The sequence below is a fragment of the Lacerta agilis genome, chromosome 3 (genome assembly GCF_009819535.1).
Source record: "Lacerta agilis isolate rLacAgi1 chromosome 3, rLacAgi1.pri, whole genome shotgun sequence".
Lineage (NCBI taxonomy): Eukaryota > Metazoa > Chordata > Lepidosauria > Squamata > Lacertidae > Lacerta > Lacerta agilis.
The window spans coordinates 70,529,192-70,586,212 of NC_046314.1; the positions used below are offsets into that span (position 1 = coordinate 70,529,192).

General features: G+C 43.1%; 3 protein-coding genes across 3 annotated transcripts; all 3 read left to right on the forward strand.

Annotated features, from left to right (window-relative positions):
• The first annotated feature begins 4,206 nt into the window (after nt 1–4,206).
• Nucleotides 4,207–12,232, forward strand: LOC117043943 (sulfotransferase 6B1-like). Its single transcript, XM_033144211.1, has 7 exons — nt 4,207–4,415; nt 5,180–5,316; nt 5,777–5,866; nt 6,604–6,730; nt 8,925–9,019; nt 10,254–10,410; nt 11,526–12,232. Exons 1-7 carry the CDS (start codon nt 4,211–4,213, stop codon nt 11,654–11,656), a joined length of 942 nt encoding a protein of 313 aa, XP_033000102.1. The 5' UTR covers nt 4,207–4,210; the 3' UTR covers nt 11,657–12,232.
• Nucleotides 12,233–24,215: 11,983 nt separating this feature from the next.
• Nucleotides 24,216–34,987, forward strand: LOC117043942 (sulfotransferase 6B1-like). The gene is made up of 8 exons (XM_033144210.1): nt 24,216–24,334; nt 24,674–24,918; nt 25,942–26,078; nt 27,778–27,867; nt 30,020–30,146; nt 32,413–32,507; nt 34,006–34,162; nt 34,735–34,987. The coding sequence occupies exons 2-8, from the start codon at nt 24,717–24,719 to the stop codon at nt 34,860–34,862; spliced, it is 936 nt and encodes a 311-aa protein (XP_033000101.1). The 5' UTR covers nt 24,216–24,334; nt 24,674–24,716; the 3' UTR covers nt 34,863–34,987.
• A 5,733-nt stretch (nt 34,988–40,720) lies between these two features.
• Nucleotides 40,721–53,562, forward strand: LOC117043941 (sulfotransferase 6B1-like). Its single transcript, XM_033144209.1, has 7 exons — nt 40,721–41,117; nt 44,477–44,622; nt 45,232–45,321; nt 46,099–46,225; nt 48,882–48,976; nt 49,441–49,597; nt 53,206–53,562. The coding sequence occupies exons 1-7, from the start codon at nt 40,922–40,924 to the stop codon at nt 53,334–53,336; spliced, it is 942 nt and encodes a 313-aa protein (XP_033000100.1). The 5' UTR covers nt 40,721–40,921; the 3' UTR covers nt 53,337–53,562.
• The last annotated feature ends 3,459 nt before the right edge of the window (nt 53,563–57,021 follow it).

Here is a 57,021-nt window from a genome sequence, read left to right on the forward strand (position 1 = left end):
AGAATCTGATGTCTGACGTAAAAGTGTTGTCAAACTGCTTAGGAACTCTGACCACAATATTACCAAATCCAACAGATATGGAAGTAGAAAGTCTGCTATGATCCAAGACAATTTGCCTTTTGTGAGGCAGCTCCATTCCCAGCAAGTCTACAGTCTAGAAACCAGTCTCACTAGTTTTGTTTAAGCAACTGAAAAACGTGAAACAACTCGCACTGTGTTGACAGAAGTCAAACAAAATTGTGGGAAAAATAAACATTGTTTTGAAGAGGAGGCTTTTGGTCTTTCCATCCTGTTGGTGGCAGCACCTGAGCGATAGACAATGGTGCTCATTGTTGTCACATTGAGATTATTTTCAGAGTGGGGTGATTGTCAATTTCTATAACTTCATGCCTCATGGTGTTCATATTTAGGCTGCAATCCTAGCCGCACTTACCTGGCAGGAAACCCCACTGAATTCAATGGGACTTATTTCTAGGTACAGTAGACATGGTTCGGATGGCAACCATGGTTAGTGTAGTGTAGGAGAAATCTGCAAGGAGAAATCTGATTCAACAAAGCGTGTTCTCCTTCATGGAGAGCACGGGTTGCGGTGGGGGCCGGCAAACCACCCCTCCAGAGTTGGGTGGGTCATAGATGGTCGCAGCTACGATTGGGCCCTTGATGTTGTTGGGGAGGAACTCATGTTGCAATTTGTTGATGGACAGACTGAGGGTTTAAAAGCCTCGGCACGCCCTGCATTATTCCTCTTTGCTACGTGCAACGGATCACCCGCCCTCCCCCCCTTGTTTATTAGGCCTCTGCGTTGACCTTGCTATGCCTGTCATGGGGTCATCTGCTTTTGTGGCAGGGGCCTAGTAGGAATTTGTCCAGTTGGCTGATTGGCTGGTGCCTTCTGGTTTTCGCCTACTGCGTAGCAATTAGTCACAACTTGTAAGGTTGGCGGTTAGGCATTGGTTTTCATGTTTGTCGCTGGAGGGGTAATGATTGGCTGTGTCTGCCCCTCCAATGCTGCTGCTGCTGCGCGGGAAATTCCGTTAAAGGAATCCAGGGGCTCACCATGCTTTTGTCCGTATCCCCCGGTTGGGGGCCAGGGCCACGCAAGAGCCCCTGGGAGCATTTGGGGAGAGTCGTTGGGTCTGTCCCACAGCTCCTATTCTCTCCCCAAAGTGTTTTCCCTTTACTGACGGTCGTCAGTTCTGTCCCCAGTGGGGACAGATAGTCTAAACCAATGTGTATGCAACCACTCACATATCATGTATTTTAATAAAGTTGTGGCCAAAATTTATGCCAAAAACCAAACCAAAATTAATGTCTGAGGTGTGAGTTATTTCCTGGAGGGTGGTTGGGGACATCAACACGCAACAGACAGTGTGTGATACAATGACACTGGATGAGGGCTTTTAAAATGGCCAAGGTCTCTTTGCATATACGAAAGAACAAATAAATTGGTCTTCATTGGGGAAAAAACTTAGTAGTAAACACATTCAACATTGCATTATTACATATGTTCCGCCTGTCAGCTCACCCCTAGCTGTGATCCTATGCACAATTTCCCACCATTTAATGAAGTGGGAGTGCATTCTGCATAAGCATGCAGAAGATTGTGCCTTTAAAGTGCTGTCAAGATGGAGCTATAATGTGCTCCTTTAAAAACAGGCGAGAAGGTTTATGCTTTGAGTATTTTATTTTATTTATTAAAAATATTTATATACCACAGTATCATAGAAATATATCACAGTGGGTTATAACAATATAAAAACATATGGTAAAATCCTAAAAATGAAAAATAAGTTAAAAGCAGAAGAGTTAACAACAAACACCATGCCTATCTCTTTTATGTTTTAGCACATACCAGTACATATCACCTTTCAGCTCTGCATGAGTTATGTAACGGTTTCATAAGCATGACACCACCTTCTCACAGTTCTCAGCAAAGGATTAAACACCATGGTGGTGTAACAAGGCTCAAATGTTGATGGGATCTTTAAATGCTGCTTTTGTGTCAGAAATGCTTTGCTCTTTTGTTTATTTCTATAGCGTTAATCATATTAGAACATTGTACCTTACCACACTATGGGCAAGCAGGGCCGGTACCCTCATGAGGTAGACTGAAGCAGGTGCCCCAGGCAGCAGAATCCTGCCACTAACGCTGGGGTCATGTGGTGGCAGCTTCTAGCAAGATCTCACATAAACAGAGTTTGTTTCTCTCTCTCTCTCTCTCTCTCTCTCTCTCTCTCTCTCTCTCTCTCTCTCTCTCTCTCTCTCTCTCATTTCCCTTGCATTCTCTCCCTCTGTTCCTCTTATGATTCCCTCACCCTTTTATAACAATAGGTTTTTTTCCAGTTCAGTGCAGTTATTTTTGACATGTCTGAGTTGTTTTGCATGTTCAGGTAAAAGCAGGTTGGAGGACAAAATGGCTTTGCTGCAAGTGGGGCCTACTGGAGCCCCCCTTTCTGCCCTCCTGATAGCTCCCATATTCAGTTTGATCTCGGCTGCTCTGGTTCATCTGTTCCAGTCTGACATGTTAAACAAGGCTGACCTCCGACCCCCAAAACGAAGGCAAAGATGCAAGTGATTATGAACAACCGCAAAAGGTGTGGCATTTTGGCTTTCCCTTGACTTTTACAATGTCACAATTACAGGTGTACCAAATACAGAGATTACTTGCTCCATTACATATAATCACAAATGTTAAGATGAGGGTGATTTCTTCTCCCATATATGTCAATTTCTGTCAGTTTCCATAAACATGACTCTATATAGCAGGCTTCTCAAGGGTACCCTTTTGTTTAATGGACATTTGAATGGTTGTGTTTCATTGTGTCTGCAGGGCAATGATGCGGAGTTTTCTTGCTCTTGTTCCAACTACCGGTATCTCTTACCACATGTTGGTGTAAAGTCATCCATTAGATCTATCAGTTGCTCCTAAAAGTTGTTCTTCGGCAAATATCTTATGTGCAGCTTATTGTTTCACTTTTAATAAACTACCCCAGGGAGCGGGCACAAAATGTTTATGCCAGGTGCCATCTCACTGGGCCAAGTGAACTAAAAATCAAAGGAAGACCTTTCTTGGACAAAGCCAATCATCCTTAAATTGTGCACACCCTCCAAATTGCTTCATAAGAGGGCTGATTTTGAACCTAAATTGTGATGTTTTTGGAATACTGGTCCATTAACCATCACATTCCTGTTCCACATAGCTTCTAGAACTTTGGCAAAACATGACACCATCCTCTCACGGTTCTCAGGAAATAATTTGATACCACAATGATGTAACAAGGCTCAAATGTTCCTAGGATGTTTTAAATGTCTTCTTTTCTGCCAAAATTATTCACTCTTTTGCTTATTTGTTTTCTATAGCTATAATTGTGTTAGAAAACTCTCCCACAACGAATAAGAAACAGCATACAGAAGAGCATCAGATACTGTGAAGCCTTCAATTTCTGATCCAAAATAAGTTTCCAAACAGTTGTCTTTAAGAAGATAACAGGGCAGCTGACAAACTCCTCAGGGGTGGGGATACCCTATGGATCTGACCACAAACTCCACCACACAATTAAAACAGAGGATTAGTCGGTGTTATTCACACAAAACACAACCCACAATCAGTAGCATTCCTGAGACAAACTCCTGCCAGAAAGAACAAATATTGTTCCCTGAAGACCAACCTTGACTGCCCAATATATAGGGTAAACTCAAAGGCTTACACATAAGAAGGATGCCTCTCTCTATTTTCCTGGCATAAATGCTTCTTTCTCCCCTCAGTGATGCTGTCCTTGAATAACAGAACATCTGTACGAATGTGAAATTACAGGCATACCCCTTCAGAGTGCAGTTTGCATTGTTTTCGGGTTATGTATTATGCAAGTGTACCAGGGAGTAATTCCATGGCACCTTATTTTTGAAAGTGTGACATTTTGAAATCAGATAGGTCTTTCAGGTTCTTTTTTTTTTAAGGTATTCAGTTCTTCAATTCCCCCCAACCCCTTTTGGGCCTAATCCAACACAATGTTTATGAGATTACTTTCAGTTACTCTGACTGGAAGTTCTTTGTATAGAGCCACATCCCTATATACAGCTGTGTGGCAGAGCAAGGGCTCTTCATCCGATTCTCTCTGCCCACAGACATTATTAAAAGGAAGGCTTTGGCTTTCAGCCTCTCCGCAGTGCTTTCCACTCACAGTGACTTCTGGACAAGTAAGAGGAGAAAATGACTACTACACACAGGAAGAAGTTTATTGCCTTAATAGATAAGGCAATGGCTGATGCTGAAACGATGGCACCCGAAGAGCTGGTGTTTTCTTACAAGGGGCTTTTGTATCCAAGTACAGTTTGCAGCCTTGAGACCTTCAAAGCTCTTGAGTCCTTTGAGGCAAGGAGTGACGATGTGTTCCTAGCAGGATACCCCAAGTCTGGTAAATATCATTTGCTTGCTATAAACAGAATAATTCTGAACGGTGGTTTGGGAGAGGGGTGAGAGGGGACATAGATCACACTGTTCAAATGAAATGTCCAAGGACCTGTCCCTGATATGTCAAAGATATGAGGGCCAAAATATGTCACAGTTATCAGGACAAATGATTTGTGATTAGGAAACAATCAATAGTAACCATGAGGGAGTGCTGGTAAGGGGTGGTTTAGTTTCTTCCTCAACAACATTTTCAGGATTAAAATGTCTCCCCCATTAAAAAAAAATGCACCACTCTGCTCTTCCCCTACTTACGCTGGTACCTGCAATATATCTATACCTTTCTTCCATCAGGACTTAGTAGATGAGGAGATTTTATGCCACTGAGCCTCACTCCTTCATTGTGACAATACTAATCTGATATTGCCACATCCATGGCAGTTTTTTTTTAAATAAAAAAGATCATAATAATAGGAAATCACAACCACAAAATCCACTACTGCATCTGCAGTGCACATCCTTCCATGCCACCAGGGGTTTTTTGTTTTTAAAGTCTTTGCCTGGTGTCAAAACGATAATTTTGAGAGGTGGTAATAAGACGTGTGTGATATGTGTACTGTTTCCATTTTTACAATTATTTTATGAATTCATTCATTATATTTATATACTTTTCATAAAAAGAAAAAGTTCCCTAGTACATTAGCACTGATTACTGTTTAATCATTGTAGCCGTGAGGTAAAAACATCACATTCCCTCTCTCCCCTTTTCAGGTACAAACTGGGTTGGTCAGATCCTAACAGATTTAGTATTAACATCTGCAAAGAATAACGAAGACACAAGTAACCTGGATAATGAACAACTGGAAGAATTTCCCTATCTTGAAGTTGGAGATCCAGAGAAGTACCAGGTGGATAAAAATGTGTTTCCTAAGACTGCAGAAAGGGACTCTGCTTTATTCCAGTGAATTCTCTTTTATTAGTGACAGCTTGTATTGTGTGTATAACATGATAAAGATGGCATTGTACCAGGGGATGAACTTTATATATCAATCTAGAAAGATGTTCTTTAATTCCAGAAAGATGCTGAACCATCTGCAACTATACTCTGTACCATTTTCAAAACTTTTCTTCACACAGCTGTTGAGAAAAGCTATCCCAAATGCCCTTAAATTATTTTTCTTGATCATCTTCTCTATCAACAACTTTTAGGTAGCAATCCTGTACACACCCCTGAACTCAATGGGGCTCACTCCTGGGCATACAGTATAGGGTTGCACTTCATGGTTGATTTTGAAAGCTCTGTTTGACTTTCTGTTTGAAATGCTAAACTTTATTTACTTTCTCTCCACCCCATACAATTTACCAAAGAGGATGGCAGATTTACCCTCTCGAAGAGTCATATTTACCCACCTCACTCCTCAAAATCTTCCTGCATCGGTCTTCAAGAACAAAGCCAAGGTGCGTGAGTCTTAATGGTGTGGAGGACTTGGACTGATTTAGTAAATCAGGAAATTCGCGGACATATCTGGAACACTGCAGCAGCATGCAGTGTCTGCATGGAAATTGGCAAAATGCCCGGGGGGGGGGGGGACGACGACACCCAATTTCTTTGCGATTTTGCAAATTTTTCTGTCTGGAGATTCACTTTCTGAAATATGACAACCCTAGATCTATTAACCTCTCTAGTGGCTCATTGTCCATTTTAGAGTTTCAATGACATGGTATGAGGTGTTTCTGTGACAGCCAGTTTTGGTCTGCTGTTGTTGCTTTGCAAGGAGCCTCACTTGGCACCAACCTGTCGACCTTTTCAGTGTTAGGTGAAAACCTTTCCATTTCACCCAGGACTTCATTTAATAACTTAGGTAACCTGGGCTTTTGTTTTTTAAGTGTTTATTTCTAATTTTGAATGAGGTTTGCTTTTGTTGTATACATGTAGATTTTTATTTGTGGCTTTATTTATTTTGTTTTTACATTAGGTCTCCTCCTTCTCCTTTGTATTATTAGTATTTTACTTATGTATTGTAAGCCACAATATGTATTGTAAGAGTTATGGGCATATGCCAACAAATAAGCAACAAATAATATGTAAGAGCATATGCCAACAAATAAGCAACAAAAAATATTTTTATTACAACAGTTTTATCAAAATCAGCTTTGTAAACTTCATAAATATTGGTTGTTTTTTTTACTTATAGATACTGCTGCTCATTAGAAATCCAAAAGATGTGGCCACCTCGTTTTACCATTTTGTCAATCGGTTATCTCCTCTTCCTTCTTACAATACCTGGGATGACTTCTTTACAGCTTTTATGAATGGACAAAGTATGTTCCCTCATTTCCCAACTGAATGCATTGGGCTTTATCTGCAGATAACTATGCAAAGAAAGGCATTGTAGGCCCATCAGAATGACTGCATTAATTTGGATCAATATCACAGTTTGATCAATTTAGTCCAGGGGTAAGGGAACTTTTTGGCCTGGTGGGACAACTCTGGTCCACAACGTGGACCACAACCTGGTTGCTCAACCTGGCCCACAACACCCTGTGGACCAGGTTGGGCAAGTGAGCGGGACACCTACTCAGCCATCTGATGTCACAATCGGTTGTTGTGGGACTGGGAAATGCCTTGCCTGCAAAGCCCCTTTTGGCTAAACCTCACCTTTACGTGCCCTTAAGTCAACAGGGCATGCCTTGACTAAAATGGCCTCAGAGGTGAAAAAGAAAGGCTTGGCAGGCCAAATTTGGCCCACAAAATCCAGAAGACTTTTGCGTCATTGGGTTGGGTTGTATTTCTTATGCTTTGAACTTAGATGACCACCATTCACCGTCAACGCCCCCTCAGGAAATATGGATGCCTTGATTCATATTGGTGTGTTACCACTTCTTCCTCTTATTGTCTGTGTTCTTGCTTGCTTTGTATATGGTGATTATTATATATGGTGGTGGTGGTGGTGATGATGATGATTAAATTTGTATATCACCCATCATCTGTAGATTTCAGGGCAGTTCACAACATAAAAATACAATATAAAAACACAAAATACATGATATAAACGAGAACAAAAAACACAAACCAATGAACATAATAAATGTCCCTCCCCCCCACCCCACCCCACTTCCCACAGACACATTTTCTATCAATATCAGACTCTCCAAGTGTCTCTATTTTCCAGGGACATCTCTGATTTAGAGAAGCTGTCCTGGTTTCTGATTTTATCCCGGAATGTCCCACTTTTCCTTAGGACGTCCCTATTTTCATTGGAGAAATGTTGAAGGGTATGGAATTACCTGACCCACGAGCCATCTGAAGGCAATCCTGTATAGGGAAGCTTTAAAAAAATGTTTAATGTTCTATTATGTTTTTTATATATGTTGGAAGCCGCCAGAAGTGGCTGGGGCAACCCAGTAAGATGTGTGGGGTATAAATAGTAAAAATTATCATTATGGAATGGGACATCCCCATTTTCATCGGAGAAATGTTGGAGGGTATGTAATACTCTGCTACTGCACCTTTGGGTTATTAGTCATGCTCATTATGTTACAGTATTTTTTTAAAGGAAAGAAACAGGGATAGGATTCATACTTCGTTTGACCCCATGCACATTTCAGCCACCAGTCGTTGTCTTTAATTCCAGATGTTCAGAAAGCAGAGGCTGGGAATCTTTTTTTATCTCAAGGTCAGCCTTACAGGGGTCACAAGCCAGTGTTTGGAGAGGCCAGAGGCCAGGGCGAGAAATGTAAATTCAACCTTTGTACAGTAAACTGATCATTACACAAACACACCCCTTTGTTCTCTACCCAGACAAGCAAAATGTGTGGGCAGAGCTGGTGAACATATTCCAGTCAGACAATGACAATTCAAAAGAGGGTGTGAAGCAGGACCAGAGAGGGGTGTATAGCTTGAGGAGAATGATGTGTGGCTGTGGAAAAATGTGGTGTTTGAAGGGTCCTGAGGGCCAGATATACAGGCTGACTTAAATGATGCTCCTCCTTCTACACCAGGGTAAGAGGGCATCTCTTTCGCAGGGCCCTTGGTTAGGAAATGCCAGGCCTGCAGATTCTCCACATATATTAAGGAGCATCTAGGGGAAAACTTAGTTTGGCCATGCTTTCAAATTGCATGCTGTCTCAGGGTGAAACAGAAGCCAAAGAGGTGGCACCCCTGCAGGTACCCCACTCACCACAGTGCCTCTGGAGAAGTGGCGCTGATTTCAAGTGAAATTTCATAAGAACTCACCAGAAACCAGTGTCTTCCCTGCCACCATTGGGGGCACTGCCTTTTTTGGCTTCCTAGGGTGGCGCAGGGGCAGGGTAGCGTGGCAACACATTCCCTTTCCACCTCAGATGGCAAAAGGGGTCACTGTCCTCTGTGTATGGAGCTATGAAGAAAGGATTGATTTGCTGTGCCTAATGATATAACATCTACACCTGATAAGCAAGCCTCATTATATTCAGAAGGCACAGGAATGTTTTGATCCTCAGCTAACCAGCCTTGTATTTCTATCTTTCCTTGCAGTGGTCTGGGGCTCTTATTTTGACTTTGTTTTTGAATGGAATAAGCACGCTGACGACGCAAATGTCATGGCAATCACATATGAGGAGCTGAAGGAGGCAAGTGCTTTGCTGTGTGGAGGATGCCCCGCACTTTTGGCAAGGGGCATTGCTGAATCCTGGCTCATGTGGCTATAAATAGTCAAGACAACGATGCCTAATGGTCGGCTCAACTGGAATACAGTACAGTGGTACCCTCAGTTACGAACTTAATCCTTTCCGGAGGTCTGTTCTTAATCCGAAACCATTCTTAACATGAGGTGTGCTTTTGCTAATGGGGCCTCCCACTGCTGCCATGCCACTGCCCGCTTGACTTCCGCTCGCATCCCAGGGCAAAGTTCGCTACCAGAAGCACCTACTTCTGGATTAGCGGAGCTCATTACCCGAAGTGTTCGTAAGGAGGACAGTACATCACCCGAGGTTCCACTGTACTTGAACCAGTCAAAATAATAATAATAATAATAATAATAATAATAATACTAATACTAATACTAATACTAATACTAATACTAATACTAATACTAATACTAATAATTTATTTGTACCCCACCCATCTGGGCGGCTTCCAACAAATATTAACATACATTAAAATATCACAGATTAAAAACTTCACCAAACAGGGCTGCCTTCAGGTATTACTTCAAAATGTATGTGTCCTTCTTTATAGAGATGGTTCTAGCATAAAATAATTATAATCTTTGAGTGATATGTGATCGAATGACCAGTAAAGGCCTTAGAATCACAGCACGCTGCCTTATATTGTGTCGGATGATTGTTCTTTGGGCTCTCAAATTTCAGCGGCGCCCTGAGTGACACTAAAATTTGGTGCCCCCGCTTCTCACACTTCATTCTGCAGCACTTTTTTAACCCAATCATTCTACAGCATTGTTGTGGTGCCCCCTGCAGCGTGGCACCCAGTGCGACCACACCAGTCACCCCACCCTAAAAATGCTGACTGACCGTGCCTCTCCAGGGTTTCAGCCAAGAAGCATTTCTCAGCCCTACCTGGTGATTCCCAGGATTGAACCTGGGACAGATTCTCTGCTGTTGAGCTATTGGCCCTTCTTTCCTTCTGTCCCTCCTTCCACAAAGTGCCTTGGTAGTTCCTACATCCTATGGTTCCTGGCAAAGCCTTCCAAGAAACCGCAGAATTGTACCTTCCATGCCTGTACATTGTAGATCCCACTCATTCTGCTCTTTTCAAAGTAACACATTCAGCAATGACTGCATTTTTGACAATTCCTCCAGAAACAATTAATACTTAACGTTGCGTATTTTACTTTCCTTGCTTCAGAATAGACCTTTGGGAGTGAAACGGATAAGTGAATTCTTTGACTTGCAGCTAACTGATGACGAGATTCAAGGGGTTGTGGACAGAAGCAGTTTCAAAGCTATGAAGGAAAACGCTGGGAAAACCCATGGCGCATTTGGTGATATTCTATTCCGCAAAGGTAAACTTCAAAGACAATATTAATGCTCCACTAGAGTTTAAAAATAGCTGCAAGCATATAATTGCATGTCTAGGGGCTCCGGGTGCCTGGATTGTTGATAAAACTGCATTTCAGTCAAAGGCAGTGCAGGAGGGAAATAGATGGGTCAGGGAGAGAAGCCTTTCTCCCTATCAACACTGGAACTGCTGTGGCAGTCTGATAAGAAAGAGGGTGGGTAAGAGGGAGCAGTTCTCCAACTCAGCTTAAAATCCAAGCCGGAGAAGAATTTTGGGGACCACAACATTCCCCTTATGTTGAAGGCAAGTCGGTGATGAAAGGTTGGTTGATGAGTTTCATATGCGAAAGTAAGGAAGCGTGGACTCTGGAAGCATCACTAAGAGCACATCTCCTGATCTAAGGAACAGAATGGCTTGGTGGCCTCATTGTGACATTAGAAGTGGTAGTCATTTATTGAGGCTCCATCTGCAATACATATTTAAGTCAGTATTATACCACTTTACACCGCCATGGTTTCCCCAAAGAATTATGGGAGCTGTGGTTTGTAAAGGGCACTGGAAGTGGTTAGGAGAGCCTTTCTCCTCACAGAGCTACAGGTCTCAGAGTGGTTTAATGTTCAACCCCTCTCTTCAGGAAACTCTGGGATTTGAAGCTCTTCTTTTTAGTTCAGAGTATTGCCCAGTCTTCTCTTCCCATTTTTTTGAGGAAGACACATCAGTGAGCAGATTTGGTTTTCGAAAGCAATAGCACACCAGTGGATAGGGGGAAAATGAGAGCCAGCATGGTATAGTGGCTAAGAGCGGTGGACTTGTAATGTGGTGACCCGGGTTTGTATCTCTACTCCTCCACATGCAGCTGCTGGGTGACCTTGGGTTAGTCACACTTCTTTGAAGTCTCTCAGCCCCACTCATCTCACGGAGTGTTTGTTGTGGGAGAGGAAGGAAGGGAAAGGAGAATGTTAGCCGCTTTGAGACTCCTTTGGGTAGTGATAAAGCGGGATATCATATCCAAACTCTTCTTATTAGAGCACCCTAAATCTGGAATTGCAGGAGAAGTTGTCAACTGATCAAAACATATTGCTTGAGGATATTATTATTAATGAAATCTACTCTGTTCAGGTGGCGTTAGTGACTGGAAGAATCATTTCAGTGAAGAGCACAACCAAAAAATGGATGCAACATTTGAAGAACGCTTGGGTGGAACAGAATTGGGAGGAAAGTTAAAATATGGGGTGTATTGCAAGGCTTGAAGTCTTGACCCAGGACCCCCTCGATCCTAGAGCTAACCTTGTTTAAACTGAGCATAATGAGGGGAGTGCCAAAGTTCAAAATGTTATGTCTGTATCTAGTAGAGATGTGCAACCCCCATCTTTTTGTATAGAGGCATTTACAAATTGCATTCAACAGTGTCTAGTCTTTGTACCTGTGTACACAATAGTTCAGCCATACAAATCAAGAAGTGTGCACTCTTTCACACAAACATTTGTAAATGTGAGGCTGTACCCTTTTCAGTGTAATGTGTGGACTGTCTTTTGTTACTTTGTGAACATATTGTTATGGATTTAGGGTAAACCATGGAAGTTGATAAATGCTAGGTTTTTTGGTTATTTGTGATATGAAAGGAGAATGCAAGCTGCAAAGGAACTCATGGGCTGGTTTAGGCAAACAAACCTGCTAACATGACAAAAAGGTGTTGATGGACCATTGGGGAGAGGAATCCTTTAGCCTGGGGAGTGAGCTGTTACCAAGGTGATGGGGTGTGTTTGAGGGGACAGGAAGAGAGAGTTTTTGAGCAAGGGTTGCTGGGAGAAAGAAGGAGGAATAAAGGGCTGAGATCCATCTTTGGAGGGTGCTGGCTATGCTGCTGCCTCTTAGAAGGACTATGCCGTAAGATCTGGACTCCCTACATGCAGACTGAAGGGGTAAATAGGTGAATAAACCATATTTCTTAAAGCACAACAGTCTGCGCCATGTCTTCTATTTTCCAAAGGGAAACAGACCCTGTGTGTGTGCCTGGCACCCCATGGGCTCTTGCCACCACTTTTGTAGCACTGCTATACAAGTCAAGAAGTGCACTCTCTTTCACACAAACACTTGTACATGTGAGGTGTACCCTTTTACGTGTAATGTGTGAGCTGTCTTTTGCGAGCATATGTTGTTTCATTTCATTCTTGCTTTGTAAGGTCATTTCATTTCATGAATGAAGATTTGCTTGTGTTTTCCAGTGATTTTTTTTTAATGTAATAAAAATCTTTATTTAATATTTTCAAAATTACAAAACCAAATATAACAATGAAAACAAAAACAAATCAACACATAAGCAAACAAACAAACAAACAAACAAACAAACAAACAAACAATAAACAATAAATAATAATACTCAATGAATATATTAACAAACTCAAAATCTAACTTTAAAGGTATTATTTGGTTCGCTTTCTTTTGTTTTAGACGATTAGCTAGAGTTTTTGTTGGTCTTTCTCCCTGTTCCCAATATATTTGTCTTAGACTTAGTAGGCTAAACTCAATTTTTTGAGCTAATATATTATTCAGTTCTAATGTTTGTTGTATTCTTTCATATGTAATCTTAGACGGGTTTTTTGCCATATCGCCCCATAGTGTTTTTAAAGAACTTTTTAGATTATTTTCTTTTAATCTTTGCATCTTGACCTTGTTGGCAGAGAAAGATATTATCTTCCCTCTGATGTAAGCTTTATATCCTTCCCATTCCATCAGTCTTGATGTTGAAGAATTGGAGTTATTTTTAAAATATATTTGCGTTTCTTGGGTTATATATTGAATGATTTTTTTTTCATTTAATAATGATATATTAAGATACCATCTCCTCATACCTTCTTGGGTTTTAACTAAATTATATTCTAGTATTACTGCTGAGTGATCAGCTATAATGGGAATATCGATGTCACATCAACTAGTAAAAGGATGTAGTGATGCTGATGTTAGAAAGAAATCAATTCTATGATGGGTATTATGATTTCCTGCAAAATATGTATATGATTTCTCCTTAGGGTGATGCAATCTCCATGAATCCACTAAATTCCAATGTATCGTATAGTTATTAATTGTCTTTCTAACCCTCGTCTTTTTTTCTAGCTATTGAGGTGGTATCCATCTGTGGATCTAAAATTTCATTAAAGTCTCCACCCATTATCAAGTGCTGGTATGATAGAGAGCTTAATCTCTTAAAGCAGTTGTGAATAAACTTATGATCATCAGTGTTTGGGGCATAGATATTTACTATTGCTATTTCTGTCCCCTCTGTTTTAATTACAATTATTAAGCAACTACCATCTTCCTCTCTTATTATTTCTTGTATTTCATAAGGCCAGCCTTTCCTAAATAAAATTGTGACTCCCCTAGCATTTCCGTCTAAGTTTGTTGAAAGAACTTCTTTTACCCATTGACATTTCCAAGTTTGAGCCCCTTGTTCCGTCAAATGTGTTTCCTGCAATAGACCTATATCAGCCTTTAATGACTGTAGATATTTTAGTGTTAGGATTTGTTTTTTCTTTTCCTTTAACCCCTTGACATTCATACTTATAATTCTCATTATAACTTTAGTATATAGGTTTTCTTGTCATCTATTGTATCTTTAGCAAAATTGTTTGGAAGGCTTAATATAAACCAAATATACTAGCAATTATTATCGCTCCAACCTGAGTCATATATTAACCATGCTTATATTTAACATATGGATTATGAACATATATGATTAATTAACATTCTTGCAAATCTAAATATATATAAGACGGACTCTACCCATTATATCTATATACACACTGAAATTGACTTTAAGTATTCCCAATCAAATAATTATTATTTGAAAGTATTCAAAGATGGAAATAGAGAGAAAAGAGAGAAAGGTGGAAAGTAGTTCTATCAACAGTAAAAAGGATTCTGAAAGATATATACCAATAACCAATAATTAATAATATAATATCAGCACTTAAAATATCAGTAAAAACAAGCAAGCAAACAAAACAAAACAAAACAAAAAAATCTACTTAATACACTCAACAATAAAACAAAAATAAAGAACAAAAAGAACAAAAAAAAGAGGAGAAAAAAACAACCAAATGTATGACTTCCGCTCTGTAGGAGACGCAGACATTCACCCTTTTGAGCTCCTAGGTTCACATATATAATATTCAGGAGCTTTTTAACCTGTCACATAAGGAACACTTTATATACATAAGAAAACCACATATATTACTTAGTTCGATACTTATTAAATCACATATCAATATTCCCATGGACTTTCAACTTTCATAATGATGTTTATTGTACCACCACCATTATTAAATAACTAATATATCTGGGGTTGCTTAACTCTATACCGAGGAAGCTTTGTTCAGAGACTGAATTAGCATGAGTCAGCAGTTCTTCAATCAGGAAAGCCAAGTCAATAGAGATCTTCAAAATGGAGGGCGGCTGCCCCGCCCTTTTCCAGTCAAGTAGGCTCTTTATCCACATTTATTGCTTGTAGATAGGATACCGCGTTATCATGATTTTGAAAACGGCTTTCTTGGTTCTCAGTGGGAAACTCTTAACAGCACTGATCTCCATCCTTAAATCAAGCTGTTGTAGCTCCAAAATTTCCTTTAAACAGTTCGCAATATATTCAATTGCCTGAATTCCTTCAGGTGGACGGTTTTTAAAACGTATAAGTTTAAGATTGTTCCTTCTAAGTTCAGATTCCAATTGGAGTAGGCGTTTGTCAGTCTGGTTTTGAGCAGCAAATGAAACTTTTTCCAAGACATTAACACGCTGTTCAATTATTTTTGCTAATCTCTCTGGTGTTAAGTGCCATCTATAGACCAATTTCATCATATTCTCTTTGATTCCTGAACAAGCTGTGAATCTCATATTAATATTCCAGTGATTTGAATGGCAAAGTCCAGGGCCGTAGCTAGGGGGTGGTGAGGAAGGCCCCCACCAGGGGCGCAGGTGAGGGCCCCCCCCACAGAATTGGCTTAAAAATAAATATGTCCATAAATATGTCTATAAATAAAAATATTGATTATTGCCTCATTGTTGGGCTGACAAAAAAGAACGATGTGACGACAGGATGGTTTCCACGGGAAGGCAACCACGAGCAGTGCCTGTGGGCTCCCTTTTATTGATTATTTTACATGGCAGTTAAAGATTAACCTTTAGGCACAGTCTCACGGACCACAAAAGGAAAAACCTCTCCCACAGGTGGGGTATTCACTCCATATATGGTAATACTCCTGCCCTGGGCTCCTTAGGTGACACCCCCAAACTCCTCCCAGGACATCTTCATTGCGTACATGCCTTTCCTCATGCCTCTCCCTGATGTGCCCATCCTGCTAATCACCTCATGATCCTCCAGTACTTTTCCAGCTATTCCTTTGTTCTCCTGCTCTAGCTGAGTACATGTTTCCCAACCTGGTGCCCACCATCAGTGTGGCTTGCCAGCACTGCTTTTTCCAACCTTTGCCAATCTTTACAGAATTGACGTGGCTTGCCAGCGCCAATCTGACCACAATCCCCACACCTCATAAAAAAGGGTTTTAAATAGAGAGGGGGGCAGGTTGGAGGAGAGGCAGAAACAGTGCTGTCAAGTATCCCGTTTTCCCCAGGATTCGTCCTTATTTCGAGCAGTTTCCCACTGCTCTCCCTTATTTTTTCATTTCCCTTAAATTTCCCATTTTTAATGGAAGCAGCTCCTCCCCTGCTGGCCAGGGACTGGGTGGGAAGACCTCGCCTACTTGGAGAGAAATGCCTCAGCCCTCAAAGCAAGTGGGAGCTGTTTCCCGTCCTTACAGGGGGGTGTAAGCCCCTATCCGTTGCCGCCGAGCCCCTCAGCCGGCCAATAGGGTTAGCTGGCAGGCGGATCCTGGCTGCCTTTGAGCAGCTGCTGCTTCCTGTCCTGTTTTGATGGGATCAGACAAGAAGACGATGGGGCTCCATCGCGCGGAGCACATGGCTACCCTCCTCTTTGCTGGCTGCCCTCCTCTTTGCTCCGCTCCGAGCCCGCTTGGAGTTTACATTGCTGCTCCGCCCACTTTTGCTTCTGGCTCCGCCCACCACTGACATGTGACTGTTCCCGGGATAGGTGAGACTGCCGATCCCTTATTTTCAAATCTGAAACTTGACAGCTATGGGCAGAAAGAATAACTAATTTGTCCGTGACTAGGGGCTGTGGGGCTCAATCTGGATGGTTCTGCCAGGGGCGCAAGATCACCTAGCTATGGCTCTGGCAAAGTCCCAGGGAGCCTATAGTGTTTACAGTTCTGAACATAACTGTATGAAGTCTGCAGGGATTGAGGGCAGGGCATCAAAATTTCAGTCAAATAGGGCCAAGGGTTTGTTTTGTTTTGTTTTCGTGCCAGGCACTTTACAGTTGAAACATTTTAAAATGTTTCTGCTGCTAGATCTTCTTGTTTGCATGAAACTCACAAGGAATGTTGAGGTGCCCTTGAGGAAAATCTCTCCAGGCATGCGTCTGGCATCTTCATTAGACAGCTTTCAGAGAATGCTGCAGATGCAACTCTTTACCCTGGCTTTTGACCCTTGAGGTGTATGTTTTTAGGATCCACCTTACTTTTATGGTTGAACCTATAAACAATCCAGTTTCCCAAAAACATGTAGCCAAAACACAAAGCTGTCTGTGCATAAACATGAAGAGATTGGTTAAAATATCAAATGGAAATGCATTATATTAGGGGAAATTGCTTGCAAAAATGTGTAGACAGTCAAATGTGCATACAAAAATGTGCATGTTTGGATAGATGCACACAAAGCCTTATCTCTTAGAACATAGGGGTATTTAAAGGCCTATGACTGCACTTTCATTTTGATATAGAATCTGTTGTCAAGGTTTTATTATAGGCATTGGCCCATAATGTGTACTTTCCTCTTCTTAATCATTTATTATATGCTCACAGACCCATTTATCTTCCAAACCGTTTAACAGTGATGCAACAAGTGCAAAGATCAAACATGTTTGATTTGGTCTTTCTAGGCATGGCAAACAAATTAAATGATTCAGAATCTCAAACGAAAGCTCATTGAGATGTGAACTAGATGTCAACAGGTAGGTAGCCGTGTTGGTCTGCCATAGTCAAAACAAAATAAAAAATAAAAAAATTCCTTCCAGTAGCGCCTTAGAGACCAACTAAGTTTGTTCTTGGTATGAGCTTTTGTGTGCATGCACACAAAAGCTCATACCCAGAACAAACTTAGTTGGTCTCTAAGGTGCTACTGGAAGGAATTTTTTTTAAATTTTGTTTAGATGTCAATACTGTGCAGTAAGTACAGGGTTGTTTGATGTGGGGTTGTTTTTTTTTTATAATTACACAAATTGTCACTGCAAGGCTCCCAATCTGGATCAGGATCCTAGCATGACAGTAGTGGTGGTGGTGGTGGGGGGGGGCTGGGCAGCAACAGTAATCCTTTCACTGTACACTGATCCAAATTGGGAGAGCCACACCCACAATTTGCAAAGGGAACAAAATTCCATTAAAATGGATCAAAGTTGTTTTAACAAATGCAAATTGCCAAATATGAGGGCAGGAGTGCAGGGAGAGGGTTTAATAATAATAATAATAATAATAATAATAATAATAATAATAATAATAATTTATTATGTCTACCCCGCCCATCTGGCTGGGTTTCCCCAGCCACTCAGGGCGGCTTCCAACATATATTAAAATACATTGAAATGTCACAGATTAAAAACTTCCCTAAACAGGGCTGCCTTCAGGTATTTTCTAAATGTCAGATAGTTGTTTATCTCTTTGACCTCTGATGGGAGGGCATTCCACAGGGCGGGCGCCACTACCGAGAAGGCCCTCTGCCTGGTTCCCTATAGGTTTGCTTCTTGCAGTGAGGGAACTGCCAGAAGGCCCTCGGCGTTGGACTGGGCCAAACGATGGGGGTGGAGACGCTCCTTCAGGTATACAGGACTGAGGCTGTTTAATGTATCTCAGACCCACAACATAGTGTATGTGTATTGAATTCAAGCAGTCCACCCCTGACACTTGGCTTCTGAATTGGATTGCCTCTCCTCCCCAGTGCTGGCAATTTGTGTAAAAACCTCCAAAGCAAACTACATTTACAGGCACAACCCATGACAGTGTACAATGCAGTGGAATTACCATAGAACTTTTGTTGATTTTGGATATTAGGTTGTAACTCGACCCATGATCAAGCATGCCTACTGAAGACGTATTTGCTGTCAAGGAGCTGTCAAGTGAGCCAGGTCAACCACAGGGCAGGCACATACATGGGAGACACGGAATGCAATTAACTTTTTAGCCATAGAAAATAACAACACAGTAGAGTCCTCTGGTTCGTCTTAATCCAGCTGAGATGTTGCTGAAACTGACCACTAGCTCCGCCCTCCGCCCTCTAGCCTTTCACTCTGGATCCCTCACAAGCAGACGAAGGCTGTGTCAAGGGGGTGAGCGAGGAGTCTGCCTGGTCCGTTGCTCAGCAACTTGCAGGATTCTCCTCAAGCGGGGTGTCAGAGGAGGAGGAGAACCAGCGGACTGGGACTGTCCTGATGCTGTGTAGCCTCTGACTCTTCTCTGCCTGAGTCTGCACTCACACTGTGACTCTCAGCCTCTCAGCCTGTCCTGGAAGGCCCTCCTTCTGACCCCCCTTGATCGCTCAAACTCCCTGCTTCTAGCACCTCCCAGCTAGTCCCTTCTGCAGACTGATCTTTAGTGTTTCACCACACCATTGATGTGGGATCTGAGTCATCTTTTGTGTCCTCCCTGGGGGGCTCTTGGGTGGGCGGCTCCCACCACTCTTTGTCATCTAGCCATTCCTTGACATTTGTTTCCCTGGACTTTAAGGAGATAAACCTGTTTTGAATCTAGCTGTGCTTGTGGTGTGTTGTAAATCGTGCTATTTATATTACACCGCAGGGGCGTACCCAGGATCAAAACTGGGGGGGGGGGGCAAGCCATGGTCGTTCAGGTTGTGACATTTCAGCACGGAAAGGCGAATGAAACCAAAATTTTAGGGAAATTATATATAATTATAGCAGTGCTTTATTACAGTAGTTATTACAATTATTTGCTTGAATTTTTTAATTTTTATTCTAGTTACATGTCTTATACCAGGGGTGGCCAACTCCCAAGAGACTGTGATCTACTTTCAGCAGTGATCTACCCCCGTTTTTTTGGGTTCAGCTCAAAGTTGTTGACCTTTTTGGGGGATGAGGAATGCCCTGCCCCGTTTTTTATGTTTTATGGGTTCAGTTCGTTTTTAGATTACTGACCATATTATGTAAACAGCAAACAAAAACAGCTTCAAAAAACAGAACCCCCCCCAAACAGAAAGCCCCCAAATGGCCGAAAAACTCAGTTTCCTAGGATCCTCAGCCATCGCAACTCACCATGCAAGGGAACTATTTCCAAAGCTCTTTGCAAGGATCAGCCGGCGCAACACACACACACACACACACACACACACACACGCAGTGGCCGGCTGCAGAGCTCAATTGTTATTTAGATTTTGGGAGGGGGAGAAAGACCAGTAGTTGAGCTTTTTAGGAGAACTTTTTTTCCTTTTAGGCTGCCGATAACCATTTAATTATTATTATTATTTGCTTCTAGAGGGGGGCAGCTGCCCCCTCCTGCCCCCCCTTCGGTACGCCCATGTTACACCGTGTCTTAGGCTCCTTTAGAGGGAAGAACAATATATAAATACAATAAGTTAAATAATAAATAACAAAATGAAGTCAAGGAAACCAAGGTGCACATATTCACCCATTTGGATCCAACTCCCCAAATTACAATTTAACCAGGGCCTTTTTTTTCAGCTGGAACTCACTGGAACTCATATCTGGCACCTCTCATTGCCATTATAAGAGAACAAGGGAGACGCTCATGGTGAGTTCCGGCATCTTTTTTCCTAGAAAAATAGCACTGGATATAACCAAAAATGCTGATATGTTTCATAGAAATGTGATTTATGGCTCCAGTGTCTTTATTTCTAGAGGCTCCCTTGTCTGAGTGGAGGGAATTCCAGAGCACCTTTGGAGGACTGGGCTCTGCCACTGGAGACTAAAGGCCAAACCACACATGTTCTTAATGGCGCCACTTGCAGTGCATGATTTCTCTCTCCCAAATAGCCAGCTGTCGGGCTATGGGGGGTGTGGGGTGGGGCGGCCTCCACCATTCCTCTGCAGTCCACTCTCTGACACCAGCATAGGGGTCCTCATTTGGATTGGGGCCCTGGCTTGAGGATGGTGGTAGGCAGTTCCCCCCCTTTGCTCTTGCTACAGTCCTCATCCAGATCAGCTCCTTTGCACCTGAAATTCGCAAGAGAAAAAGCATTCCCACTCGCTTCAGTGGCAACTTTCAACCATCCCTAGAAATTGCAGGTGCAGGAGGGTCAGATCAGGACCATTGGAGTGGGGGCAAATAGAAAAAAACAACAGTTCCCATCTCTCATGCTGTCTGACTCAGAACCACCACACTTAACTATTTCTGAAAGAAGATAAAACCCCAATGAACGCAAGAACAAACAATGGGATTAACATAATTTATAGTATTTGCCCTACCCCCATTATCTCCGGAATAACAGTTATTTATTTATTTTTCATTTACAGGTGGTGAAAAGGCATATCAGGCATAGAGACAAGCATTCGGACAGGGAACGCCCAGGGTTTTGTTCAAGGGATGAAACTTCCCCTTTAAAATCATGTTTGTTCTAAGCCAGCCGCTTAATCCCTTCCTTCTCTGCACTTAATGTTTATTTAGTTAGTTGTTTCGCAAGATTTATATACTGATTGAATGTTGAGAAACCCAAGAGGCTTAGAAAAATCTACATTTTTAAAAAAATAAAGTGGTTTACTTAAGAAATTGTGTGCTTGTGTTGAGTTTTCCATTAACCACTCAGAGCAAAAAAGCTTCTGCTGACTTTGTCATTTGAACCTGTTGCTGATGTGAATATTTATTTCCTATTTATTTATATACCGGTATTTATTTTTGTGTTCTCGAAGCTACTAACAGTGTTCTCGAAGCTACTAACATGAGTTTGGCCAAACTGCGAGAGGCAGTGAAGGATAGGCGTGCCTGGCGTGCTCTGGTCCATGGGGTCACGAAGAGTCGGACACGACTGAATGACTGAACAACAACAACATTTATTTTTCCTCCAATGAGCCCAAGGTGGCTCTGCTCCACTTCATTTACCCCCCCCCTCAACCCTGAGAAGTAAGGTTAGGGAGAGAAACAGTGACCAGCCCAAGGTTGCCCAGTGAGCTTCATAGCTTAGCAGGGATTTGAAATCTGGTCTCTCACGTCCTAGTCTGACACTCTAACCACTACACTACACTGCCTCTAGAATCTCTCCACCCTCAATCCAAGGCCAAGCATGTTTGCTTTGTCTGTCATTAATTAGACAATGGAAGATAAGAAGTTGGAGATTGGGGTGGGATTTGCAGTGCACACTCAAACCTCAGCCTCTTTCAGCATTGTGCATTGATATGATGCAGAGGTGAGCTACCTATGCCTTGTGGGAGATGTGCGGCACCCCTACATCTCCTTTGGTGCAGGCTCCTCAAATTCTCCTTGCCTTGCACATACTGCCTCTGCCATTCTTGAAAAGTGCCATCACTACAGCAAAAGGTTTCTGAGACAGCAATGGATTCCTGCATGCACACAGGCCAGGCACAGATAGCAGAGGTCAGAGTGACCTTTCTGAATGCTTTCTCCCCCCCCCCCCGCAAAAGAGTGGAAAAACATCAAGTTTGCTGATGACACTGAATTGTTCAAGGTTGTTAAAACACAAAAGAGATTATCAAGAGCTCTGAAAGGACCTCACCAAACTGAGTGAATGGTCAGTAGAACGGCAGTCCGACGTAAACAAGTGTAAAGTGACGCATGTTGGAGCAAAAGACCTTAATTTCACCCTTGCACTCATGGGGTCTGAACTAGGGGTGACGGACCAGAAGCAAGACCTTGGGGTCATAGTAGATAGCTGGATGAAGATGTCGACCCAGTGAAGATGTCGGCCTCAGTGTGCAGTAGCTGTGAAAAAGGCACATTCTGTGCTAGGGATCATTAGGAAAGGAATTGAATATCATAATGCCAATATCATAATGCCATTGTAGAAATCTATGGTGCAACTGCATTTGTATTATTGTGTGTACAGTTCTGGTTGCCTCAATTAAAAAAGGATTATTGTAGAGTTGTGAAAGGTGCAGAAAACAACGACGAATGATTCCCTATGAATAAAGGTTGCAGCGCTTGGGACTTTTCAGTTTAGAGATAATATGTGTAAGAAACGACATGATAGAAGTTTATAAACCTATGCATGGAGAGCACCACAGTAATACTCATGTTGAGCTACATCTAAGACCCTTCTAATTCTGTTTCCCATTTTACAAATAGAAAGCACAGAGGTGGAAAGTCTCTAATTTAGCAGTTGCCAACATGGCGCCACCCAGATCTTGTTAGTCTCCAATTTGCATCAGCCCAGCCAGCAAGGCCAATTGCCCAACAACAACTGGAGGGCACCATCTTGACTACCCCTGCTATACATGCCCACTTAAAAGTCAACCCAGTTGTTTTCATTGGGGCTTATTTCCATCAGATAAGTGCTTATAGGTCTGCAGCCTAAACCGCTTATGAAAACTTCCTTTCCTAATACAGTCATACCTTGGTTTTCTAACACAATGTGTTCCGGAAGTCTGTTCAAGCTCCGAAATCAAAGCATGGTTTCTGATTGGCTGAAGGAAGCTCCTGCAGCCAATTGGAAGCTGTGGAAGCCCTGTCGAACATTTGGCTTCCAAAAATAGTTCGAAAACTGGAACTCTCACTTCTGGGTTACGATCATTCGGGAGCCAAAACTTTCGGGAACTAAGCTGTTCGAAAATCAAGGTACGACTGTACTTTCTTCATATATGTATGCTACTTGTGTGACTTGACATGTAGGCTGCCGTTGAGACCAGCTACTTGATTTATACACTTTTAGTGCTTGCTTTGTCCATATGCCACCGTTGGAATCTGGGTTGTGTGCAAGGTTGACCTGTGTTGGCCTGGATATATTATTATATTATATTATTATATTATTATATTATTTGGTGGCAGGAAATTGTAAACACAAGCAATATCTATGCACCATTCTATGAGCAATCTATGAGATGATCCTCATTACTTCTTGAATATCAGATGGTTTCTCCTGGTGCTAAAAGGGGTGCAGACCATGGCAAATGAAGAATAGGGTCTAAGGAAAGTTGGTGGGTGATTTTGCAAATCCGAGGTACCAACGCATGTGCAGAGTGGCTTTCTGATTGTATTTAGTAACCATAGCTCAAAAAAATTGCACAAATATAGAAGAGGCGCTTGTGGTCTCATGGTGGAAAAAGAGAGGAACGGATCTCTAGCAGTAGCTATCTGAGAAACACACTCAGTGAAAGAAGTTGAAGAAAATGGAAAAAGTAAGGGTCAAAAAATCCTAAAAGAGAAAGAGAAAAGAAGGAGGCAAGCATTGTGGAATGCAAAAATAAAAGGGGAAAGAGAGAAGAGCCAAATGGGAATAACTGGTTTGGGCATGTTTTTGGGGCTGATCATGCTGCTTTCTCATTTTTTCTCGGGCTGCCTGTAGGCTGCAACATCTTGAACAAGCAAGGCAACAAGTAAGCCTGAGAACTGCAGCCAGTTGACCCCTTGGGTAATGTTTGATGGAAACTGGACATTCTCACACAAACTGGATGGACCTGTACTTTGGGCTTGATCTTATTGCAAAATCTGCAGCGATTGCGTAACAACCCAGAAATACATGAAAAAAGGAGGGTGGGATAAAAGGCAGGGCAGGACGAGGGAGAGACTTGAGATGAGTATAAAGGCTTCATGGGATTGGGAGGGAAATATTTGCTCAGTTTGGTCCACAGCTCAACCTAACTGGAGCTCCCCAGATTACAGAAGGTAAAAATCTGGGGTCGGGTGAGGGCTCCACAGCTTTGAGACTCCCCCCCCCCAAAGCACCTTTGGCCATGCTTTTGCTAACCTTTAAATGACTAAAACAATTACGTTATTTCAAACAATATTCTGTTAAAAATGCTGATTGTTGAGGGTCTTCTTTTTCAACACAAAAGACAAAACTTAAAATTTAACTGGTGCTGCTTTTATTTGTGTTTGTTTTATATACTTTAAAAAATAATAATAATAAATGATGGCTTTGATTACATTTTGCAAGCTGTCCTAAAAAAGCAACACCGATAGCAACTCAAGTGTGTAAGCCAAAGTCTCCGCCTTCCTTTACAGTCACTCCACTTCCAGAAGAGAAAGAAGACGAGACCTTTGAAAAATGCCTTACGTTAGACCGAAGTTCATTGAAATTCTGGAAAAAGCAATGGAAGATGGTGAAAAGATGACTCGAGAGGAGATGCTATTTACTTATGATGGAGTTGTGTACCCTACAGCTCTTTGCAGCCCAGAGCAGTTCAAAGCTCTTGAATCCTTTGAAGCAAGAAGCGATGATGTGATTCTAGCAGGATACTGCAAATCCGGTGAGTGCGTGGCCTAACATTGGCTGAAGTCAAAGTGATTGTGGAGACTGGAATGATAGTATGCAAAAATAAAAAATAAAAAAATGTTCTTGAATAAATGGCAGTATAATGCCATAATTTGCAAAGACCTAAAGACCGGGGGGGGGGGGGATTATGGTTCTCAAGAACAACAACAAACCTCAGTTCTAATCTTCTGAATATTTTTGGTTGCAGAACTTTGATGACAAAGGGATATGCTACAAATGTAGATGTTTTAATGTGGAGAGAGAGTTCAAAAGAGACAGGCTGTTTTGATAGGACACTTGTCTTTATCTGATATAACCACCAAGGGATCCTGATTAGATGTAGGGAGGTCTAAATGTGAAACAAAAATATAATAAGATAAATGTATTTCTACTGTTTGACACAGTATATGGCTGTCGTCTAGTGAGCTCTGGCAATCTGATGGGGAAATTGAGATCTTGGTGCGACATTTCCTCTTTTCCCAGGCAGTTGATGGGATAAGACTTAATGTTAGTGTCACTCAGATGAGTTAGTTTTCTGCTGTTGTCTCCTGTCTTGATTTGTTCTTAAATTTGATTTAAGGCCTATTTTAAACAATATTTTAAAACAATATTTTAAAACTTTACCATCAAGGTTGCCTAGAGACTGCTCTGTCTTGATAGACTAATGAAGTAAACAGGAAGGTAAATAAACAGCTATGTGACACTCACAAGTATATGTGAATAAGTCTCTCCGTTTATACACATACACACACCTTAAGCATGATTGTATGTCAGTGAATATTCTATTGCAGTCTTTAAAGATCTCCTTTTTCCTTTGTTTTCTGGCAAAGTAATTTTGCTTTTTGAGGAGAGAGAAAACAATTATGATTAAAAAATATTGGGAAAGAATGTCTTCTATCAGAGTTTCTTGAAACTCACTAATCTTCTTGCTCATGAATTAATCAGTTCTCTGATTATTATGCATTTGTTGGCAGTCCGAAAAAAAAAGCATTTCATTCCCAGCTCTGTGTTTTCCTAGGTACCAACTGGGTTGGCCAAATAGTTACAGATTTAGTAGTCACATCTGCAAAGAAACACGAACCGGAGAAACTGAATGAAAAATTGCTACTTGCAGAATTTCCTTATCTTGAAATTGGAGATCTTGAAAAGTATCAGGTTAGTACTCTTTGTTTGTAAGGAAACCAGGATTGCCCAGACATACCCGTAATTTGATTGCCCAGACATAACCTCCCTCCCATTGTCACAGTTGTCACCAATGCCACCATTAGTATCACTACGCTGGTAGAATAGTTCTTAAAGTTTAAAGTGGACCTTCCTAAGGAGACCTCTGGACAAAGTTTCCCCTGATCACTTCCATGAAAAGTGCATTGACTCATTGCACTGACACCAGTGCAGCGAAGGACAAATTTTGGGGTGGGGAAAACTTACACCTCCCAAGAAGCTTGTGATTTTTTTTTTTAAACCCAGATGCCTTTTGAAGAGGCATGGCATTGTGGCCCCCAATGGGAGGCTCCCCCTCCAAAAATGCCCCAGAATAGCATGCCAACAACAACAACAACAACAAGTTTTTAAAGAAGCTGCCCAAAGGAAGGTGTTCTTTGCGTATCGAGGACCTCAATCCACCCCCCATTGACTTGACACAGGAGACAGATTTTTTGGTTTGGGTTTTTGGCAAATAATTTAGGGCCACAACTTTATTTAAATACAAATTCGGTGAGTGGTTGCGTAGGCATTGGTTCAGACTACTGTCACACCGGGACAGAGGCTGGCCTAAAACCAGCGATTGGGAGAATGCGACTGAGGAGAGTTAAGGACCGGGGGGAAGCAACGGTCCCTCTTCCTCAATGGTCCCGGGGACTCGGCTTATGGCCCTAACCCCTACCGGGGGCATCGGACAAAGCATAAGAGTCGCCGGATTCCTTTAACGGAATTCCCAGCATCAACCTGATTCTGGATGGGCAGCGCCCAATCCAGCAATCCACACAGGAACCAATGCCTAACCGCCAACCTTACAAGTTGTGACAAGTTGCTACTGCAGTAGGCAAAACCAAAAGGCACAGCCAATCGGCCAGATGGACAAATTCCTACTGGGCCCCTGCTACAAAGCAGACGACCCCATGACAGGCAGAGCAAAGTCAAAGCAGAGGCCTAAGAAAAAAGGGGGGGCGGGACGGGTGATCAGCAGCCGAAGCCAAGAGAAGGAACACCCTACGTGGTGAGGCTTAAATAGGACGCTAAGCTGTCCATCACAAATTGCAACATTAACTTTTGCCCAGCAACTCCTAACTGACCATTAGCTACTAAGGCCGGCTACCGGCCCCACCCCCACAGGAAGGGAATGTGTCTTGCCAGGTCCCGATCGCAACACGTGCTCTTACTCATGGTAGAACCCGATTTGCAAATTTTCATCTCAGCTTCAATTTCTATGTTGAAGTTCTTGGAAGCGTTTTCAAGAGTCATGCACAAAGCTTGGATTGCTCAATCAGTTTTGCTGTTGGCAAATACAGTGGTACCTCGAGTTACAGACGCTTCAGGTTACATTCGTTTCAGGTTACATACACTTCAGGTTACAGACTCCGCATACCCAGAAATAACACTTCAGGTTAAGAACTTTGCTTCAGGATATGAGCAGAAATTGTGCTCTGGTGGCGCAGCAACAGTGGGAGGCCCCATTAGCTAAAGTGGTGCTTTAGGTTAAGAACAGTTTCAGGTTAAGAACGGACCTCCAGAACGAATTAAGTACTTAACCTGAAGTACCACTGTAGTAGAACTGATTATATTTTTTTTAAGTCGGCTTTTAAAAAAACGAATCATCTATTTTCCATTTCATGCCTATTTATTTGGCCTCTGGAAGAGGATGAACGGCTATCCCTCCAGGAGAGTGATGTTTACTCATCTCCGCCCTGATAAGCTTCCAAAATCCGTCTTCAAGAATAAAGCCAAAGTAAGTACTGTTATCACAAAAATATTTCAAGTGGTACACGTATGTAGATCAGCCTTGAACCAACACATAACTATAAGCAAACAAGTCGAGTGCTTTTCGCAGTAGATGTTAACTTGCAGCTCAAACCTCTAATAAGCTTTCTTTTTTTATCAGCAGCCAGGCTTGAAATAACAAGGGACTGGAAGAGCTTAGAGGGTGCTTTCCTGACAAATTGGTACAGTAAAGCATGTAGAACAGCACTTGTGGAAAAATTCACTAATAAAATAACATTGGCACAAGGGCGAAGCATAAAGACTCTTTTGTAACTGATTGGTATAGCTTTATTATGCATATAGCTCAGATGAAAACAGAGGACTATCCTCACATTACGTAATCTTTTGGTTAACATAACTTGTTGATTGTTTTCTATACAAATGGTTGTCTAGGATAGGAACTTAACTCTGTTTTTTGCATGTATGCCTAGACTCCATCTTCTGGGTTAGGGAGGGATATTTTACTATATGTGTGTACGATGTCATTATATGTTGTAAGAATCCAATATAGAAACAAGCACTTTAAAAAATTAAACAAAATCAGATATAACAGAGCAGCATAGCCACAACTGCATCTACAACCCTGTTACTTGCACCAGCCGGAGCAGAAGAGTGGCGTGGGAGAAAGTTCAAATTCTAATTTTGCTATGCCAGCTCCCAGGCTGGTGCAGGAGATAGATCCAGGCCTGTTGCCATCAACAATGGCCCATCAGAGCTGGTGAAATAAGTCCTGCCAGAACTTCAATGGGCTGGTTTATTGCTTTAATCCTGGTGCCGACATTCTACTCCGTCCCTTGTTCTGCTTAAGTTCTGCAATTGTCTCACAGTGTGAGATTTGAAGGTGTGTTTTCTGGCCACCTTTTGTGTAGCGTGACTTGGTCCAATTTGCACCGCACATGAAATCCCATAGTAGCAACAGGACATGTTTGTACTTGTAAACCAGTAGCTAAAAGCAGCAGGAAAGAAGGTAGCTTTTACCAGATAAAATGAATGTGGATGACAGCCAGTCCTGGGTGTGTGTGTGTGTGTGTGTGTGTGTGTGTGTGTGTGTGAAAGCTTATTGTCTAAAGAGGTTAGACAAATTCACGGAAGATGAGATGGCTACTAGTCATGATGGCTGTGAGAGTGTTATGCAGGGGTCAGCAAACTTCTTCAGCAGGGGGCCTGTCCACTGTCCCTCAGACCTCGTGTGGGGCTGGACTATATTTTGGAAAAATAAAAACATGAACGAATTCCTATGCCCCACAAATAACCCAGAGATGCATTTTAAATAAAAGGACACATTCTACTCATGTAAAAACACCAGGCAGGCCCCACAAATAATCCAGACACGCATTTTAAATAAAAGGACACATTCTACTCATGTAAAAACACGTGGATTCCCGGACCGTCCACGGGCCGCATTTAGAAGACGATTGGGCCGCATCCGGCCCCCAGGCCTTAGTTTGGGGACCCCTGGTGTTATGCCTCTGAGCACTAGTTGCTGAGGAACACAAGTGGGAAGAATCAGTTACAGGTGGGTAGCCGTGCTGGTCTGCCATAGTCGAAACAAAATAGAAAATTCTTTCCAGTAGCACCTTAGAGACCAACTGAGTTTGTTCTTGGTATGAGCTTTCGTGTGCATGCACACTTCTTCAGATACACTGAAACAGAAGTCACCAGATCCTTAAATATAGTGAGGGAGTGGAGAGGGGTATTACTCAGAGGGGGGTGGGAATGGGTGATCAGCTGATAGGTGTGGAAATCTATCAGCTGATCACCCATTCCCACCCCCCTCTATGGATGCCGCTAAGTGCCCTCTGTCTTTGAGCTCTTCGCTCTCCTACTTTTAAAGCTTGCCAGGTCCAAGGAGATGGTGGGCCTGTAATGCTTTCTAGTGACAACATGTCAGCCAGCTGCTGCTCTGGTTCTGCCTGCTCCTCCTCTCCAATTATTCCCCAACGTTTCCTCTCTTCTGCCTCTGAGCCATGACCTCAGCAAATCACTGTTGTAAAGCTGTACTGTCTTCCTCTTCCTCCTCCCTCGGAGTCCCTGACATTGATTTATGAGAAATATGGTGCATTGTAGATACTGCAATTCCATCATCTCACACTTACCATTCTCATGTTTTCGTTTTCCAGATATTGCTGCTGATTCGGAATCCAAAGGATGTCGCTGCATCTTTTTTCCATTTTTCGAACACCTTCGCTCCATATCCCCCTTATGATAAATTTGAAGCATACTTCCGAGCTTTAATGGAAGGACAAAGTAGACATTTCTTTTTCCTATCTATGTCAACTGTAATAATGCATATAATATGAACAGCACAATGGTTTGTATCTAACAAAGTTGTTCATGTGCCATCCTCCAAATCCTCCCAAGGCATCCCCAATCCTCCCAAGCAGATTTGGGGAGAGTGGGGTATGTAGGGAGAGGAAAGGGAGAGGAAGTCCTTGCACAAATTGGATGACTTTGTTGGATACAACCTAGTGATTTTATGTCTTCTCTAAAGTCATCCAATGTTGAATTTGAAGGGGTTATATTATAAAGCCATTTTTAAAAAACCATTTCATTGTGCATGTTAATTTTTCTTCCTCAACTTTTTTTGGAAATAATTATTATATTAAGTGTGGCCATGACGCTTACATTTTAACTAACCATAGTTTATTGCTAAGTCTGAACCAGGGCAAACTATAGTTAATGTTAACTGTAGTTTATCTTAACAAAGCATCATCTGACAGTGGATAATGATCCTAGCTTCATCCGATAAACCATAGTTAACACCAACCCGAATTCCCAAATTGAACATAACAACAAATGGCATTTAGTTGAAAATGGAAGCAGATGTTTCCAATCTCCTTGCGAACTGAAGAGTAGCAGGAAGGGGAAATACGTGAGTCAGAAGCTCCTGTATGTAACACTAAACTATGGTGTTACATGTACACCAGGCCTCACTTCTTAGGAAGTGTCACACTTGCTGCTTAGATAGCTAGAGATCTGATTTGCATAAGAATCTTTGTTGTCATTGCATTGACTTGTACAGACAGGTCAGATTGCATGCCTCCTTGAGGAGTGTCTCAGCTGGACAGTCCTAATTCCCATGCTCAAAATCCTGATTTACTATACCATCATAAATTTGTTTTTTGAGATGCAATTAAATGAGAACCATGGAGCACCAACATTACCATATGGTGATTCCAGTGCTTCTCAGACTTTTGATACTATTAAGACCCAGGGTTTGGAAGTGAGAGTTGAAGCAAAAGGGAGGCACATTTCTTTCTTTCTTTCTTTCTTTCTTTCTTTCTTTCTTTCTTTCTTTCTTTCTGCCAAATCATTTTTATTAAACTTCCAATTATAATTATCACATCAAATATTCCAATTTTACATATAAACATGATCCAAATAATCCAAATAAATCCAAATATACTGCCAAATTATTAATTTTATATGACTTCCCATGCTTCAGACTATCAGGAGTCTTAATGTTGATTTTCCATTGCCTTCCAAAAGGGAGGCACATTTCATTCCACATCAAATATCTATATCTATATCTATATCTATATCTATATCTATATCTATCTATCTATTTGTATTTTCATGATCAGTTCACAGAACATTGGGCAGGCATGCTCCTTGCAACCGAAGGAGATCCTGATTAATATTATTATTATTTCTAGCAGGGGCGCCGTGTATATTGGGTATATAGGGCACAAAGGGCTTCAGCCCCCTCAATATATTGAGGGAGGCCTGAGGCTCACCCCTCCCAGTATCAAGGGGGCCACCATCCCCTGCCTCCCATGGGGCGGGAGGCTTGGAGGATGTTTTTGCCATTCCCGTTCCCCACCCCCACAATCGCATGTGATGTCATGCACATGTGACTCCCCCCCCCCGGGTTGTGCCCAGCTTCGCGCGCTTGCTTCCTAGTGCCAAACTTCCATTTTGCCCAATTAATCAGGACTTCTGGATAGGGACATACTGGGCAATGGTTCTCTTGACCTTCTGGTGGCTGAGTCACCACTGCTGCTTACAGGTGGGAGAGGAGAAGGTCATGTTGGCTGCAGTAAGCTCAGTCTGGTGCAAACATATTGATGAAGGCAACCTTTTGCTTTTGCACCATCTCATTCCATTCCCTCCCAGTAAGCAGCAGCAACTCAGCTGGTAGGAGGTCAGGTAAGCACCAGCAACCCCACCACTACTGTCCATGACAGTCAGCCATTGTGAAGGCTACGTCCCAGTGTACCCTCTTCTCTCCCTCCTGATGGTGTGTGGAACAATCCTGCATGGCACATTCCCAATTTGAGGGGCATAGAGTAAGTCTAACATTTATTCCTGTGCTTAGCCATGGTGTTTGCGGAAAATGAAGATTGTTATAAAGATTGTTATACGAATTCTATACTTATTCTTAACAGTAAGAGTGTAAGTTCAACCCTATGCATGCCTAGTATGCCCCATTGGGTTCAATGGGACTTACTACAAGATTATTGTGTCTAAATCTTGCTCTCACCATTGCCGTATGATCTGATTTTTTTGCCAGTGCCCTGGGGTTCCTATATTGAATATCTTTGCGTGTGGAACAAATTCATTGATAAAGAAAATGTCATGCCAATAACATATGAAGAGCTGAAAGAGGTAAGGTTAATCATGTTCAGATATACCATGTAGTTCAGGCAATTGTTCAGCTAAAACAGGGTTGCCATATTTCAAAAAGTGAAATATGTCAACCCTAGCAAAGTTGTTGAGCTTTCCCCCCTTTTCTTTTGGCCAAAGCCGTTGAGTTTTAGAGCTATTTTAAAGGAAATTTGCCAAAAACTACACTTCCGACATGGGTTGCCATACGTCAGGATTTTGCCTGACATTTAAGTGATTTCTGCCCATTTCCGATGGCTGAATGTACATTATTATTAAAGCCAAAAACTGCATCGCAATATTCAGAGCAGTGCAAAAACAGAAGGACAACAATGTTCCAAGCAGCACACAAGTGTTTGCTTCCATAAGTGAAATAAGAAGAATCCTCAAATATCTCTTGCCCAACCCCATTTCAGGTTGGAAGAGGCCCCCTTGAGCTGAGTCTAGCTCAACTGAACTGAGGTTCATACATGCAGAAGATGTTACAGGCAATGTTTTTATATATAACTGGAGAACTTGCATTTGAATCGCCACACCAGGCTATAAAGAACAAGAACCCCAGCAGACACTTCTGTAATAGAAAAGCATGAAAACACATAAACTGTATGTATGGGGAAAGGCCATTATTTAGTGATAGAATGTCTGCTTTGCTTGTAGATGGCCCCAGGCTCTATCCCCAGAAACACCATTAGGTGAGCTTAGATAGTGTAGACAGTAATGAGCTAAGAACATAAGATGAGACCAATGGGATTAGGCCAATCGCCCATCTAGTCCAGCATTCTGTTCTCACAGTAGCCAACCATGATTGTGGGAAAGCTGCAAGCAGGACCCAAGGACAAGAACACTTTCCCCTCCTGTGATTCCTAGAAAATGGTGGAAGCTAGATGGATGAAGCGTCTGATTTCATAAGAAGATGGCTTTGCATGCCCCTGTAATCAACATAGGTATACTGCAAATGGATGTGAGCGGCACTGTGGTCTAAACCACCGAGCTTCTTGGGCTTGCTGATTGGAAGGTCGGCGGTTCAAATCCCTGCAACAGGGTGAGCTCCCGTTGCTCTGTCTCAGCTCCTGCCAGCCTAGCAGTTCGAAAGCACACCAGTGCAAGTAGATAAATAGGTACTGCTCCATCAGGAAGGTAAACAGTGTTTCCATCTGCTCTGGATTTCTTCACAGTGTTCTGTTGTGCCAGAAGCGGTTTAGTCCTGCTGGCCACATGATCTGAAAAACTGTCTGTGGACAAACACCGGCTCCCTCGGCCTGAAAGCAAGATGAACACCACAACCCCATAGTTGCCTTTGACTGGACTTAACCGTCCAGGGGTCCTTTACCTTTACCTTTACAGCAAATGGAAGTAAAGTGTGTTGCATTGTGACCTTTCCTAAGCAAGCTGGATTTATTTGTTGGATATATGAATTTATATAAGTAAGTTTGATTAACTTACTGCATCGAATATCCGATAAGAGTATCACACACATTGCTTTTCCCTTTTCTCTTTGCAGAACACAGCTGCAGGAGCCAAAAAAATAGCTGAGTTCTTTGAACTGAACCTAAGTGATGAAGACTGTCTTGGTGTTGCAGAAAGGAGCAATTTCAAAGCTATGAAAGGCAATTCCAAATCAACTCATGGAGGATTTGGTGATGTTCTTTTCCGTAAAGGTAAGTGCTATAAAGGAACCTAAACTCTCGCAAATGTCCTCTCCCTATTGGAGGCCAAAATTATGTCCACATTCTTTTGCCAGCTTTGGAAAAATCACCCAAGACAACGAATAAACAGCTTTTATGCATTGCATAAAAAAACAAGATTTCAGGGGAAGCATCCCAAAATTCTTTCAGGGGATCTGTATTTTATTTAGAATGCAGAAAAAGAGAGCAAAATGTCTAAAAAATTAAAAAAGTAACAAAATGGCAGCACCACGAAGGGTAGGAATTGTGTTACTCATCATTTTTAATGTTTGACATTTCATTATGTTTTTATGTGTGCTAGAGGGTACCCAGAATGGCTGGGGAGGCCCAGCCAGAAGGGCGGGGTAAAAAGAATAAACTTATTTATTCACAAAAGTACCGGTAGTTAATATGCTTTAGTAGTTCCAGTAATGCTTTGGACTTACTAACGCTTACCTGCAACTGCAAATATGTGATTTCTGGACCACAAATGGAAAATCATAGTTGCTTGTGGAAGTATATATATATATATACACACACACAATTTTATATTTCCTTGTTTTCAGGTGGTGTAAGTGACTGGAAGACACTTTTCAGTCAAGAAAATAGTCAGGAAATGGACAGAATATTTAAAGAAAGATTAGCAGGGACCAAGGTGGGATCAAATATAAAATATGATGTCTATTGTAAATAATGAAGACTGAAGAACAGATGTTACTACTAGGAGTGGATTCACAAATGATACTCTGAATTTCAAGGACAGCAAAAAACCTCATGTTTTTGGAATGAATTCATAAATGTTATATCTATATGAATGGGCAAGAGAAATTATATCTGCTTTTTTGGCAAAAACTTTCAATATATATACATATACTCATCCTATAATTAATCCTAATCAAATAGATGCCAGATTGTTCTATCAGAGATCTAAACTCTAAAATGATATACAGTGGTACCTCGACTTACGAATTACTCGACATACGAATTTTTCGACTTACGAATGAAAAAAGTGCCCACATGACTACGAATTTTTCAACATCCGAAGACATCCGTTGGCAGTTTTAGATGGGGTTTACTCGACTTACAATTTTTTCTGAATTTTTTGTTTCCAATGCATTCCTATGGGAAAATCGCTTTTTTCGACTTACGAATTTTTCGACCTACGAATGTGCATTCAGAACGGATGAAATTCGTAAGTCGAGGTATGCATTTTAGATTATTACACTGTCAAAATAGATGTATTATCCAAATATGTTCATACTAGGGGTTGTGGCTCTGCTTGCATTGCTCACCAACCCCACCTACCCGCTTGCCAAACTCCCCCCACCTTTTGCCAACCTCCATAAAACTAGACTTTGCCAAACACACACACCCCTTAGACCACAGCTGAGGAATCTGTTTGGTTCTCACCCCCTGGGCTAGCTTTGTAATGTGGGTGGGGCAATCCGCTTGCCAGTCACATGATAGCGTTGCAGTATCACATGATTGACAGGTGAGTTGCCTCTCTCTCACACACACCTGTCAAAATCCCAGCATCAGAAGTTGCAAGGGGGATTGCCTGTAAAGTCTGCCCTGATCTGATCCTGTCAACCTTTTGCATGGGTCCTCTCACTGCTCCTTTACCCCCTTATACAAAGGAGGAGGAGGAGGGAGGCAAACGGCTTAGACCTTCTCCTTTGTACCTCATGCCACCACAGCCAAGCAAGATGAAAAGTTAAAAGTGGGCCCAGCAAAAGGACCAGCATAGGAAGGAGGCCAGAAATGGCAGGCAGCCAGTCTGGAGAATGGTGGCAGCAGTCATAGATTGCCAGGTGAGCTGGCTCCTCCTCCTGGCCACCTCTCTCCTTTCCATGCTGTTGCTGCTGCCGCCAGAGTAACTCCTCATCGTAATCATCCCAACAGGGCCAGAAGCAGCTGATCTCCAAACTGGCCTGGGAGGAGGAAGGTGGCCACTAGTGGTGCCTGCCAGCCTGGAGATTTGCATCTCAGACACAGGGACCTCAGGGCTGGCAGAGCTGGGATGCTGCTGCAGCCTGTTCTGACCCACTGTAGCTCACCTGGGCCGTCTACCATCTCTCAATATGCTGTGGTTGACAGCATCCCTTGCCTGTGGCCAAGCAAACTGCAGCATGATGGCACTCTTGCATTTTTATTAGAAAGCACAAAGAATCACAACGCTAACCAACACAAAATTAGGGGTGGGGGGAATGAAATTTTATCCATTGTATTTTTATGGCCAGCTTATCTAATTGCCATCTGCTATTTTCCACCAACAATGGAAAAAAATACATATTTGAAACAATTTGTATGTGTTGCCTTTACTTCTACTAGTCTCACCCACCGTAGCATAGACATTTAGCCTCCCAACATCATAATCTCTTTCTAATATGCATGTGTTTGTCCTCTAAGTAGTATGTGATTTGCCCCTATAAATTGCCTTAGCAGTCCAAGGGTAAGGTTCAAAGGTACACGTTACAGCAATGTTGAAGAGGCAAAATAGTTCAGAGTCTGGTCAGTGCTTCCAATGGAGGCAGTTTGTACTATTTGTACCTTGTGTTGTGTCTTGTGTTCTGTGGGGGCCTTTTGGCCCTGCGTTTGGAGCGACGACTCTTCTGCTGCTTGCCACCGGATGAAGGAACCCTGGTCACTGGAAGATCTTCCTCAGAAGAGTGGATGCTGAGTGCCTCCCTCGAATGGGCCGACTGCACCTGAACAGAACTAAAATATGTGAGATGCTTGGCTGAGAGGAAGTTCCTTTCCCCATAAGCTGCACTGCTGGAAGCCCTGAACTCCCAGAACTTGGGGGTGCCAAATGTGAACGTGACAGTCCAGACTGAAAGGCCTGCTGAACCGTGATGCCCATATTCCTGAGACGACCCCTAGGACTAGCCAGAAAACTGCAATTGGGAAACCATGTCCCCAGAAGGATCCAAAGCCTCACTCCCCTCACTCGCATCAAAGGGACCATGGGCCTCATAAACAGTAAAAGAAGAGGAAGGGCCAGGCTGGGGATCAGGCTGCCTCCCAAACGGCTGAGCCAGAGACTCAAGCTCTGAATTAAACCTAATCAGGGCCACAGGATCTGAACCAATATTGGCCATGATAGCACCCAAGCGATCCAGCGTTTGCTGAGGAACTGCTAGGGCCTGCAAGACCTCTAATCACCCTTTTCGAAAGGAGAGCAGGTCAAGGATTCCTTTTAACTGTCATCCTAATCTCCTTTCACACAAATGTTATCAAGGAGACACAATTAACAGACTGAATTTGATAAAATGGCGTTCCTGCCAAAACAAAATGGTGCTCCCGCCACCCAAAAAATGGCGCTCCTGCCAACCAATAGGCTAAATATGGCTACTGGGCAAGAATTGGGGGAGGGGGGAATATTCCTGGCCCTAAGAAATTCCCCCAGCGACCTGAAATAAGGATTAATAAACTCGCCAAATCAGGGACAGGGATCTCTCAATATTCAGCTAAATAAACTTAAAATTGTCCCACCAAGCCTAATTCAAGGCACCCGCAGCTGCAACAGCAGCCAGAACTGGCAGCAAAAAACGCTGCCCAGAAAAAACCCAGGGGAAGTGGGGACCTCCAAAGATAGGGAACGCAAGAAGGCAAAAGCCATGGGATCGTGTCCTTGCAGGGGGAAAACAACAAAAGCCGCTGCCTTCTCAGCACAAATTAAATTTAAATTGGTGTCGGTAAGCTCCACAAAGCGAGAGCATTCAGGTACAAACGAAATAAAAGCCGCCTGAAAGAAACAAACTGGGGAGCGGAAATCTCCAAAACCGGAGCACGCAAGGGAAAAAGCCCCTTAAGGGGAAGGGATGGGAAGGAAGGGGGAAAGGGGTAAAATTAACAAAAGAGGGAAGGCAATAAATTAACGAAAGAACTAAAGAAGGAATAAATAATGGAAAAATATCACCAGGCAGATTTTCACAGATAAATAGCTGTCTCTCTTAGCAGCACTGAGGACACAATGTTGGTGTTCCAAATGCACGCACCGAAAGAGGAAGCTCTGGGTCATGTGCATGGGTATATGGGTCCCTCGATCCATTTGGACTATGCCCCATTGGTCCAATTGAACCCAGCATCAAGGGACTTCAATCGGGTGTTGTGGCTGACCAATCGAACCCACCCACAACACAGGGTGTCGGTTTCCAGGTCTCACCGCAATACATGCCCTCTTTAAGGGAGGACCCGATTTTCATTGCACATTGTCCAGCTATGGAATGTCCTACCACAAGACGTGGTGATCGCAAGAATTCAGTTGGTTTTAAAAGGACATCAGACAAGTTCATAGAGAACAAGGCTCTTAGTCACAATGGTTACCAGGATCAGGGGCAACACTAGAATCCCATTTGCTGGAGAACAAGAGCAGACGAGGGTTGCTGGTGGGCTTCCCATGGGGGCTTCAGAGGCTTCTGTGGGAAACCACATGCTGGACTAGAGAGACAGCATGTGTTTCATAGGCCCTGGGGCTCCAAATGTCAAAGGCAGGGTTTGAGTTCCAGGAACACCATTTAAAGCAAAGCTTTTATGTAAGGGTGTGGTCCCAGAAGTTCATACCCTCCTAGTGTGTGAAAGTTTAAGCAAACCTAGTAAGACAAATAGATAGTTCTCTGCCTCACTGGGCAGCTTCCAGCATAATTACGGTAAAGCATGCTTTTATGTAAGGGTCTGGTCTTCATATACACCTAGTATGCCATAGTTTAAGAAAAACCCAGTGAAGGCAATCAGCTCTGAAACAAGCTTCCTTATGGGGCAAATGTCATCAATTGCCTTATTCCGTGCTACTCTTTGCACTGACTCATTGTTTACCCTCTTGTAAAATGCTCTCAGGACATATTGCCCCTGTTACCTGTGCTCACAGCAGCTTTGACCTATGTTTCTACTACCCTCTAAAGGGAGAAAATGGTCAGGTATTACTGTTTCCCAGCAATTGCCATCTGAGTTATGCTGCCTCTCTTACTGGATATAATATACAGTGGTACCTTAGTTCTTGAACTTAATCTGTTCCGGGAGTCCATTCGACACCCGGAACCATTTGAAAACCAAGGCACAGCTTCTGATTGGCTGCAGGAGCTTCCTGACATTTGGCTTCCGAAATACGTTCGCAAACCAAAACACTTACTTCCGGGTTTGTGGTGTACGGAAGCCGATTTGTTCGACAACTAAGCTGTTCGGGAACTAAGGTACCACTGTATAGCCATTCACAACTAGTAGCCATACATGAAAGAAAGTGACCTTTCAAGTAACATGATCACAGGCCACAAAGACCTTAAAGGGTCCTAACCCTTTATACTGGGTCCTTATTTATTTATTAAATTTGTATACCACCCTTTATCCTAAGATTACAGGGCAGTTCGCAACATAAAAACACAAATATACGGACAAGGAACCAGTCCACCTGACAAAGGAGTGGTGTAATATGATCCAACTGCATAGTTGCAGTAAGTTATCTTGTGGCCCTATTTTGGATCAACGGCAAAATCTGGGCTGTTGCTCTTTTTAAAGGCAGAATGACACACAGCAAAACATTGCAATAGTCTGAATGGGAGGTTTCCAGAGCATGGGTGACTATGACCCAACTATCTCCATCCAGGTATGGTTGCTCAACTTGATAGAAAGAAACTGCAAAGGCCTCTTGAACCTCCAATGACAATGCTGGATCAATAACTGACCCCAGACTGTCAATCTGATCCTTTAGAAGGAGCACAACCTCTACGGAGAACTTGGGTCTAAGAGTAACCTACTGAAAGCACCTTCATCTTATCTGGATCAAGTCTATTCACCCTTATCCAGCCCATTGCCACGCTCAAGCGTTGTTTCAATGCACCCACAGCCTCCCCTGCAGCTGATGGAAAACAGAGGGAAAGCCGAGAGTAGCTCACATAATGGTGATACTAGATGACCTCTCCTGCGAGTTCCCTGTAGATCGGGGTGGGAAACCTCAGGCCCATAGGCCAAATGTGGCCTTCCATGTGGAATTCCTCTGCAGCTGGTATTTCTCCCTTCACATCCCAAATAATCAAAATCCTAGCACTTATTAATTTCTAGGGTTTCGTGAGGGGGTCCCCCTAATCTAGAACAGTATAATGGAAGAGGACACTCACTCTCACACACCCCTTAAGTAAAGTAGGTGCAAACTCTGCTGAAATTTCATCATCATCCTGAGAAAGAGGCCAGGGGAGGGGAAACAGCTCCTCTTGCATTATCCAGAAAGTTGAGGGCAGGATTCTGCACAGCATAATTGAACTTTATGGATTGCGTGAGTACGAGTTTAATGAAAGCAGTTTCACTTCCAGTAATGTGCGTGCTTCTGTCCAATTTGGAGTTCCCAGATGTTGAAATCTAAGCTTAGAAGTTGACTTCTAACTCCTCCTTCTGGGTGGAAGCAAGCAAAACTGCCTTCTTCTATTTGCGTGTTTCCAGGGAATGCACCCCTCCTCCTTCTCCCTCTGGCCTATTTTCTCTCTCAGAAGCAAACATTTCTCAGTGTCCTGGCTTAGCATAAATTGGCCGCACCTCCACTAAGTGCTGTGCAGGCTGGAAGAAAAAGGTCCGAGTTCTTGGAGCTTGCACTCCAACCACCAACTCATAGTTAATCTGTAACCAGCTCTCTTCTTCAAGGCAGGCACGGCAACTTATTCTTTAGCATGTGACTAGACGGTGGCTCTATAATTATATTTGTTTATTTCACCATTGGCTGAGATCTCAGTTTGCCTGTGTAGTAGTCTCCTATTCTGCACAATCATGTCTCAGGAAGAACTGAAGGAAATTATGGACAAGAAGTTGGAAGAAGCTGAAAAGGCTGCTCCTGAAGACCAGTTGTTTATGCATGATGGGGGTTTATATCCTAGCATTGTCTGTTGTCCCGACACAATGAAAATTCTTGACACATTTGAAGCTCGGAGTGATGATGTGATATTAGTGGGATATGCCAAAACTGGTGAGTATGCTCATCTTGCAAGAAATACTTGGAGTGTGTGTGTGTGAGAGAGAGTGATAATAATAATAATAATAATAATAATAAGCATTTCTATTATAATATTAAGATTCTCATTATAATTAGCACAACATCCTTTTTTTTTTTAATCAGCAGAAACCTAGTTGTGAAATATTTAAAGAGCTCTCTTGGTGAAGGTGCCTCAAAAGAAAAAAAAACCACCTGTATCTAAGAGAAGGGGTGGGGGGTAGGGCCCGCAAAATGAGATTTTGCTATTTATGGTTCTAAAAACCTCCTACATGTTAAATGATATGAATTAATAAGCATGGAAATAAAAATGGCAAGTTCCATAAGCATTACAATGAGATGCAGCACAGGTGTGTGGGTGGGTGTGGGGGCATTATCCATCCCAATCATGTCCTTGCCAGTGTGGTGTAGTGGTTAAGAGTGCTAGACTTGTAATCTGGTGAACCGGGTTCACGTCCCCGCTCCTCCACGTGCAGCTGCTGGGTGACCTTGGGCTAGTCACACTTCTCTGAAGTCTCTCAGCCCCACTCACCTTGCAGAGTGTTTGTTGTGGGGGAGGAAGGGAAAGGTGAATGTTAGCCGCTTTGAGACTCCTTCGGGTAGTGATAAAGCGGGATATCAAATCCAAACTCTTCTCTTCTTCTTACATGCATACTGTTGCACCACAACCTCTGAGCAGTATGAGATTCCAGGGGTTCCAGGTGCTTACCCAGGGTTCGTGTTTATTTTGGAATAAGGCACAGCAGAGAATGTGGTGTGGTGTCATGGTTTATTGACACATATACAGTGGTGCCCCGCTAGACGAATGCCTCGCTAGACGAAAAACTCGCTAGACGAAGACATTCGCTAGCGGAAGGCTGCCCCGCAAGACGAAAAAATCAATGGGGCTGCCTCGCAAGATGCAAGAAATATTTTTTCGGTGCAAAAACCTCCGTGCTGCATTGCCGCTTCGCTAGACGAAAAATTCGCTCTACGAAGACACTCGTAGAACGAATTATTTTCGTCTAGCGGGGCACCACTGTACAGGCGACGACCATTTTGCGTGGGGGTTCTGTTCCTGGCCCTCTCACATGTCGGGAGAGTATGCAGAACCTCATCCTGCGTTATACTTCATTACAGGGCGGATAAAAATCAATTATTTTTTTATTTAAATTGGATTTTTTTAAAATTTAAATCGGATTTTTTAAATTTAAATTGGATTTTTAAAGTAAAATGCTTTTGCATGAAAAATCTTTCTAAAGATAGTTTTCTATTTAAGTTACATTATAGTCCAAAGGCTATTCATCAGGAAATAAGGATTTGTTTTAAGTTTTTCATGTGTGCTAAAATTCAGTCTAAGTTAAAAAAAAAAAAAAAAAAAACTTAACCACATCAGTTAACAAACATGGATACATATGCTACCATGTTTTTGCTTTAGTTAAATAAATTGTTTAAATTGTTATTAAGGAAATGATGGTTTTTCTCCTTCCCATAAAATACAGCAGAAAAGTTTTCCAAATATAAACAGTTAACTTATTATACCTCACAATAATTTCATAATTATCTGTCTATGTATTTCTAATAGTATAACCAAATCAGTAATTTTTTATATAACAGTAAAAACTACTCTGAAAAGTTATTATTCCAAAAATGAAACCTTCATCTGGTTGTATTATACCAGCAAGAATGAATCTTTCTGTAAAAATAAATAAAAATGATTTAAATCAAGTCTTACTGACTAATGATTTAAATTGTGATTTAAATCGATTTGATTTAAATCAAATCCACCCTGCTTCATTACACCCCTGCTCACAGTCGGCTAACAAAATGCCTAAATAAATAAAAATATATTTTACAAGGCACCTAGAACCCCTCAGGGTTGGCATCAGCAAGATATGTGAGGGAAGACTGTTCCACAAATGGGGTGCCCTCTCATGGGCACCACACTATTGGCAAGTGTAACATTGTTTTGTTTTGTTTTTCAATCTCAAACCTTTTATTGGCGTATAGACAAAATACTGAAGGGCTCAATACAATAAAATCGTTCTGCCCTGCTCAGCTCCATCACAACTTTACTTCTTGCAAAGCCCATGGACCTAGAGAAACAGAGATATACGGAATAACATAAAGGCAGAATTCAAAGGAACAGAATGACAGTGGGGACCCTGATCTGACTTGGGAGAGGTTAATGGACATCATTCTTAAGTTAGGTCTAGGGGAAAGAACCTGCTAATCATCTGAATTGGCCTCATTATCATCCCTGCAAAAAAAAAAAGACCCCAATGCAAACCACTGCACACATATGTTCTTATCTATGTTGTAAAAGGTAAAGGTAAAGGACCCCTGACCGTTAGGTCCAGTGGAGTAGCAAGCCTCTGTGCTGCTGGGGGCGGCGGCAGTGCAGAGGCATCCCCCTGGGTCATGACGCACGTGGATGCAGAAAGGGGAAATTTTTTGGCGGGGGGTGGCCGGCCCCTCCCACGCCACCTCGCCGGGCGGGCCCCGAACGGGGGCATGTCGCCTTTCCCCCCCTTCCAGTGGCTATTTTTCGGTGGGGGTTGGGCCAGCGAGGAGGGGGTGTCACGCTGGCATGACGCCCCCTCCTCTCTAGCCTTCCCCCCTGCCGAAAAAAAGCAGTGGAAAGGGGGAAAAGAGAAGCAGAGCAGGCACTTGAAAAGGCGACATGCCCCCGTTCGGGGCCCGCCCGGCAAGGTGGCGTGGGAGGGGCCGGCCAAAGTGTCACCCCCCTCCCCTGGAACTATGGGCGGCCTGCCTCCCCCCCCTTACGACGCCCCTGGTTAGGTCCAGTTGCAGAGGACTCTGGGGTTGCGGCGCTCATCTCACTTTATTGGCCAAGGGAGCCGGTGTACAGCTTCCGGGTTATGTGGCCAGCATGACTAACCCACTTCTGGCGAACCAGAGCAGCGCACAGAAATGCCGTTTACCTTCCCACCAGAGTGGTACCTATTTATCTACTTGCACTTTGACGTGCTTTCGAACTGCTGGGTTGGCAGGAGCTGGGACTGAGCAACAGGAGCTCACCCTGTCGTGGGGATTCGAACCGCCGACCTGATCGGCAAGCCCAAGAGGCTCAGTGGTTTAGACCACAGCGCCACCCGCTATGTTGTACTCATCTGCAAAACAAAACAACCTACCCCTTTTGGAGTCTCCCTGAACAGTCAGTTTGATTGTACTACTATTCTTTGTCCTATATGCACACCACAACTACATTCAAATTCTATGAATCTCATTTCTGAAGATCCTTTGGCTGTGCAATGCTGATGCAAGGCCTATGTTAAAGCAGGTATGAGATGTCTTTTTCTGTGATTTCTAACAGTCCTTTGGCATTCCTACAGGTACTAACTGGGTTGGTCAGATTTTAAAAGAGTTGGAAGCCACAGCTGGAAAATACGATGAAGAAGAAATGAAGCGGAGGCAGCAGATAGAGACAGAGCTAAAATTAATGCCATACCTTGAATTTGGAGATCCCGGAAAGTTTGAGGTCAGTATTGGAGAGAATAGTGAATAGCTTGATGCATTTGCATGACATGAGAGATACCGCAAGGTCTTCTCCAACCTGCTGCCCTCCAGAAATATGCAGTCAGTTTGATGAGTTAGTGTATTGGGGTGGGTAAAGAGAACTGGTGTCATAGCTGTCAACTTTCCCCCTTTTTTAAAGGGACGTTCCCTTATTCCGAATAGGATTCCTCGCAAGAAAAGGGAAAAGTTGACAGCTATGACTGGTGTTGCTGGCTTCCCAGCTTTGAATTCAGTTTCTTGGTGCTGAAGCTCAACTCAGAACCTCTTCTGGGCATTTTTGTTTGGATGAGCTTGTAAAGCCAGAGACAAAAACAAGTGACTTCAGCTGTGCCTTGTCTGGCTTCCTAATAGTTAAGGCTGCAATCCTAACCCGATTTACCTGGGAGTGAACTCCAAAGAATTCAATAAGGCTTACTTCTGCATAGAAATGGTTACATTCAGAGTTACGTGAAGCTGCTCTCAACGTGTCAAACTTGCTGTGGATTATTCCTATAGTACAAATGAACCACCCTGCTATTTTTCGCACAAAGGGATGTTAACACTTCTCTTTTGTTCTAACATGTTACTAAAGAGGTTGAAGAAGTTGCCTTCCAGAAGATTGATAAAAACACATCTCATTCCTCAAAAGATTCCCAAATCTATTTTCCAAAAAAAGGCAAAGGTAAGTTCAATCAATCAATCAATCAATCAATCCATTCATTTAGAATATTTATATACCACTTTTCATGAAAAATTCATCAAATTGGCTTACATACCAAAATATGGCAATGAACAAACTGTTGTTTCAGATTCTGGTCAGAATAAACTTTAGGTTTGTTTCTTTTATTTTTACAGTGGGGAACTGTTTTATTCAAAACCAAGGGCAGAAGCTTTCAGTCTCCTTGTATAAGAAGGAGAGCAGAGGTGCAGCCCATGAGTCTAAGGTTTGCTGCAGCTTTTAAAAATAATGCTAAAGAATACATTAGCATTATGCCCAGCAGTTTTTCAGGGTCTCAAGCAGAGGCTTTGCCCATCCTAAGGCTGGCTTTCTGCTACGGAGTCTCATCAGCCAAAGGATTTACACTTGTTCAAAAAGTCTTTGCCTCTCTCTGTACATGCCCCGTGTCGTCTCCAAATCTGCTCCAAAGGGTTGGGGGAAACTCCAGAGTAGTTTAATGGGGAGTAAAGGGAGAGGAGAGGACGAGGCCTTCTGTTGCACAAGCAGAAATCCTTGTGCTGATGGAACAGTGGCGTTGGTGCTACACTGGATCCCACCCTGATGCTGCAATCCTGTACAGTTTTTTTACCTGGGATTCTGAGGGATTGACCTCCACGTTCAACATGTATTCATATAAATACATGAATATTTTCATACTACGGATGTATGTTTTTGGTGTTATGGGTATGAACTTTGTCCCCCTAGTTTTGCATACCTGTTATGCCTCTCTCTGTTTTGAAGATCCTGGTTTTGTTTCGAAATCCGAAAGACACGGCTGTATCCTACTTCCATTTTGCCAAAGGCATGAAAATCGTCCCTGATCAGAAAACCTGGGATGTGTTCTTCTCGGAATTTATCAATGGAAAAGGTATGTGCCTCTTCCATTCAGCCTATTAGATTCTAGACAAGGTACAACAGAAATATGAATTTGTAAGAAGAAGAAAAGGTCATGTTGCTCTCAACCAGTGTTTCTCAGCTTTTTCTGACCGTGGCCCCCTTCCAACCTTATTTCCTTCCTGTGGCCCCCACCCCGTCCTACCGGTAGAAAGGTAGCTATTTGAATGTTTTGTTACTAAATAGAACCATGTTTTATTTATAATTTATACAAAATACAATTACATAAAATGATAGGAACTTATTGAAATATTACTGAAGCAGAGAAACCATAGAATCATAGAGCTGGAAGGGACTCCAAGGGTCGTCTTTTTAGTGCAACCCCCTGCAATGTAGGAAACTGAGCTGAAGCATGCATGACAGGTGGCTATCCAACCTCTGGTTTGAAGCCTCCAAGGAAGGAGAGCCCAGATCCTCCCAAGGGAGATCCATCTTCCATGTATTATAAAAAACTAAACAACACTTATTTGACCTCAGTTATTTGATACAGAGGGGAAAACATCTGCATGCATACCCTCCAACATTTCTCCAATGAAAATAGGGACGCCCTCGTCCATAATAATAATTTTACTATTTATATGCCACCCATCTGACTGGGTTGCCCTAGTCACACTGGGTGGCTTCCAACATATATAAAAAATAACAAAACATTAAACATTAGAAAAAACCTTCCCTATACAGGGCTGCCTTGAAAGGCGAGGAGCAAGATGGCGACGAAGGTAGTTGCTCAGTTAACTTCGTCTGCCCTCATGTTAAATCTTATATAATTTTAAGTTTTAAGTAGCTTGTTAGCCCTTTTGGCCTTTTACCCTTTTATTTTAAGGATTTACGGGATGCAGTATCATTACTGCCTCTGCTTTTTTAATTAGTGTCTACTGTTTTATCATTTTACTACTCGATTGAGTCTCAGCCTTGCTGTCTGGCCATACTTCCCTTCCACACTGAGTATCTGGAGCTGCGGAGCTGTGGAGCTGTAAAATCGCTGGAGTGAGGGAATAGGGAAGGGAAGAGGCCCTGGACTGACCCTTTTGCTGCCAAGAAGAAGGAAAGAGGAAAGAACAAATCAGAAACTGGGATGACTTCTGTAAATCTGGGCAAAAAGACACACTAAAAAGAGAGCCAGTGTGGTGTAGTGGTTAAGAGCGGTAGACTCGTAATCTGGGGAACCGGGTTCGTGTCTCCACTCCTCCACATGCAGCTGCTGGGTGACCTTGGGCTAGTCACACTTCTTTGAAGTCTCTCAGCCCCACTCACCTCACAGAGTGTTTGTTGTGGGGGAGGAAGGGGAAGGAGAATGTTAACCGCTTTGAGACTCCTTCGGGTAGTGAAAAGCGGGATATCAAATCCAAACTCTTCTTCTTCACTAGTCTGCCCCCTTACCTGCTTGTGATTGGCCAAGCAGATAGCCAGCCAATCAGGATATATATATTATTTTCTTTTTCACTTCCCTCTGTGCCCCCCTTTATGTAATTTGCACCTGTGCACCCCTTGGAATATCCTGGGGGGGCCCAGGTTGCCATATGGCCCCTGGTTGGGAAACACTGCTGTTAACTGTTTGCAGTTTTAGATTTGCAATTTTGCAAATGCATTTTATTTTAAAGCACCAGAATTCTTGCATGGCATCATGAACAGAAATCGAATTTTTATACACCATACCTTTGCTGACTGGCTGACATACATAATTTCAGTTTTGGAGAACAAGCTCAGACAATCTGTGATTTGTGTGCAAGCAGTCGCCACAGGCAAAGCCAAAGTGGTCTAAGCTATGTGTGGTGGTCTACACTTTCCAGAAAAATGAATAAAGTGAAAAGAATTACATTTGAACTAGTGCATATAATAAATATTGGTGCACACAATGCACAGGCACGTAAGTGAAGAGCATTTGAAAACTATTATTAATTAATTAACCTCGTGGATCATTGTAAAAGACGTAACAGAGAACAGCTGGCCATGAATTACAAGAAAACCAAAGTCATGTTTTTCTCAAGAAACTATAGGGCCCATAGATGGCGCATGGACAACCAGCTAATTGATCAGCTTGAAGTCTTCAAATATCTTGGCCTTCTTTTCCATTCTACAGGGTCATGGGGAGTATACCAGAAATGTGCAAAAGAAAAAGCGTCCCAAAGCGCCAAAATTCTGACAAGCTTTTTCTACACAAAAGGTGGTAAACATATACCATCAGTCCTGGAAGTGTTCCAAGCTAAATCCCTAGCACAGTTATTATATGGGGCTCAGATTTGGACAGGCACTCACCTTGGATCTATGGAAGCGGTCCAATCAAAGTTTTTAAGGCAAATTTTCTCTGTACCACCCTGTGTCCCAAACACCTAGAGCAGTGGTGGCCAAATTTGGCCCTCAAGCTGTTTTGGGACTACAATTCCCATCATCCCTGACCACTGGTTCTGTTAGCTAGGGATGATGGGAGTTGTAGTCCAAAAAACAGCTGGAGGGCCAGGTTTGGCCACCACTGGACTAGAGGCTAATCTCCCCTCAGTAGAATTACAGATTTGGCGTAAAAGACAAGTGTTACTTGTGGAAAATGAATTCAGATTCTACACAAAAGCCTTTACCATTGTCTTATCAGAGATTTGTTACATGAATAAAATGTTCTGCTTTCTTCCTACTAGTTCCCTACGGCCTTTATTTTAATCATATCGTTGAATGGAACAAGTATCTGGATGACAAAAATATCATGTTTATTACCTATGAGGAACTAAAAGAGGTAAATAACACTTTTAAAAATTTATTTTTAAAGCATTTCTAATGGAGAGAGTGTGAAGGAAATTGAAACAGGATTTAAATCATGGTTTCTGCTCATCTCTACCCTCTTTGACTGGTAAACATTTCATGAATGTTTTCCTTCAAAATACAACTTCTGGATTTGCTAAATCTTATATTGACTGGATTACTGTTAAGTCACTGAGGACTGTTTCTTCATAGACAGTTCCAAACAATTACAGCTTGCAAGGAAAGACACATCTGGAAACAATAATAAGGCCACATATTTTTCTATTACAAAACATATTGTTTAGTAGCCAAAGAACAACTGAGCAGGATTCAAGAAAGTTACATGCTGGTTGCAACTCTTGTGTGGAATGCAGAACAAAAACAGGAACTGGGGATCTGGAAATGTTTCATGAGGTCACAGTATTTTTCACTTGTGACACCCTTGTTTTCTTTATCCAGAACACAACTTTGGGAATAAAAAAATTAGCAGAATTCTTTAATTTTTCTGTGACGGAACAAGATATTCAGTCCATTGTGGAGAAGACCAGTTTCAAAAGCATGAAAGAAAAATCCCTAGAAACCCATGGAAAAATGGGCAACACTCTTTTCCGTAAAGGTAACATTCTAATACAGGGGCAGCAAACTTTTCCACCGGCAGGCTGGATCGCCCACGCTCAGGAGCGCGCACCCCCGTATGTATGCATGCACACAAGCACACTGCTCTTTCCCCGCTGGCTTTTGGAGCCATGGTGGGGGAGGAAGTGGTGTCTGTGGCTTCCTGTTGGATGCAGGAGCTTCCTGCAGCCAATAGGAAGCCATGGCTGTGTCCCGGAAGCCAGTCCCCATGCGGCGTTAAACCAGTGTGCCACGCCAGTTTAGCTCCGCGCAGGGACTGACCGAGCGGGCGACAAGGGCCGGGGGCCAGTTTAACGACCCCCTCGGGCCATATCTGGCCTGCGGACCGTAGTTTGCCGACCCCTGTTCTAATACGTTTAATTACTTTCATCAACAGTACATACCTTGCTTCTCTAGTACGTTTTCTTCCAGAAACTTTGTGCAGTATGAGAAGTAAGCCTATAAGTGGAATGTTTTAGAGTAAATCTATAAATCTAGCGCAGTCTTATGACTGGATTGTACCACTCCAGTATGTAGATTGGGATTGTATGTTTCAGTGATGTTCTGTCGAGGGAGAGAAACCACACCTCCAAAGTGCTTCAGTTACATTAGGTAGAAAGTAGCCTAGAATCTGTTGTTTTCATGAATATGCCACAGACCTACCTTTCCTCTTGGATTTCAGGGCTCTGCTTACAGTTTTTCCACATGAAAGCGTGCACATATTTAGTGAATGCTGGTTGTTCTGTTTTCATCATTTACAATATAAGCTGTTTAGATACTTTTATTCCATTAAGTGCTATAGCATTTTCATAATCATAATGATAATGATAATAATTTATTAAATTTGTACACTGCCCTTCATCCATAGATTCTTAATATAAAAAACACAAAATACATAATGAAAATAGGAATAAAAACAAACCAAGAACCCTCCCACCCACAACACATTTAAAAGGGCATTGGATGTCCATCAACTCAAGGTCTGGTTTAAGTGGAAAGTTTTTGCCTGGCGCCTAAAGGTATATAATGAAGGTGCCAGCTGTGAGGGACCCTTCGTTTCCCACCAAGAGCCCTCACAACCGTTAAACGTTTCCCCTGACTGAGTCTCTCCCTAGGGTTCACCGACGACTAAAATGAATCCCCCAAAATGATGTTATGAGAGCTGTCCTCGGGGTACCTCAGTGCTTCACGTTCTTAAAATGGAACTCCTGCCACCTTGGGATCTCCCGCCCTCTGGGTTCCCAAACTGCTGCAGCTTGCCTTTCCTTCTGGCAACTGCGTGGCACCTTTGGCTTCCCTGCCCAGTCCTCTGTGTGTTAGGGAAATAAGCCACCCGTCCCCTTTCTCTCAGGAAACCTCTAGTGCTTTTCCCCTCAACCACACCTCTAGAGGTACTGACGCACTGCCAGAGTCCACGAACGTTAAACAAACAAAATATGTTTATTGAGGTAACATTGATATCAAGGAAGTTAAGGTAGAATGCGGTTACAATGTTTTTTCTATTTGGTACATAAGCTTGGTTACAACATGAAAATGGGATAAAAACTTTCCTTTCCTAACCTAAGCCTAACCTCCAACCCGCTCACCCTCTCACCCTCACTCCCTGACCCACAACAACCACCCAACTGCCATTCTCTCCCTTTTAAAAGGTCGAAAAGACCCGCCTCTGCGATTGTGCTTCCAGTCATCTTAGAGTGGGTGTTAACTCTTCGAGTGCTGGGCACCTGCTCACACCCAGGCACAGGGTTGGTCCGTTACACCAGCCGAACCTCCCTGCGGAGAACCACTGCAGAAAAGGCCTGTTCCCGTGTTGCCACTCCCCAGACTTTTCATGGAGAGGGCACACAAAGAAGGGCCTTAGATGATGAGTGCAGGGTCTGTGTCGGTTCATGGAAGGAGAGGTGGTTCTTGAGGTACTGCGGTCCTGAGCCATTTATATTTATCATAATGACCGTTCCCCACATCAAATGGGGTGCACATTTTGCGTGGTTGTGCATAGCCTCCTGGGATCACGGGGCAGCTCCTAGCAGTTGGGTTTGGCAGCGCCTTCCCGGGCTGGATACCTGTGGACTCCACCTACTCCAGCAACCGCCCAATCCCGCCTGGGAAGGTGTTGCCAGGGGGATTGGCCAGGTTAGAAGGAGGGAATACACAGTGTACACAATAGAAGTTGAGTCATTGGCTTCAGAGCTTCCCCACCCTCCACTCCCTCAATTAACATTTATTTTGCAGGTTAACCTTTTCTTTTCCACAGCCACACAGGCACGCAGGTGCTGCTATGTCAAGGTCACCGTTGAAGGGCCGGAAAGGACTTTCCCTGCATTGGCAGGTTTTGCCTTTCCCGTAGCAATTCGTCACAACTTTGGCGGTTGCAGGCCTTGGGCGGAATCCTTTAGTTATCTACCTAAAATGGGAGGGGGCATGGGGCGGTGACCCCCCCACCCCCATTGTGGTGGTGATACCAGGGTTCCCATTAAAGCGGTCTTAGGGGGAGGCATTGGCCATATGCCCAGAGGTCGTCATTGCCCTCCCCCTTCAGCGGCGACGAACATGGGAGGGGGCAGGCTATCTGCTTGAACATATGTTCTCCAGCGCTAACCCAATCCCCACACATGCTGGATAACCCTGAAATTACCCAGAACCCTGGCTGGGGGTTGGGAAGGAAAAACGCCCAATGCCTGAGCCAAGGTCTCCCTACATCTGAATCTTAATAAAGTTGTGGCCAATTTTAATCCCATAGAACGATGTCACGTGTTGTTATTTCCTTCAGGGGCTGCCCAGGGTTCGGGGGACTCCGCCTGGCCACACAATATATTTTTGCCTCTGAAGGGCACCCCCTCAACAAAACATTCGTGGTGGATTGCAGTAAAACAACAAGAACAACAAACCATCACTACCAACAATGAGATGTCCATAAAACCGTAATCAGTCTGAAACAATCCCAGGCTGCAATTGTATTCATTCTTACACCGGAGCAAGTTTCATACCACTCAGTGCAACATTCTTCGGAGCTCTAAAATAAGTAAGAGCATATTGCAAGATGATGACGCACAAAAGCTCGCGGAAATGAAATATTCTATAGCCCTATTCAGGCATTCACCCAAATGTGTATGGGCTGAAAATGGGCAGGAGACAGGAGCATGCATGCACACTCCAATGCAGTGTCCCTGCTCAACTTCCTGATCACAGGGGATCCCAGTCCCAAGGAAGATGCTAAGTGTGTTTACCAAAGCATATTAACAACCCCCCTTCAAACTTTCCCTGCTACAGGTGGGGATGCCAGGGACTTTGTTTTGCTGCGCAACCTTGTCCCCTCCCGACTTTTAGCCCATGTGTGTGTGTCCTGGACAGCAGAAGGGGGCTTTTGCTGTAATAAGCAGCAAAGGGGCCAAGTGAACCAGACTTGGGGAGCTGCTCTACATTTTAGGCACCGGAAAAGGTCCGGTTTCGGGCGCCCACCTGGCAGTAGTTGTGGAGAATTAAAACCAGGGCCTCATTTAAGATAACACTTCCATGTGTCTGATAAAGTGACTCCAGTCACCAAAAGCTCATGCCAAAATAAATATTTCTCTCTTGTGCTATAATCTTTATTACGCTTTATGTTTGCAGGCATAGTAGGTGACTGGAAGAGTGTCTTCTCTGAGAGCCAGAATGAAGAAATGGATAGAAAATTTGAGGAGACTGCAGCGAGAACTGAGCTTGGAAGGATGTTGAAGTACGAGCTATATTGCAAGAGCTAAGGAGGGCGACGGTGCTGCAGTTCTCTTATGCCTTCAGTTTTCTCCATAAAGAAAACTGTTTGGGTTGGTTTTGTTATAGGGAAGTCCTTCTGGTATATGCCCCCCTCCATGCCCATAATAAAATGGATACGATTTCCATAGTGAAATTTATTAAAATTCATTTTTTCAAAGTGTAAACTATTTCCAACAGTTTTTATTATTTCAGAACTGAAACTGTACTTGCGGGGCCAGGCGTCGGGTTCCCACCCACCCCCAACCCTTGCAAATAAGAGTCCAATTAGACCTCGTTTTTTGGGTCAAAACAGTCCACAGCATTTTTAAAAAAGTATTTTTAATAAAGATTTTCTTGATTTACAAAAGTATGTGCAATATCTCTCTTGCGTATCCCCCCCCAAATGTAACATTTTTGCAAGTCAGTTTCATTTGTTGAGACATTGGGAAGAAAAGGGGGGGAAGAGGTGGAAGGGGGGGTAGGATGGGTGGGGTTGGGGTTGGGTGATGATGTTCCTATTTTACTTAATATATGTAGGGTTTGATGTCAGGCCACAACATTATTTAATACAAATGAAAGAAGAAGAGAAGAAGAGTTTCAATTTGATATCCCGCTTTATCACTATCCAAAGGAGTCTCAAAGCGGCTAACATTCTCCTTTCCCTTCCTCCCCCACAACAAACACTCTGTGAGGTGAGTGGGGCTGAGAGACTTCAAAGAAGTGTGACTAGCCCAAGGTCACCCAGCAGCTGCCTGTGGAGGAGCGGAGACGCAAACCCGCTTCACCAGATTATGAGTCTACCACTCTTAACCACTACACCACACTGGCTTGGTTTGGGCATGGGACAATCAAAATACTTCCGGCCCACCGGATGGAAGTGAGGCGTGGTCAATCCTGATGGGGGTTCCTAAGACTTACATCAAATAGGGTGACCCCTGCAGGGACCACCATCTGGGGGAGTGCCTTCAGCCCTGGCCCCGCCTGGGCACGTAGACATGGGCACCCCCCTCTGGATCCTTTTAACGGGATACCCCTGTGTTTGGAGGGGCAGTCAGAGACCACAGCCTCCCCTCCACCCAAAACAAAGGATTGCCCCAATGCCAAACTGGTTGTGATGATTGCTATGAGGTAGACAAAACCAATGGGTTGGTGCCAATTAGCCCAGTGGGCAAATTCCTACCCGGCCCCATAAGGAACAGCTACTACCGTAGCCACAGCAAAGACATTGATTAGCAGCTTAAAATGAGGGTGCATGGGCAGTGGAAAAACCCAGCGAAGAAACAAACAGGTAGTGCCCCAGGTGTGGGCTGCTTAAATGGACAAGGGACAGATCTGAGGGAGGTCAACCTGCTCCATTGGCTCCGCCCGAGTCCCCAGCCTGCATCTCCATTTGCCAAAGCCAGGTGCAGGCTATGATCCAGTTCCTGATAGGGGGAGGAGGCTTAAGCCCCCACCGTCTGCCAGGAAGGGCACCACCTCGTCAGGGCCCCAGGGAAGCCTCTGTCGTCCTGCAACGCCGCTGCACCAAGAGGGGTGGGTGGACTTGTGTGGTAGCATTCACCTAATTACTAGATCAGAAAGAAGAAAGACTTCCTAAACGGGAAAATGTTTAAGAATTTTAATTTCCATTTTGAAATTTGGTGTAAGGATTTTGAAGACTACTTTCTTGAGCTGAAGATCAAATCTTGCCACAGATTAGCAGATGATGTTTTGCAAATGACAAATTTGAAAGTTAAAAAATAGAGTGACAGCTGTATCTGGACTGGAGACAGATATGAATAACTACTGGATTTCACATATTCAGAAATGGGGGTTCTGTCACTTTGTCCCAGAAGTCTTGGTGCAAGCAATTTCCTGGAATCTACACAGTACCTAACTGTGGGGTGTATCATCCCTGAAGCAGTCAAAGCAGTCAAATGCAACATTTTCCTGTTGCCTAGAGTGGACATGCCGGGGAATGTGGCTCCAGACAGGGAGGACTTCCTGTCATGCCTGCTCTGGAGCCTCCTTCCCTTGTGTGTGACCAGGTAGATGGGCGTGGACCTCCTCTTCTGGCTCTTAGCCAGCACATGGCTCATCCTCACAGAGGATAGAAAGTCTGAAGCCAGCTCAGACTTCTTTTCTCCACAAATGGAACTGTAACCACAAGATGAAGCCTGCCGTCAGATTACTGCTGTGAACTGAAATGTAAGTCAACTTTACTCTTACCTGTAAAGAAGACTGCTTAATTTAAAGGATTCTAACTGAATCATCAACTTGCTTCCAGCAATCTTCTGCAATGGAATGTGCTCTGCTGTTTGCTCAAGTAGCGTGAGTGAGGAGGGATAATATATAATCAAAATATCCTCTCCTACCTTCCTCAACATTCCCACACTAACCAGATGTGGAGATGGCAAGAATTCAGATGGCTTTAAAAGGCTATCAGACAAGTTCATAGAGAACAAGGCTACTAGTCAAAATGGCTACCACGCTACCTCCATGGTCAGGGGCAGCATTTGAATCCCATTTGCTGGGAAACAAGAGCAGAAGAGGGCTGTTACCTTCCTGTGGTTGCTGGTGGGCTTCCCATGGGGGCTTTAGAGGCTTCTGTGGGAAACCACACACCAGACTAGAGAGGCAAGAGCTCTTATGTTTCATAGGCCCTGGGGCTCCAAACATCAAAGGGTGGGGTTTAAGTTCCGGGAACACCAAGTTAAAGCATGAAAAGCAAAGCTTTTGTGTAAGGGTGTGGTCCCAGAAGTTCATACCTTCCTAGTATGTAAAAGTTTAAGCAAACCTAGTAAGATAAATAGATAGCTCTCTTGAGACAGCAGCAGAAGATACCAGCTGATATGGGATAAAAGTCAGCAACTGCATATTAATCTTTGTGCTGTCTCATGGCTTATCTTCTTGTAAAATGCTGCTAGAAAACAACACTCCAGTTGCTTGTACTCACAATACAATTTCACTAGTGTTTCTACTGCCCTGTAGAGGGAACTACTTGTTATGTATTTTTGTTTCCCAGCCAGTGGTGGAGCTTCAAGCTCCAGCACCGGAGGGCGGAGAGCAGGTGGGGGCGCATCCTGGGGATGGGGCGCCCAGGGTGGGCGGGGGGGGGGCAGCCGCGATGGCACCCTGCTGGGATCACGCTGCCGGGGGCAGTGCACTCCACCCGCACTCCTCTTCCACTGCCAGTGTTCCTAGCAACTGCTTTTCTGAGGTATGCTGCCTCTCTTACAGGAGATAATGTATAGCTATGCCATGATTGATAGGTAGGTATATATGGTAGAAGCTGATCTTTCAAGTAACCTGGTCCCAGGCCAGGTTAAAAGGATAATAACCGTCACGTTAAGTTGGCCGAGCAAAGCAGTCGTGCAATATGATCCAACTGCCCAGTTCCATTCTGTGGCTTTATTATGGACACCCTGCAGAATCTGTGCTGTCCTTAAAGCCACCTGCCATATACCATGTCAGAGTGGTCTGAATAGGAGGTGACAGTGGCCAAGCTATCTCCATCCAGGTGTGGTTGCTACTGGCATTTCAGCTGAAGCTGATAGAAAGAAACCCCAGAGGTCCCTTTAACCACTAATGACAAAGCTGGATCAACTGACCCCAGGATGTGAACCTGATTCTTTAGATGGAATGCCAACCCTGTTCAGAACAGGTTGAACCCCATTCAGCTGGGTGTATGAATCACCCACCTACAGCACCGAC

Bases quoted from the DNA above. Each gene is read 5' to 3' on its own strand.
- LOC117043943 (XM_033144211.1), top strand. From the start codon at position 4,211: ATGACTACTACACACAGGAAGAAGTTTATTGCCTTAATAGATAAGGCA. The intron at 5,317-5,776 runs GTGGATAAAAAT...AATTTACCAAAG, and splicing joins GAGATCCAGAGAAGTACCAG to AGGATGGCAGATTTACCCTC. The intron at 5,867-6,603 runs GTGCGTGAGTCT...TTTTACTTATAG, and splicing joins TCTTCAAGAACAAAGCCAAG to ATACTGCTGCTCATTAGAAA.
- LOC117043941 (XM_033144209.1), top strand. From the start codon at position 40,922: ATGTCTCAGGAAGAACTGAAGGAAATTATGGACAAGAAGTTGGAAGAA. The intron at 46,226-48,881 runs GTATGTGCCTCT...TCTTCCTACTAG, and splicing joins GGAATTTATCAATGGAAAAG to TTCCCTACGGCCTTTATTTT. The intron at 49,598-53,205 runs GTAACATTCTAA...TTATGTTTGCAG, and splicing joins CAACACTCTTTTCCGTAAAG to GCATAGTAGGTGACTGGAAG.
- LOC117043942 (XM_033144210.1), top strand. From the start codon at position 24,717: ATGCCTTACGTTAGACCGAAGTTCATTGAAATTCTGGAAAAAGCAATG. The intron at 27,868-30,019 runs GTAAGTACTGTT...TTCGTTTTCCAG, and splicing joins TCTTCAAGAATAAAGCCAAA to ATATTGCTGCTGATTCGGAA. The intron at 34,163-34,734 runs GTAAGTGCTATA...CCTTGTTTTCAG, and splicing joins TGATGTTCTTTTCCGTAAAG to GTGGTGTAAGTGACTGGAAG.